The sequence below is a fragment of the Pezoporus occidentalis genome, unplaced genomic scaffold (assembly GCF_034315485.1).
Source record: "Pezoporus occidentalis ecotype Australia unplaced genomic scaffold, CSIRO_AGI_Poc_V1 ctg63, whole genome shotgun sequence".
NCBI lineage: Eukaryota > Metazoa > Chordata > Aves > Psittaciformes > Psittacidae > Pezoporus > Pezoporus occidentalis.
In genome coordinates, this window is record NW_026915977.1 from 2,723 (window position 1) to 73,724 (window position 71,002).

Sequence of the window (71,002 nt, forward strand, 5' to 3'; positions counted from 1 at the left end):
AAGCCTCATCATCCAGGCCATGGCCACTCCTCACATGTTGCCAGCTGAGTCACAGACTTTGAAGGACATTTATTTCCAATGGAGACGACTGAGAAGGAGATAGCCTCTTTAATTAAATGGGGCTTAATGGAAACATGGAAAAGGCCAGGTGAATTAAACAGGGGCTGCAGAGACAGACTTCATAACTAATAACTTCCAAACTGGTTACAATTTACATTTTGAGAAGATGCAGGAAGCTCATTAAGGCTTTAGACAAGCAGCTCAGTGGGTCAGAGCACAGAGAAGGGCATTCTGCAGTCGAAGCAGCACTATAAAAATGATACCCAGAGGGGATAGCAACCACTGACCATTAACCCCACTATTTCTATAATGGTTTTCCACCCCAGGACCGACTTTGTGTAGAAGACCAATGATTTTATCTCTGGTTCTCAACTGCACAATGCCAGGCACAGACAAGTAACCTGCCCAGTGCTGGGACTAAGCTCAGATGAGCAACACGGCGTTAGTCAAGGATGATTTCCAGCAGCAAACACAGGTCTAGAAGTCCAAATCTATTCTAGGAATGTGCCCATTCCCAAGAAACATTGGTTAGGAGCCATCTGGTATAAATTATAGCCAAAACAGATGAAGAAAACAATGCAGATGAATGGCTGGAAAGGCTTCCAATATTTGGGAGCCACATGGTCTGAACTGGGTGGTCAGGGCACAAACCACAGACATCCCCTGCTTGAAATGAGGGGCATCCAAATCCATGCACACTGCATGGGTTCACTGTTCACCAAAGAGCCTTTGAAAGGTTTTGGGGTTGCTTCAGTGCACGGCAGCAGACTGCTAAGAATCACTTCTCCCCACAGCTGCTCTTGCATTTTACACCAGCTCCTGATGCTGGGCTCTGCTGCATGGGGCTGAGTTAAACCCAAAGGTAAAGCCCCACCTCTCTGGCCACGCAGGAGAAAAGCATCTCAGTTTCAGCCCTAGGGAATTCACTGCACCACTCTTTCTCTTCTTTAAGCCCCCATTAGCACAGCCATCCCCATCTCCACGTATTTTTGAAGACCTGCCCAAGGAAATCCTGAGCCTGGATGGATTTCTTTCAGATGTGCATTTTTACTGGCATTATTTGTTTCAAATCTTCCCCCACCTTTAAGGCAAAAGATGACTTTATCTGATCACCAAGCATCACCCAGCCAAGAACATCCAGCGCAGAAGCAGCTATGGCTGAGCTAAACCAGACACTCATAGAATCATAGAATCCCAGCCTGGTTTGTGTTGGAAGGGACCTTAAAGCTCATCTGGTTCCAACCCCTGCCACAGGCAGGGACCCCTTCCACTAGAGCAGCTTGCTCCAAGCCCCTGTGTCCAACCTGGCCTTGAACACTGCCAGGGATGGGGCAGCCACAGCTTCTCTGGGCACCCTGTGCCAGCGCCTCAGCACCCTCCCAGGGAAGAGCTTCTGCCTAAGAGCTCATCTCAGTCTCCCCTCTGGCAGGTTCAAGCCATTCCCCTTGGCCTGTCCCTCCATCCCTTGTCCCAAGCCCCTCTCCAGCTTTCCTGCAGCCCCTTCAGGCACTGGAGCTGCTCTCAGGTCTCCCCTTCAGGAGCCTTCTCTTGTCCAGGCTGCCCCAGCCCAGCTCTCTCAGCCTGGCTCCAGAGCAGAGCTGCTCCAGCCCTCGCAGCATCTCCATGGCCTCCTCTGGCCTCGCTCCAACAGCTCCACGTCCCTCTTGTGCTGCTGCCCCAGAGCTGGATCAGGACTGCAGGGGGGGTCTCCCCAGGAGACGGAAACCCAGGGCTGTGGTTCTGCTTTTGAGGCAGAGCCATGACAAATTGTTCCCTTTAAAACAATAAAAACTTCAGGATCTCTAGAATGAGAGACCTGAGCAAGCAGAATCCAATTTTCCTCTGCCTTGTTTCCATCTTATTTGCATGCATGTCTGAATTTTGCAGTTTTGTTTTCCAGAACTAAGACTCTATTTTGATGGAGCATGCCTGTTACTTTTGTTTAAATCATAGAATCAACCAGGTTGGAAAAGACCTTTAAGATCAAGTCCAACCATTACCCCAGGACTGGCATTGAAGGTCTGGTTTAAGGCAAATTTAAGTTATCTCAAGCAACAGTAAACCATGTTATTTCTCTTAAAGCAAGCAATCCAAGCAGAGCAGTAAGAACAAAGCATCAGGGTCCCAGCAGACCAGGACAGGTCTTAGAAGCTTCTTTAGAGACTCTGGGGAGGTGCTGAGCTACATGGTGCACCAAGGCCCTGGGTGCAGTTCACCCCACTCACAGGGTTACCAGTTCATTGCACACTGATTCCAAAACCTCCCAGAGTCTGATCCTGCAATCCAGAGTGCTTCCTGGAAGGAGCTGAAGACCTTTTGCACCCACTGGCACAAAGGAGTGGATCCAGAAATGCTTCCATTCATCTACAGACAAGTATTTGGAAGAATACCAGACATCCACTTCCGAGTGGGAGGGAGCCTGAAGGCAGTGCCTGCGTTATTTCTCCCTGTAAATATGTTCTGCTCCACAGAGGTTACATCCACACGGTAAATTCAGGCATGCCCAAGCACGGAAAACAATCATCCATACGAGGCAAAACACTAGAAAGTTCCCCAGTGTAAATTTAGGTGCCAATTTGCATTTTCCTAGATAATTCCAGCCCCAAAAACAACTCCCAGGAGGCAATCTGAAACCAGCCACCCTCTTCTGGAAGGCAAAAAGAGTTTACAAGTGTGGAAGGCAGCATCTTGTGCCAGTTGGCCACAGGGCCCAGGATACATTTAGTTCCTGGATGCACTTAGTTTATTAGCACAGATAAAGCTGAATTGCCTCTACTTAGAGTCTCATTACCAGACATCAATACATGATGCCACCATGCACTTAGTGAATCAAACAATCTGGGACTGCACTTCTTCCAGCAGGATTAATCCTTGTTGGTGTTACAAAGAAGTGATGATCGCTTGTGCAAGTGTATATAATTCCCATATACAATGAGGTATTTGAGGGGGGAATGTGCTGACTGTTCATCAGAATAGCTTGAAAAGCCACATATTTTGCCCCACAATCTGCCTGTATCAGGATCAGGAGCTGCCCTGATGCTGGCTGAGGAAATCACAAAGGTTTGCAAGTTCTGGATTACTGTGACCCTACTGTATTTGAAGACTGAGTGGGACAAGTTGTGCTCTGACCGTGGTCACTTCACTCAGTTAACTCCCACCACTCATCACAGCCTTCAGGGATATTTTCTGGTGGAAAGTCAACCTCAATGTCCTCTGAAATCCACATGGATATTGAAGAAATCAGAGGGATTGTTTCAGATCTAGACTAGGAAAAACATTAAAGGGACAGGCTAAGAAAACTGGGACTGTTCAGACTGGACAAGGGAAGCTGTGTGGAGACCTCAGAGCAGCTTCCAGTGTCTGAAGAGGGCTACAAAGGTGCTGCAGAGGGACTGTAGTGATAGTACAAGGGGTGATGGGTTCAAACTGAAACAGGGGAAGTTCATGTTAGATATAAGGCAGAAGGTCTTCCCTGTGAGGGTGCTGAGGTGCTGGCCCAGGGTGCCCAGAGAAGCTGTGGCTGCCCCATCCCTGGCAGTGTTCAAGGCCAGGTTGGACACAGGGACTTGGAGCAAGCTGCTCTAGTGGAAGGGGTCCCTGCTGGTGGCAGGGGGCTGGAACTGGATGAGCTTTAACTGGATGAGCCCTTGTCATATCCACACTGAACTGAGCACGGGAGGCACGGATGCTCCTCCGTAGTTTAAGCTCTGCTTCTACACGGCATAATGGTGACACCTACAGGCAAAACCTCATCTACAGCCCAGAGAGGAGCAAAGACATCATCACCTCCTTAGTAAAGGCCAGAGGGACCACACAAGTAAATAAAATACACATCACTCACACAAGTAACGTCTGGCTGCAGGGCAAGGTCAGTAGCTGGATGATGACAAACCCCATTAAACTCTCATTAAAGAGTCACCGTTTTTCAGATGTACAGGCAAAGAAATAGAGAACACCCCAAACACTTGTCATTCAGGTTTTATTCCAGAAAGAATCCTGACCATTACACATAAAACAACCTCTGTGTGAAGCACAATATACCCACCAGGCGAGCTTCAGTTCCCCATTTAGCCAACTGTGGACAGATGCAATTTTCCTTGTGCCTCGGAAGCTGCCAGAGGATATGTCCTTTCTGACCACATGGTAAAAATCATAGAAGCAAAGAATAGTTAGGGTTGGAAAGGACCTTAAGAACATCCAGTTCCAGCCCCCCTGCCATGGGCAGGGACACCTCACACTAAACAATCTCACCCAAGGCTTCGTCCAACCTGGCCTTGAACACTGCCAGAGATGGCGCATTCACAGCTTCCCTGGGCAACCCATTCCAGTGCCTCACCACTCTAACAGGAAAGAACTCCCTCCTTATATCCAATCTAAACTTCCCCTGTTGAAGTTTTAAGCTGTTATCCCTTGTTCTGTCACTACAGTCCCTAATGAAGAGTCCCTCCCCAGCATCCCTATAGGCCCCCTTCAGATACTGGAAGGCTGCTATGAGGCCTCCACGCAGCCTTCTCTTCTCCAGCCTGAACAGCCCCAACTTTCTCATCGTCTTCATATGGGAGGTGCTCCAGCTCCTGATCATCCTCGCGGCCTCCTCTGGACTTGTTCCAACAACCTGTTTTCCACTAACCTGTTAAGAGAGAAACAGACCACAGACAACAGAGTTTGAGCAAAGGGGCATCGACACTGATTTCCAAAATGAGATTTGAATGATTAGTACTAAAATCAAACTTTGTAATAAAACATCACGTCTGTAATTCGGTTCCTTTTTGAGCACATCCCACTGTGATGTGATAAGCCTTAACAAACTTCTTATAGGAGCTGGTTTTACTGTAGGAGATCTGACTTTATCTCGAGCTCCTGACAGTCTATGTCTGTCACAGCTAAAAGTTCTTTTGGATCATGTCTAGACATCCAATATCCTCCCATTTCCATTTTCCGTGTATTAGAACATTTCCCCCAACAGCAGTTCTCCCAAAGGCCTCAGCAAAGGGATCTCCAGAGCAAGAAAGGGCTCGATCAGTCACAACTTTACAACCACAAAGCAGGTCAAAACTAGTAAAAGAGAAAATACTCGCTGAGAAAAGATCCAGGGCAGAGCCCCACAACTGGTTTCAGATTTGCTCTCCACCCCCAGCTGCAAGTTCCTGCAGCATCTTTTTATGCTGATCCTTGTTCTGATCTGGCTAAAAAACGAACTCTCCTGGGTTCAGCAGTAGCAGTCATTTTTCTCCTTCTTAGTAGCTGATGCAGTGCTGTGGGTTTGACTTTCAGCCTGGGAACAGTTAACACCAATGGTTTTAGTTACTGCTCAAATGTTTCCCCTGACCCAAGGACTTTGTGAGTCTCATGCTCTGCCAGGGAGGAGGGGAAGCCAGGAGGAAGCAGAGACAGGACACCTGACCCAAACTGACCAAAGAGGTATTCCATACCACAGCACGTCATGCTCAGGATGTAAACTGGGGGCAGTCACCTGGAAGGGCTGGTTCACTGCTGGGTTTGGCTGGGTATCAGTCGGCGGGTGGTGAGCAGTTGTATTCCCTTCCCTTGTTATTTCCCTTATCATTATTATTATTGGTGGTAGCAGCAGTGGTTTGTGTTATACCTTAGTTACCGGACTGCTCTTATCTCAACCTGTGGGAGTTACATTCTTTCGATTCTCCTCTCCATCCCTCCGAGAACGGGAGGAGGAAGGAAAAGGGAGGAGAGAATGACTGCGTGATTTACAGATGAGCTTAAACCACGAAACAAACCCAGGAAAAAAAAAACATATATTATTCCCTTATTAGTTCCCTGCTCCGGCCCATTGCACAGCTAGGGAGTGCTGCTGCCAAGTAGAAGGGGAGGGACAGGAGGCAGATCCTCTATTTGGCTGGGGACCAGCATGAGATCAGCCTGAAGCAATTACCAATCCACAGCCAAAGGCCTCCCACCTTGCACTGGCTCTGTACAGATCATTGAATCCCAGCCTGGTTTGTGCTGGAAGGGACCTTAAAGCTCATTCAGTTCCAAGCCCCTGCCATGGGCAGGGACACCTTCCACTAGAGCAGCTTGCTCCAAGCCCCTGTGTCCAACCTGGCCTTGAACACTGCCAGGGACAGGGCAGCCACAGCTTCTCTGGGCACCCTGTGCCAGCGCCTCAGCACAGGGAAGAGTTTCTTCCTTATATCTAACCTGAACTTCCCCTGTTTCAGTTTAAACCCATCCCCCCTTGTCCTGTCACTACAGTCCCTAATGAAGAGTCCCTCCCCACCATCCCTATCGGCCCCCTTCAGATACTGGAAGCTGCTCTGAGGTCTCCATGCAGCCTTCTCTTCTCCAGCCTGAACAGCCCCAACTTTCTCAGCCTGTCTTCATACAGGAGGTGCTCCAGTCCCTGATCAACCTCATGGCTTCCTCTGGACTTGCTCCAAAGTCCCACTTGACTTTTAAACAAATCACCTTCTTCTGGGCAGCTTGGTTTCCTGTTTTTTACCAGATTAAGCCAGTTCACTACATGAAACAGCTTGGTTTGGGCCAGCTCAGGGACAGACTCTCCGATTTTGTCAGGGACAAACTTCCTTTGGTTTCTTCAGCTACCCGACATGCTGTTGAGCCAGGCAGCTCCAGCTTCATTCCATGCCTGCATACCACTGTCTTAAAGGCAAAAGTTAGATATTACTCATAGGTGTAACTTAAGCTCCCATTGCCAGGGATGCCCTGGCAGATGGCATACCCAGCACAGCCTGCCTGGGTTGGACCCATCCCTGGTAGGGCAGGCTGGATGCTGCTTGGAGCAGCCTGCTCTAGTGGAGGGTGTCCCTGCCTGTGGCAGGGGGTTGGAAACAGACAATTACAGAATGACAGCATCATTAGGGCTGGAAGAGACCTTTAGAGACCATCTGCTCCAACCCCCTGCCAAGGCAGGGCCACCTAAAGCAGCTTAACACACAGGAACATGTGCATGGTGGGTTTTGAATGTCTCCACAGAGTGAGACCCTGCAACACCCATGGGCAGCCTGTTCCAGTGCTCTGCCACTTAACGTCAAGAAGTTCTTCCTCATGTTGAGGTGAAACTTGTGTTATAGTCTATAGCCACTGCTCCTCATCCTGTCGCTGACAGCGTCCAGCACCAGCCGCTTTTGAGACACTGGTCTTCATTTATGAGACCCCCCCTCAGTCTGCTCTTCTCCAGACTAAACAGGCCCAGCTCCCGCAGCCCCCCCCTCCTAGGACAGGCGGCTCCAGACCCCTGATCTTTAAGGTCCCTTCCAACCCATTCTATGTTTCTATGCCCGGATGCATTGCTCAGGTGCATGGCTATGGATGAAGCCACAGTTTTACCTCATAATTCCCAACCTTCCCTTTCCACTTCCCTCCCGTTACCGACGGGACCCCGCCAACGACCGCCCCGGGGCCGCCCTCTCTCACTGCCTCACCTCCCCTACAAGGCCCCCTCCCCGCCAGGGCTGCCCCACGCCACGCCTGCACATCCCCTACGCGCCCTCCTCAGCGCCCACTCCGCTGCAGGCAGCTTGGACACCCCAGCGCGGGGGCCTTGCAGCGGGGAGAGGCGGAGCGTACCAAGCGCCGTCCTCCCGCACACACACACACACACACCGGCGGCCGGTGCGGTGCCGCAGCATGGACGCGGTGCTGCTTGCCATCGGTGCCGTGCTCCTCGCCGTACTCCTCTTCTTCGCCACCCGTCTCCGCGGCCAAGTGAGGGAAGGTGGGTCATGGCCCCACCGGGGCTCCTCCCGCCCCGTTCCGGTGGTGGGACCTGTGCCGGGCCCGCCCCTGCCTCAGTGGGGTCCTGGGGGGGGGGGAGCGTCTCCATGGAAACTGCTGTGGGGGCTCCCTGCCTGAGGCCTTCCTCTGAGGGAGCCGCCATGGCGGGGGATCCCCGGGGGATCCCCGGTGTCCTGCGCTTCATTCCGCCTGCTGGGGTGGCTCCTTAGCCCCCGGGGGAGTCCTGGCCTTCGGTGAGGCCTGCTGCTGCCGGATGGGCCTGGTGGCCGGGTTCTGGCGGGTCCGGGGTGAGCGTGGTTGCCGTGGGGTTGAGGTCTGACTGGGTTGTGCTCTCGGGATGGGCGGGTGGAAGGGAGAGTGTCCCTGTTGTAATGGAGTGAAAGCCACGGTGTGAGGACACGCCGGGTTCTCCCTGGCAGGTTATTGCACTTGTCAGGCGTGGCACCCCAATAGCAGGGCAGCCTCTCTATCCGGTGACAGCTGTACCCACTTCACTCGGTGCTGGAAGGGCTTGCTACCGTCTATATGCGTCTGCATGGTGGTGTGCAGTCCCATCCTGGGAGCAGGGAGATGATAACAGCACTTCAGCCCTATCTCAAACAGCGTGTTTTATTGCTGACCAGCAGTCAGAATAGTAGTCATTTGGACAGGGCTTGGACTATCCTGCTCTAGTGGAAGGTGTCCCCTGCCTGTTGCAGGGGATTGGGACTGAATGAGCTTTCAAGTTCCTTCCAACCCAAACTGTTCTGTGATTTAGGTTGGAAAGGACCTTTAGGATCATCAAGTCTAACCATAAGAGACAAAGAAAAACACAAAACTCAGGCATTCCAGAGCATATAAGGGAATGTATGCTGGTAAGGACTTTGTGTTAAAAGCTTTGCTGATAATAATGAAATTATTACTTAAATTTAAAATCACATTTCAGTAAATGTTTTTTTTTCGATCAGTTATTCAGTGTTACTGTTCAAAATCAGTAAATTTAAGAACACATTTCCTTACACCTCTTCTTGTATAGACCTTGTCTTAATACTGTTTAATAGCTTGGAAACTGATGAAGTTGGTGACTTGGAGCTGAGCTTTTGATGAAAGTGACTGAAATACATAATTTCCTGATATTGACTTGTGTAAGTCAGAGGCTATGAGGTTTGGCAGGATTCATTTCCTTCCTAAGCATAAAAAGTTCTAACTAAAATGAAGCCCAAACTTCTGTTTTAAATGGTGTGGATTCTCCAAAAGCTTCAATCTGGTTGTGAGCAGTTTGGTTAAAGTTAGTTTACACCCAGGATAGTTTAATCATGTTGAAGCCTCTGTTTCGGTGGCAGCTTTTTGACCCTTCTACATTGGTCTTGCTTTATTTTACTGTGGGCTTAAGATAATTTCTACCTTAATATCCTGATTTCTGTCATTGTAAAGTCCTTTGCAGAATTACTTTGTTCTCCTTACACAACAAAACTTGGTTTTTAAAACCTGCGGTGTATTTAATAGCTGCAAAACTTGATCTTAAGCAGGATTTTGCTTTTGTATTCCTTTTTCTTATATGGTAAGTGGAAGCTGCTACCGCTCTATTAGTAAAGCTGTGTGAATTCACCTAGTAAGGCTGTAAACGTGGAAAAGACTTGAAACCAGAGACACTTAACCTGGAGAACTGGTGGTAGCCTCACTAATTCTTTTGTTGTTAAAGTCTAGGGGTTAGAGCAGCAGCTTCTCTTTATTCTCTCTTTGGGAATTTCCTTTTAAACTTGCCTGGTTTAGAGAATGAAAGGAGCTAAGGGTCACCAGAGGTAAATCCTATAACTGTGTGTTTCCTTTCAAAGGCCATTTGGAGCAGCAGAGTGGTTCCAGCAAGATCATGTCTGGACTTCTGAGAACAGAAAATCTGTAGCCCTGCTGGCTTTTATCCGTGGTTGGCATATCTGTTTGTGAACAAGCCTTAAGGTGATAAGATGGACTAGGGAAAAGCACCTTCCTGGGAAAGCCAAGCACAGTTCCACTTGTGGCATGTCAAGTTGCTTTCTCATTGAATATCCCAGGTTAAGTTAGTGTGAAGGTGGAAGATCCTGGATGCCACCAGTGTGGTGGGAAGTAGTGTCAAGGTGCAGTAGGTGGAGCTCTCTCTGTGTTGGTGTGGGGTGAAAGAGCTCAAGAACTTTGTTTTGCCTGAAACTTGCCAGCCCAGGTGTTAACCCTGATGGACCTGCTTATCTGATAGAACTGATCATGATGTGCTGTGATAGCAGAGGATTGCTTCACAAGGGAAAATGTCTTTCATCTGAGTGGAAAGCCTCCTCTGAGGCTTTGTGAAAGAGCAGATTTATGCCTGGGGGATGTAAAATTAGGTCCTGAGAAGTCTGGGGGTTCTGAAAGTGTTCTTTCCAATGATATAACATTGCAAAGACCTTGGGGTGCTGATTGACAGCCACTGAACATGAGCACCTTGTGCCCAGGCAGCCAGAAGCCGCCAGCATCGTGGCCTGTATCAGCACCAGTGTGGCAGCAGGGTCAGGGCAGTGATTGTGCCCCTGTACTGGGCACTGGTGAGGCTGAACCTCAAATCCTGTGCTCAGTTCTGGGCCGCTCACTACAAGAGAGACATTGAGGTGCTGGAGCAGGTCAAGGGAGCTGAATGAGCTTTAGGCTCCCTTCCAACCCAAACCACTCTGATTCTATGGTTTTAGTGTATCCTGTGTGTTCTGTGAGACCACCAGTTACAGGCCTGCTCACGCAGCTCTGGACAATCTGGGATACTTCCAATATGGAGGGAGAAAGAGCTTGTCTGACTTTCTAGGCATGGCACCAGCTGATGTGTCTTGAGCCACGTAGGCAAATCACTGACCCCTGAAGAACCAGCCAGGTAGAAACATGTTACAGGCAGAGTGAATGATTCTTTTCTCCTCCTCCTCATGAAGCACTGGGAGAAATGCAGTGACTAACATTCATGTTTCTCAAATGTCTGTACAGATGAATGCCTACAAACAGAAGCTTTAGGGGGAGGAGGGAAGAAAAAAAAGCTTTATTAAAGCATGTTATTTTCTGCTAATGAACAATCCATAGTGTTTAGGTGTCTTCTGCTGTTTGTATGCTTTGTAGGTCTGACAAGCATTGTCCAACAACTGCCTTGTATGTTTGACCAGGGTATGGTTTGGAGTTTTTATGACTTTCAAAGCCTCCGTAACACTGGTCAGCTTTGAAGAATTACTGAATCTTCTGTGGAGAATTTAATTGAGAAAACAGGGTAGCTTGGTGCACACATTGGTCTCTGTGAGGGTTAAACACCTCAGTTTGAAATTAATATGTGTCTTATAAATAGATTCCTCTTTCACAAAATGCAAACCAGTCTCTGTTTCACAGGACACTGAGAACCGAAACCAAGCCCCAGAATGAGCAAGTGTCTGGCTGTGCAGGACCATCACTGGAGGCTACTGGGATACACCCACTGAAGCTTCCCGGTGAAAGGATGCTAAGGTTCCAGTGTATCTCAAAAGCTTATTAGAAGAAATACTGCCTTTATAAAAAGTCTTTGGCAGACTATTTCTGGCATTTGATAGTGTCCCAGTAAGTGACCCGTTGCTCTGCCTTTGCATGTCCTGTGGCATTCAAAAATAAGCATTATCATGCTATAAATAAGACTGGGCAAGCCTTGAAGCGAGATGATCAGATCTCTGGAGCCAGCACTCTGTAATTTATTGTAGACTTGTTGTAGTCCACACGTAAAAGGAGTGGATAAAAAGGGTGACTGCAGTGTGATAGTGCAATGACTCAGTTCAAAATGTTCCAATGTGTGTTAGTGCTGGAGTTCACTGGGGCACTGCTAACATCATTGCTGCAGCAATCCTGAACTGCTACAGGCTTTGCTGGCCAAATACTTCCCCACATTACTCTGGTTTGCAGCCTGGGCTGCAGCTGTAGTCTTATCAGAAGCAAAGTTAGCTGCTTTGAAGCTAGTTGAGATGCACGAAGATGAGCTCCAAGCACACCTTTTGATCATCACATAGATGTAGTCGTAATGAATCTTATTTTCTCATTGTAGATATGCTAATAGTAGGGTTTTTTTAGAATCAGGGTATGGTGGAGAGTTGCCACAATGAGAAAAGCATTTTGTGTCCCTGCTGAAAAGTGCAAAAAAGTGTCCTGAGTTGAAGTAAATGAGTAGTTGTGCAGCTTTCCATGAGACCATTTGAATATTTACCTGTATTAGGGCACAGCAGTTAGTTCTTTGCAGGATTGAGCGAGCAGCAACCTACACAAATATCAGTTCTGCTTATCAACGGAATATGCAAAGCAGATATCGAGGATGGTGACGTCTTACCATTATCTGGCTGCTTGAGCATGACTACCATCGTTGATAGGAACAGGATCATGGAGGTCTCAAAGAAAAAGCTGGTGGAGGATTTTCTGTGGAGATCTCAAGTAAGCCCACTGGTCTGTTGCTTCCTGTCATGCTGTCTCCTTGCTGCTCCTCTGTTAGGATATTCCTCACTTGTAACATTTTAATTAGTAACTGAAGCATAAGCAGAGAGGATGGAGTGGAGCTGCATTAACCTTTGGGGTTCTGGCTTTCCCTACATGTATTTGTTGGGAGACCCACAGTTCAATCAGGGTGGTAGAGTGAAGTTACTCTTTATGTGTTCAAGCTAGAACTTGTAATGATTATTTGCTCTTCAGGTTTTGTTTCAGGTATAAGGATTTACATATTCCACTCTGAACATGCATGCTCTGAGGTTTGAGTTCAGATAAATCTACTTCTAAGTTAGTACAACTTTAGAAGGGGAAGAAGTGCTTCTGGGTCCCTGCCTTTTCATAACTCAGAAATTACTAGAGTGCCATATAAAAGGGAATAGTTTTCTAGCAGAAGGGAAAAACAGATTACTATTAGATTAAGTTATTACATTAAGGATATTATTTTGAGCACTTGGGGGGCTGTCTTTGGTGGGCTGATTTATTTTCGTTGTGTGAGTGGGTTCTGTCAGCTGAAATAACATTAGCACATAGCTAATTAGCACATTAGCTTTTTCTTTACAATGATCTATATGTTACTGCAGAAGAGACTGCTGTCAGGATAAAATCTCCATTGCACAGGGTGGAAATAAGAAAGTTCCAGTGCATGATCCTGCTTAATCATGGGAAAGCAACTTGCAGGTATCTCCTGCCATGCAGGAAAAAAAACACATGAGAGTGGGGATGCATTTTCTCATTAGGAAGGAACCACTGGCATTGCCATTCTGATTGCAACAGCTGACTGGTGAGAGGACAACTGCAGCAAGCAGAGGTGGTGGATCTCACATCAGTTTTATTTTCCTTTTGCAGCTGATGAGGAACACCAGAGAGATGTGGCAGCAGCAGCAGCAGCCAGACCACGGCCCCATGTGGATGAGAGGGGAGATGGGATGCCAAGGCGCCGGAGGAACATGGCAAACCGGCTGATAGCCCAGAGGAGAGCGCAGCAGGCCCAGGACTTGGGGGAAGGTAATGTTTGGTTCAGTTCAACTTGCCAACACAGAAATGGACCTTAACACCAGATCTTACTGTGTTTATTGTAGGGGTGGTGAGTCCCTGGAAGTATTCAAGGCCAGATTGGACATGGCTTGGAGCAAGCTGCTCTAGTGGAAGGTGTCCCTGCCCATGGCAGGGGATTGGAACTGGATGAGCATTAAGGTCCCTTCCAACTCAAACCATTCTGTGTTAAAGCTGGTGAAACGGTACAGGTGGCTCATGAAAGTTTTTCAGTTTTGCTGACTGTGGATTATTATTATTATTCATTTTTATAATCAATTTGCTCAGCTTCTCTCCATACCTCATCATTTATCTCTAGATACCACCTACCTTTAACTCAAGTGTCTACCTCCTCCTGTGGTGAATTCTGGCAGTGTGTTGTGCCTGCAGTGCATCATAACATATTCTTGACTGACTTCCTAGAAGCTGGCTTTTGTATTTCTTATTTAGCCATGCAGGTTAAAGTTGAGTAAATAGAATCCCCATCTTGCAGTAGAGTGACAAGCTGTATTAAAGCATTGGTTCCTTGCAGATTGGTGGGAAGCATTAATTCCCCAATGTACTCTGCAAAATCCAGAGTTTTCTTTCCAAGAAGCCATCCAGGTGGTGACCAGAATCAAGCTGATGAGCTGGAGATCATCAGAGACTACAGCAGTTTGGCTGATGCCAGCAGGTTATTGACAAGTCCCCAATTCCCATGCTGGATCTACAGTTAATGGCTATATTTCTGTGGTGGTGTTGTAGACAAAAATATGGTGATAAAATCTTACTATACCTTGTAAACCTCATTCCTTTTTCTGGTGAAACTTCACACATATCTTCATTGCTAAAGAAGTGATATCACCATGATTCACCTAAATAGATTCCTTCTACTTTCAGATTGTGTGTTAACTGTTCAGGGTTTCTGCACAAGTATTGTTACAAGTGGGTTTGCAGTGAAGGTCAGGGGCTCTTTTTGGTCTGTAGGTGAGAAATAGTGAGCGCATCTGTGTGATGCCTTGAGTAGGGCCTAGTTGCACTTCAGCTTTACTTGTCGTGCAGTTTGTTAGATCATCTCATGCTCATGTTGGCAGGTAAACGTGCTTTTCAAGCTGATTACATTCAACCCTTTCACAAGTGGAAAACTGACAGGTCTGAACTTTTCAACTTTGCTTCCTTCTTTTCATGTGATAACATCCTGGAAAAGAAAACAGAATCTAAAAAGCTTTTGCCTTAAACTCCAGACATCAAAAGTTTGAATGCCAAAGGCCCACAGTGAAGCTGTCAAAGCAAACAGCTTATCTCTGTCACTTTAGGAACGGAAGAATCTGTGTCATTGGGCTTTATAAATAATTCCTTTGCAACTTGCTGTACCTCAGATGCTGCAGCTCATGCATTAAGTTTTCTTTGAAATGACATCCCTGGTTTATTTGTTTGGGCGGGGGGGTTAATTTTCTTTTTCAAATTAAAACAACTTCTTGCTCTTTGCTTCTGTTTCATGCTGCTGTGGGTGTTTTTACTCTTATTTTTGGGACAGTCTTTTCAAATGCCTGAGCATGGATGCACAACAGGAACACCAAAGCCTTTGGAAATGGCATAGACTTCAATAAAGCTGTGGAGTGGAGCATCTGTCCCTGGTTCCCTGCCGCTGAGGTGTGCAATGGGTAGTGGCCACTATTGAGATCAGTCCCACTCTGTCATGGACTATATGCATCTGTGCTGCAAAGCCTTTAGCCAGGTCCTGAGCTATCTGTATTAGTGTGGAGTTTGGGGGTGGTTTTCCCCTTAAAAAATGATGGTTTACATGATTTGAAGCTCACTCAGTGGGCATATAGCATAGGGCTGGAATCACTCCTGGATGTGTCTCCTCTAGTGCATTTTTGCTGTGTCACTTCAATGTAGAGCAGCATTGACTAGTAACTTCCTCCATTTGAACCTCTTGAAATAGCAGATTATCCCTACAGCAGAGTTGTGTTATAAAAATTAGTTGACTCACATGGAAAGAGAACCCAGAATGAATGCAGCAACGTATAGTGCCAGGCAGTGCAGGATCAGTTGAGGTGCTGAGGGTTGAAAAGCAAAGCTTTTTGCCGATGGAGACACCAGCACTGAAAACAAGCCAGTCTGGTTCCTTCAGTCTTGATTTGTAAATGTTCTTGTTGCTTTAGAACATCTGCACCTGAAGTGGCTTGTTAAAATATGGTTAAATTTGCTGAAAAGTTTTACTAATAAGTTTCTGTTCTCTGTGGGGAATTTCCACTCTGGGCCTGTGGGTAGCTCTGGGCAAAGCTACCTAATGCTCCTTTATGTTACTCTGACTTCTGCCACAGGTCGGTGCAGGCATAACACCAAATAATAGAATCACAGGCTGGTTTGGGTTAGAAGGGACCTTAAAGCTCATCTAGTTCCAGCCACCTGCCATGGACAGTGACACCTTCCACTAGAGCAGCTTGCTCCAAGCCCCTGTGTCCAACTTGACCTTGAACGCTGCCAGGGATGGGGCAGCCATGGTTTCTCTGGGCACCCTGTGCCAGCACCACAGCACCCTCCCAGGGAAGAGCTTCTGCCTAAGAGCTCATCTCAGTCTCCCCTCTGGCAGGTTCAAGCCATTCCCCTTGGCCTGACTATATAGGCCCTTGTCCCAAGCCCCTCTCCAGCTTTCCTGCAGCCCCTTTAGGCACTGGAGCTGCTCTCAGGTCTCCCCTTCAGGAGCCTTCTCTTGTCCAGGCTGCCCCAGCCCAGCTCTCTCAGCCTGGCTCCAGAGCAGAGGTGCCCCAGCCCTCGCAGCATCTCCATGGCCTCCTCTGGCCTCGCTCCAACAGCTCCACGTCCCTCTTGTGCTGTTGCCCCAGAGCTGGATGAGGACTGCAGGTGGGGCGCTCCCCAGAGCACAGCAGAGGGGCAGGGTCCCCTCCCTCAACTTGTTGCTTATGCTGTGGGGTTGCAGCCCAGCACAGGGGGGTTTCTGGGCTCACGCGCACACTGAAGCTGGGTCATGGGGAGCTTCTCCTCATCCAACACCCGCAAGTCCTTCTCCTCAGGGCTGCTCCATCCAGCCTCTCTGTCTGTAGTTGTGCATAGGATTGCCCCAGCGTAGGTGCAAGACTTTGCTGTTAGGATATCTGGCAATGAACTCTGGAAAGGTGTTAAGGGTGCTCTGGCCATATCTGTTACCGTTAACAGACACAGAAATGGAGTCAAGTTGGAGCTGCTGTTGCCACCAAAGCATTCTGCCTGTTGGGAGCCAGTTCTGCTGACTCTAGGAAATGGTCTCAAGGCAACACTTGCAGGCTTTGGAGTTGTGGTTAGCGTGAGGGCTTTTTGTTTTCCATCTAACAATCACATTTCCATTCCAGAATGACAAAGCTTCAAGGCTGAAATAATAGCTCACAGTCCTGCCTGTGCTTGAATCTCTCACAGAATAATGGGGGGCACCAAAACAAATTGTGGGACTAGGATCAGAACCTTGGTAATTTTTAATTGTCCTTTCTGTTGCTGAAATCCTCATCTTGTAAGTCTGGATAAGGAGTCATTTAGTGCAGACAAGGAGAGTAAATGAACGTTCCAATACTCATCTCTACACCCATCACCAGTGGAGCCGTTATAATCCTTTCTTTATCTCAGTTGGGTGGGGTAAGACACTTCAGTTACTCTCTGATTGTCACAGACAGAAAACAAACAGTGAAACACTAAATGCCTTGACTTTCCTACCAGAACTGCAACCCGCATGGTGTACACAGGTTCCTTCTTCACGGCTTCCATGTGGGCTGTGCTGTGCATGGGGGCAGACCCGCTGTGCCTACTCTGGCTTGGTTTGCCTGAGTGATGTTTTTCAGTGGTTAGTGGAGTACTCAAAGGAGGTCATTTGATGAGAATATCAAGAGCTATTAATATCTTCTGATGACCAAAGAGATTTTTCATGGATGACAAAGCCATTCTCAAAATGACTGAGACCCCTGCCTGAGCTGTGTTCCACCAGCGTGACTTCCAGCCTGGCTTTAGAGAACAGGGTTTGGTTGACTTCTACTGCCCAATTCTAGTCATAACACTACTCTCATGCAGCCCAGTGCAATTTGGGTGACTGTTATGGAAGCCTATATGCCTCAGAACACATCTGCTCTGCACATTGTAGCAGTGTCTCTGTGCCTTTCCCTGTGCATAATGAGTCTGGAAGGAGAGTTCTGTATTCATGTGGTTAAGTTGCTTCTGATACCCCAGCTTGCAGACTTCATTAGCTCTGTTGTATCTTAGTTTAAATTGAAGCCAGACAGAAGTGTCTTTGTGTGGCTAGCTACAACTAAGAGGAAAATAAACTCGCTGCAAGGCATAAATGTGTGTGGATTTCAGGCATTAATCATTTAGGGCAGGAAAGGCCAAGCTAAGTGGTGGAAGGAAGTGTGGGAAGGGGATAAATTGGAGTCAGATTGAGAGTTGTTTGGGATGTGGGGTAGTGTGAATAAATAGCATTAAATAGTTTCCAATTTCAGATCCCATTTATTTATTGACTGAAAAGGGTGTCTTTGGCTCTTGGGTTTGCCTGACTGATTCTCTGAGTGCATCCACTTGGACTTCATCACCTTGGGTACGTGTAAAGATGTTTTGTTGAAAGCTTTTATTTGGTTCCTGGTTACCTGCAGTAAAAGCAGTTGTGCAGTTCTCACCTTGAGCCTTGGCTTCCAAACCTGCTCCTCGTGCCTTAAGCACTGCAAATTGCTCTGCAGTGATGTAGGTGCTTCTCTTGACGCTACCTCCTTGGAACAGAAAGTGACCCAGCCAATCTGATGTTTGCAGGAACATGTTAGTACTGTAATTTCTTATCAAGTGATAAACTCATGGGGATGAACTTGTAACAGCAAGTGTGGTCAGGTCGTCTTGCTCCTGCTGTGGTAAAAACACCAAGGATGATGGTGATCTGAGCTAAATGTGTTTGCTTGAAGGACTGTTGTAAATTACTTCTGACGCTGACTTTGTATGAACATGCAGTGAAACCTGCCTGCCACAGCACACAATACAGAGTTTGTGGAGGGACAAAGGCATGCACAGGCAAAGTGCCTTTTCCAGGGTGGTTTAATCTGTTGGTGAGCAGGGCACAGCTTTTCTGTCACTGAAGGTTGTCTCTCGGACCCTAACTTGCTGCTGTTGATTTGACAGGGTGGTGTTTTTGTTGGCTGAAACTGGTGGGTGTCACCACAGTATGATTCAGGGTAGCTACAAAGAAACAGGTTTATCTAAGACATGATGGCAATCTCCAAACCACCAAGCAGAGACCACAGGTGATCCTCTGGGTGGGAGGCTTTGGTAGGTGTTAGGGGTAAGGCTGAGCTAGATAAGAAACCACACAAAAGAGCAGGAGGTGCCAGGAGAGCCCATGCAGCATGGGACATTTCCAGGACATGTTTTCAAAGGTTTGCTTTTAAAAGATGCTCAATCTTACAAACAAATGACTTGCACAAAGTGTTGCCAAAAATGGGTCTTTGTGTGGATTATCACAAGCTTTTTTTGTTTCTTTGGGGTTTGTAACAAACAGAACTAACTGCATCAAAGAAAGAATTGGGTTTTGTTAACAACCTTTCTTTCAAGCTGGTACAAGCTATGGGCTCTCTGCTTTAGGCAGCAGGATATGACTCCAAAAGGTTAAACATTCCAACATCCACATGAGCTTTTAGTGTTGCATGGACTCTTCATCAGGGTAGCGATGGAACAGGGGTTGATGGATTCAAACTTAAACAGGGGAAATGTTAGGTTAGATATAAGGAAGTTCTTTGCTGTGAGGGTGGTGAGGCACTGGAATGGGTTGCCCAGGGAAGCTGTGAATGCTCCATCCCTGGCAGTGCTCAAAGCCAGGTTGGACAGAGCCTCGGGTGCCATGGTTTAGTGTGAGGTGTCCCTGCCCATGGCAGGTGGTTGGAACTGGATGAACTTAAGATCCTTTCCAACCCTAACTATTCTATGATTGTACAGCTGAGCACAGGTGTGGGAATGTCCAGTACAGTGAATACTGTTTTAAATTTACTAATTGCCACAGAACCAGTAATGATAAAGCCAACAGCTTTTGACAGACTGAGTGCTTTAGCTTGTAAAGTAAAACACGATAACAGCAACTTAATGATTCCAGTATAGATTAAATTGTAAGTTCCTCTCCTCTTTGGCTTGGCAAACGAAAAGAAAAAGATCAGAATCTCGTGTTTTTCTTTGTGTTAGTCACTGGTAAGGAAGAAAGAACTGAACAAACAATAGAAGTTTTTAGACATTTTAAAAAATGTGATAATTTGACCTGTATCCTGGGCTGCATCAAATGGAGTGAGAGCAGCAGGTCAGTGGGGGTGATTCTGCCCCTCTGCTCTCGTGAGACCCTGCTTGCAGCACTGTGTGCAATTCTGGTGGCCTCAACACCAGAAGGATATGGAGCTGTTGGAGCAAGTCCAGAGGAGGCCACAAGGATGATCAGGGGCTGGAGCACCTCCTGTATGAAGATAGGCTGAGAAAGTTGGGGCTGTTCAGCCTGGAGAAGAGAAGGCTGCGTGGAGACCTCAGAGCAGCTTCCAGTATCTGAAGGGGGCTACAAGGATGGGATGCTGGAGAGGGACTCTTCGTCAGGGACTGTAGTGATAGGACAAAGGGTTTAAACTGGAACGGGAAGTTCAGGTTATATAAGGAAGAAGTTGTTTACTGTGAGGGTGGTGAGGCACTGGAATGGATTGCCCAAGAAGTGATAAATGCTCCATCCCTGGCAGTGTTTAAGGCCAGGTTGGGCAGAGCCTTGGGCAACATGGTCTAGTGTGAGGTGTCCTTCCCCATGGCAGAGAGTTGGAACTGAGCGATCTTAAGGTACTTTTCAACCCAAACCATTCTATGGTACCATGTTAAAATACCCATTGTTGCACTGTGGAGCATCTAAGTCCAGGATTCAGATCTTGCATCTAAAAAACTCTTGTATGAGTAGTTTTGGTTGTTTTTTTTTTGGGGGGGGGGGGATAGGATAAACTGTTTTCTTTTTAATCCTCATTTGGTGATGAATACTGGATACTTTGAACAGAACGTTTGTTCTGCATTTCTCAAAGTAAGAAGCACGTTTCTGAGCAGAAGCTCTACCTCACGTGGAACGTTTCATCTCCCCATACTCTTGGTGTGCTGAGCAATCTGGAAACTGTAAACTTAGAAGCACTGGTGTGGTCCCATGCTGTTCTCATGAGCCAGCTGGTAATCAATATTAATGGATGTAGCAGTTGAAATCATTTTAATGCTTAATCAGTAGGAAAACCTTTCTAGTACAGTTAAACTTTGACTACAAATACCCTGACTGGTGAATCAAAAGTAAATTTTGACTTGCTGCTGTTCATATAGAAAGTGACTTCAGTGTTGTCGAAGTATGCACAATGTGTGTCTGCCCTTGAGACATTGCAGGTGCAGATGGTGTGTGGAAGAGGTAGGTATGTGGTTTCTTATGCCATATGGCTTTGAGAAAACACTTCAAGTCCTTTGACTTCTTCTCTAAAGGGCTCCTGTCCTTTCTTTGCTGTCCTGTTGCTGTCCAAAGTATAGGGTGATTTTTTTTGTGGCTGCATGTTAGTGCCAGTGTCTCATTGGGTTCCTAAACTGGATAGCTACCAAATTGAAAAGTAAGTTAGATATTGTTATGACTGCCACCTCAGGGCTGTGTTACTCATGAATGCCCACACCTTTCCATGGGGTGGATTGTTTCCTTTCCAGTGGCTGGTGTCATACATCTATTCAATGTTAATAAAGGGCATATGTCTTTGGGAGGCAGAACTGTTTGCTTTGCCTGGCATCTTCCCCCCTCTTTCTCTTACTCCTTTCATTAGTTGCTGCATAAGTAGTAAATAAAGCAGCTAGTAGAGCCCAAGGAACTTCTTGTGAGCAGCCACATATGCAGCTCGCATCCTTTTTCATGGATGGAAATGTGGCTGCCCCATCCCTGGCAGTGTCCAAGGCCAGGTTGGATGGGAGCAACCTGCTCTAGTGGAAGGTGTCCCTTCCTGTGGCAGGGGTTGGAACTGAATGAGCTTTAAGGTCCCTTCCAAGTAAGCCAGTCTGTGACTCTGGCAGTCCATTTGCTTCATTTCCAAAACTTAATGGGAAGTGAGACAGACCTTTTGACATAGTAAAATCATGGAATATAATATATTCTATGATATATAGTGTATATATAGTCATATGTTATGACTATATGATATATAGTCATATGATGTATGTTGTTTCATTTGGAGTTTTTGCATGTTCTGTGCACAGTAGCTGGTAGATTCCTGTCCTGCCAGAGACCATCAGCACTCCAGTACACTTTCTAAAGGTACTTGGAAATGTTTTAAAGTAGTCTGTAAATGCCAAGAGATTGGAAGACTGCGTGACCATTACCTGTTCCTGTTGTCCTGCCTTTCCATATGTTGAAAACTTTAAGGAAAAGCTGATTCCCTGAAGCTGTCTCTCAGCTGGCCACCTGAGCCAACCCAGTTGTGTGAAGCTGAACATGTGAAGTGAAAGTGTTGTGCTAAGTCAGACTATTTCTGCTTTCTGTCCCTTTGAGCTGAAAGGTGGTGGGAATGCTTTGTAAGCCCTGGAAACATTGGCATAGTTATGTTGGACTCCATGAAGATAGACCAGAATGTGTTGGTAGGGTTGGGGCTAGGGTTGAAAGCAGTCCCATTAGGTCCAAGCAGTTTGGGTGAAGAGGGTCTTGCGTGCCTTGAGGTTTGGTGGTCTTTACCAGCACCAGATTTTGTATCTGTTTGTGACACCACTGTTGTATCTGTTAGGGAAAGTCACTACTGAAATCTGCTTGTGTCCAGTTTGAAACATTAAACTTCTGTCCCTTTCCTGCCACAACCCTGTGTACTTCCCAGAACAGCCACGTTTTAAGACATTAGATATATTACAGAGCCCCTTCAGTATCCTCCAGATCAAAGTGCATTTGCAGCTTCAACCATACCATGATGTCTGATGTTAGGCTTCCCCTAGTGCTTTTTGTGATGCTAAACAGCTCTCACAACAAGCAAGCACAGCTAACTGAGCACCTCACATCTTATCCTATGGCCTGACCTCCTGTAAGAGCTACTAGTGTTGGTGACTACGAGTATGTGAAAAGTGATTGTTAAAAGCTGCTGAAGCAGTAGCTTCTTTATTAAAACCAAAATACAGCCTTGCTGGTGGTGTGCAGCAGCCACTCTGCTTTTGGTGGAGCTATTCTGCTGTAATAACCAATTGATTCAGCAAATCCTTTTACCATGTACTTACATTCTTGTCAGCATGTTCAGGTTTATTTAACACGTTAATTGCACCCAGGTTTAATGCATTGTTGACCTTTAAAGCTCTGCTGAATCATGGGCTGTATCTGCATCACTGTCTGTCCTTTGTTGGATGTAACTCTGCACTAGAGAAAGCTTGGAGGAAGTGGTACTTAAGGGATCACGTCAGATGCTTCAAACAGGTGGAAAGCAAAGCTACAGAACAAAGGTATGTTTGATCCAGGACTGGGAAAAGGATTTAAAACCCTCCCTAGATTTCTGCCTAACCTCTGGCTCAGGTACTCTTTAATGTAGATGAGATCTGAGAAGCTTTCAGAGCCTCCGGTTGAAGAGTATCATAGATGGTGCTTTATACTTGGGGTGTTTTCCAGAAATAACTTTCTGAAGAATAATACCAGTGTTGAGCTGTTAATTTTGGAGTAATACCTGCTTATGCTGGGTTGCTCACCCATTGTGTGTTTGGAACTCCCCTTGGCCCTGTATTTAAAACACAAATAAGGTTATTTTAAGCTTCAGCAACATTGTAGAAGCAACTGTGTCAAGCCTGAGTGTCCCCTGTTGCTCTCTTTATGGTGTAGGAAGGGGGAACCCTTTTGATCATCTCAGTAATCAGAGAGCAGCAATTCTCTGAAGCCCAGTTCAGCAAGCCTGCCTCATATTAACTTCCGTAGCCCCAAAACAGCTCAGCTATTTGAGAGCCACCTACGCAGCTCTCAATTGCATTTGTTTCTGATGATGTGTCTCAGTGGTTTAACCATAGTACCATAGCATGTATTGGAATTAGTAAAACAAGAGAGTTTCAAACCTAATTCTGCGTATTAAAGAAAGGGGGAGTGTTATTTATTCATATGCTCCTTTAATAGCAGCTTTTTTAAGTTCCCAAAAGAGTGGATTGGGTGCTCTGGAGGAAGCTTCATATGGAAAACATCCTGGCATCAGCCCTACCAGACCAGTTCTGGTGACTGCCATAGTACAGTCAGCTCTGGGTATAATGGCCAAAGGCTCTCATGAAGCTGCTTATCAAATACCAGGGGCTTTTTCTTCTTGTTAGCCTGGTCTTGGAAACCAAGGGCTCAGACAAGAGTTGGGGAATTGTTTGGTTCTCCCCTCACAATGATGAGGGCTAAAACTTAGCTGAGAGAAGTTGCCCTGTATTCTCTTCCCCTTGAGTGCACACTCCTGTTGCAGCTGGGCTGCACCCCCAGGTGTGGGCAGCAGCTCAGGGAGGGGATTCTCCCTCTCTGCTGCACTCTGGGGAGACCCCCCCCCTGCAGTCCTGATCCAGCTCTGGGGCAGCAGCACAAGAGGGATGTGGAGCTGCTGGAGCGAGGCCAGAGGAGGCCATGGAGATGCTGCGAGGGCTGGAGCAGCTCTGCTCTGGAGCCAGGCTGAGAGAGCTGGGCTGGGGCAGCCTGGGCAAGAGAAGGCTCCTGAAGGGGAGACCTGAGAGCAGCTCCAGTGCCTAAAGGGGCTGCAGGAAAGCTGGAGAGGGGCTTGGGACAAGGGCCTGTAAGGACAGGACAAGGGGAATGGCTTTAATGATAATGCACTTAAGTCCTCCATCAAACAGTGGGGGTTTTAATGGTGACCAGCAATCAGAATTATAGTCATTTGGACAGGGCTTGGAGCAAGCTGCTCTAGTGGAAGGTGTCCCTGCCCATGGCAGGGGGGTGGAACTGGGTGAGCTTTAGGGTCCCTTCAACCCAAACCGTGCTGTGATTGTATGAAATCAGCCTCACATTTCAGGAAAGCAGCAGGAGCTGGCAGTGCTGATATTCAAATTACCCAGTGGAGTTTGAGTGTGTGGATCTGAAGCTGGCATCAAGTCTAACAGCCCTGTGGATGCTCTGTACTTAAGTATAAATTACCCCAGAAGGTATCAGTGTGATTAAGATCTTTCATTTTGATTCTGCCAACTGATTCAGACACCAAATCTCTCTATATTGTGTGGTGTTCCGTGAAGTGAGCTAATGATTGCTCTTTGAACACTGAGGTCAATCCCCAGTACTTATGTTGTAGGATCAAGGGCTAATTTAGCAAATAAAGTGGCCAAATGTTCCTGAGGCATTGGGTGGGGAGGCATGAGAGTCTTTCAAAGCTCTTTAGTATTCCTTAGCCCCTGGGTGAGCAGAAAATGAGGCATTTGCACACCATTTCAGCATGATGCTTTCCTAGTTCACAGTTGCAGAAATGATCTTTACAAACAACCAAGTGTTGTACAACAGGGAGCTATTTACATGTAGTTTTGTTGCTGTCATTCCCAAGATTTGCATTGCAGGGATTTATTTCCCCCTTCTCCTCCTCCCTTAATGTCTATTTTAACCAGTGGATGAGTGGCATGCCTCCAAATCTCTCTTTTTTGAATGGGGATCTGATGTGCTAAGCTTAAAGATAACTGGGAGGAAAGTCTCTGTGTGCAAGTGTTAAGCTGCTATAATTACAGCCATCAGCACATTTTATGTATGAAAAGGCATTTAATTTAATTGTGAGAGCAGAAAATGTTTATGGAAAACCTTCCTTTAAAAGATCAAGTCGGGTTTTACTTCTGACTCGAGCTTGTGTTTGCGTTGTTGCTTCTACTCTGTGGCTTTGGCAGTCTCTTGTGATTTTTCTTTGCCTTTTTCCATCTAATAGGTCTTGTCTGAAGTGCGTGTGTGTCTCCTTTTCATCTGCTGCTGCTTTCCTTGGAAGCAGTGGAGTTTCTCGAAGGAATTCTCCACAACTGATTTCACATTTGTCATTTGTGCGATGTTGCAGAGGAAGATGATGCAGAGGACGTGCCAGAATTTCAGGTGTCTGGGAAAATTGGAGCAAAGAAGCAGAGGAAATTAGAAGAGAAACAAGCCAGAAAAGCACAGAGAGAGGTAAGCATTTCCTGCCACGTATAGAGCCCAGAGCAGAGCCTGAATAGCAGCACTCAGCAAAGAACCGGTGGTGACAGACACCCCAGGAAGGCAAAGGCAGTGTCATCACTGCAATTGTGGGTTTGGTTTAAAGCTTACACTCTAAAGTTCAGCTTTTTATTGTCATATCCCAAAATATGACAATAAAAAATCCCGAGAGATCCATGGAAAAACGGCCTCATTTTCTTTGTGTCAGGTTCTCTGGCATTCTTGTGGGGAGGAGAGAGGAGAGAAACTCTTAAATGCTCTTTATTTGTACATATATATACACATACAGTCACTGAAAATATATATATATATATATATATATATATTCAGTGGATGTTTCCACTGGCTTACAGCTTAACGTCACCACTGTCTCCCCTTAAAAACACCCTCAAGCCCACAGAGCATTGTTGAAACTCTGGGTCTGTGACCAAAACCATGGGCAGTGCTGTTGTATGTGCTCTCATAGTGCAAAAGCTTTGCATGGGGTTTATCTGTGTTTATTGTTTTTATGGACTGGGGGAGATGAATATTAATCCACAGAAATCTGTGATACAGGGAGCTTTGGGTTGAAATCTGTCTCTTAAGCCAGAGACCAAGTATGCAGAGTGAACACACTGTAGCTTTTCAGTTGTTCTTTCTTAAATCTGTGTGTAAAGGGCTTAAATATTGTTGCATTTTCTCAGTTTTGCCTAGAATTCTGCTGTTAATTCCACAGAAATTCACTCTTGAAGCATGCTGATGGATGGCAGCAGCTCATGCATTAATTCTTTTAGTTGTTCTATGTATTTTTTGCATACCCTGTATTGTTCTGTAAGTTGGGGTTGCAAGAAGAGAAACTCAAACAGCTTTTGCATATCAGGCTGGGGTGCAGGGTGGACTTACACCTCCTAAAAAAGACAGGGTTTGTGAGACTACTGACATTTTTTTAATGTGTAGTGAAATCCCATCTTGAGAATTTTAGCATCACCTGAGGTTTTAATCCAGTTTCTGCTTTGCAATGTAGTGGTCTACCCTATAGACAAGAAAATAAGCAATAAACTTGATTTTTATGTTTATATATAAGCTTCTATATTTATATAGAATAGTTTATATATAATATATAGTAGATGTTTATATAGAAACTTCTATTATGATTCTTTTCTCACTCTGCTTTAACCATTTCCTCATTACTTTCCATATTCATTCTGTTTAATGAACCTGTCTTTTTGTGGAAACTGAGCAAAGCTGAATAGATAATAGATAAGCATCAGATGCTGGAGTGAGGGATCTTTTGCTTCTCTTTAAAACACTGATTTTTACTTTCCCATGTAGACAGAGAAATTCCTTACTTGGGTCTTCTCCTCTGAAGCATTCAAAGCCACAAATCCTCCATTTGAATGTCTTCTGCTTGCTCTCTTAATACAGTTTCAAACTGAAATATACTGAAGAACAACTTAAACATCTAAACAGCACACTAAACACCCTTTATATGTGTGTATGCATGTCCTGTTTTGCACCAATCCCTTTGCTAAATTTGGTTTAAAAACTCATAGTAAATTGATTTAAGTAGACCAGTACAGCTTTTTCTTTAAAGGATTCTAAGTTAATGATGTCTTTGGATGTACTTGGTGTTAGAGAGTTTATATCCCACTCTGTTATTTTCCCCTCTCCTTATGGTTCATCCCAACTAAACTTTAAGTGAGGAGAAATGAAATGCCATGTGTTGTGGTTTAAGCCCAGCCAGCAACTCAGAACCACACAGCCGCTCACTCACTCCCCCATTTCTTCCTCCCCCCACTCCCAGACACCATGACACAATATTGCCTAATTTCACTATGGGAATAAGCTCATATGCAAGTTTGAAGCTTAAACCCTCATGGAAATACAGCTAATGCAAGCGAGAAGGGTGATTTCTATGTTTACCACATCAAGTGTGCAAAAGAGCCATGGGGGGGATGTTTAATAAAGTCATCAAGGTGTGATTTCTCTCTTTGCTGTTTCTTTCTGAAGGCACATCTAGGAAGATAGGAAAAAAACCTTCCCGTGGTATCACACTATGAAATTAACAAAGGCAGGGTAAAGGCATGGCCTGCATGATGTATTTTCTGTTTTAGGCTGAAGAAGCTGAGCGAGAAGAACGGAAAAAGCTTGAGTCAAAAAGAGAGGAGGAAAGGCGGAAAGAAGAGGAGAGGATACGCCTTGAGGAGGAACGGCAGGTGGGATTGGTTGTATTTATAGATGGAAACTGAACCAGGTTTGTCTTTGAGTTTGCTTCTGTAGAAATCGTGTGATCAGCAGAACTCCTTTTGGCTTTTGTTACTGTTGCATACATCTTTTATTTGGGGTTGGGTTTTTGTTTCGGTTATAGTAATAGTTATTTCAACTGTAGGTCCCAGCTTTGTTCCCCCAGCTGCTTGGCAGAAGTGGAAACTGCTCCAAACATCACTCCCACATGTAGCGGCAGGCATCCACCCATGGTTGAGTCCAGGGCAAAATGAAACCCAGTCTTCTGGTAGTGGTTCTGCTACTGCTGTGTGCCAGTCTTCTGATCACTTTATTCTGTTGACAAGCACAGCTAATAAAGTTGGCTCTTTGTTCATCTTAGAGATGTTTAAGTGCAGATGTATGAAGGAAGGATTATAGTCACTAGAGAAATTTAGGGGGTTACTTGCTTGGGTGTGATCAGGGAAGTTTGGTTGATACAGAAGCATAGAATAATAGGTTGGAAGGGGCCTCTGGAAACCATCAGGTCTATCATCCTGCTCAAACCATGTCCAGTTGAGCAGGTTGCTCAGGGTCTTGACCAGCCCAATTTCAAGTGTCCCTTCAGGAAGATGTCACAACTTCACTGGGCCCCTGTTCCATGTTCTTACATGGTTTAGTTGGTGATCTTGGCAGTCCTGGGGTAATGGTTGGACTTAGTCATCTTAAATATCTTTTCCACCCCAGCTGATTCTATGATTAATGCTCATTTGAGCTGCTGGCCTGGCAGCTGTAACCAGCAGGGCAGAAAGTGAAAGACATCAGCAACTGATTTGCAACTGTTGTGTGACAATCTGTGATTTGATTCAAATTACACACATTTACACATGCTTCACAATTAAAGATGTCTAAACTATGCATACAAAGGTGTGTTAGCAGGAATGACCCAGAAAAACAAGTTACTGTGCAATTGAAATGCTTTTGTTGAATGCTTCTCATCTGTGAGGGAGGCAAACTTTATTTCAAAGCTGCTTTGTGTATCCTGACCATCAGTGCTACTAAGAACCAGGAATGAGCTTCATACTCTCTAGTGCTTGAGCAAGTTGTGTGGTAGCTTTGCAGTGTGCTTCTGGAAGCAGAGACCAAGGTGTACATTTACCTTTGGGGTTATCCCCCTCCAAATCCTTAATCTTCTGAACTCTTGTTTCCACTTCATCAGTGGGAAGCTGATGAATGTCAGAAACTGAAATGGAGGAGGAGAATGTCAGCACTACAACATTGGGATGTATAGCACGGTCTGAGGCTTTGACTTGTAAAGCAACTTGGAACAAACTTCTAGGGGACCAGTTATCCCTCAGTTATCCCTTCTGAGAAAGATGTGCAAATTACAACTACCTGGTAGTGGTCAAAGCATGAAACCTAATGTTGAATAACTGATCTCAGCTAGCCTGAGCCACTCACTCCTCTGATTAGCAAGGTATTAGCAGCAGAACTATCAGACCCGCATCCTCTGGATCTGTGTCCACATGCTCCAGTGGCACCAGCTTTATCCTTGTGGTTCCTGAGACCACTCTGCTTTTCTCTTTAGTATTTCCACTTTCTCCTCATACTTCCAGCTTTAAAAGAGGCAAGACAAGCTCTGGCTGCTTCTAAAGCACATCCTGCTTGGTATAACAGGTAACTTGGCAAATTTCCCTCTTGTGGTATATTCTCCCAAGTGATTTTAAGTGTTTTGTTGCCATCCATTTGCCTGATTATTATTTTTCATTGATTTTTTTTTTTCCTGAGGGTCTGTGGATTTAATGTCCCTGAAACCGTGAACAGTTGGTTGAAATGAACCAAATTACTCCAATACTTTGAGGGATTGGAAGGATACCCTGCCTGAGTGCGTTGTTTAAGTGTCACTTCCTTCAGAAGAGGCTTATGAAGACAATTTCAGTTCCTTCCAGAGTGATAGCCAGCAGGACAGGTGAATCACTAAGCAAACTGCAGTTGAGCTTGGCCAGCCTGCTCCAAAGAAGCTGTAGCACAGGACAAAGATGTTATCCTGTTGGTTGCCTAGGGGGCTGACCTGCGGGTTAGCAGTGTAGCTGGCTTCTCAGGAGCAGTCAGGCATGGTTGAAAAGCTGACTAGAAAATAGGGGTGACATTCAAGCTAGAGATGTCTTCATGCAGAAGGTGCTTATTGATATATTTAGCTGCTTTTTTGAATTGCTGCTTTTCAGTGTAGGGCTGAGTAATTTATGTTGGCTGAATGAGGAAACTCTTATTTTTACTTTTCAGTATTCCTAAAGACTGCACTAAAACACTCCCACCTCCATGTTGCAAGACTCAGTGAGAAGAGGAATATGAACTAAGGCTCTGATTTTGTTGATTTGGTTTTCCTTTGTGTGGCACAGCCCAAAGGGGCCCTTCCTGGTAACTGTGAAGATAGCTCAGATGCCTGAATCCAGACTGCTTTAGCCAATACCTTCCTTAAATACTTAAAGTCTGCCATTTCAAGGTTCTTTTTGTGTGTTTCATTTGTTTCCAGTAGTCTTTGTCATGGCATCAAGCCAACCCACCATTCTACATCACAGATGTTCTGCTGCTGCTCAGAGAAAACTGCTTTCAGTACTTTTTTTTGCCTGGTTCCAAGTTGTTAATCCAGTAACCACTGAACATTTTGAGCGTGGATCCAAGCAAATGTGTCTGACAATATCTAATGTTCATCCTCGACTGCTTTCTAGTACTTTTAAGTCTCCATCTTCATCCAAGTCTTTGTACTTGGTTAGGCTGTGTTGGTCAAGTTCCTGCTTCAGTCTGCAAAGAAAGCAGTATTGTTATTTACGTATTATTTAACCTGCCAGAGGGGAGACTGAGATGAGCTCTTAGGCAGAACCTCTTCCCTGGGAGGGTGCTGAGGCGCTGGCACAGGGTGCCCAGAGAAGCTGTGGCTGCCCCATCCCTGGCAGTGTTCAAGGCCAGGTTGGACACAGGGGCTTGGAGCAAGCTGCTCTAGTGGAAGGGGTCCCTGCATGTGGCAGGGGTTGGAGCTGGAGGAGCTTTAAGGCTTCTTCCAACAGAAACCAGTCTGGGATTGTGTGATAACAGGGGGCTGTAACCAGACTTCAGTGTGTTAGGCTTGAATAGGAGGGGAAACAAATAGAATGAAAAGGTGCTGGTTTGCTGTGCATGTAAGCACAGCCTGTTTTTATGATTGTAACACTGTACCTCTCAAATCTTATTACAGACTGATGGTGTGATGTAGAATCATAGAAACACAGAATAGTTAGGGTGGGAAAGGGCCTTAAGTTCATCCAGTTCCAACCCCCTGAGGCAGGGACACCTCACACTAAACCATGCCACCCACTCTGTCCAACCTGGCCTTGAACACCACCAGGGATGGGGCAGCCACAACTTCCCTGGGCAACCCATTCCAGTGCCTCACCACCCTCACAGGAAAGAATTTCTCCTTATATCCAATCTAAACTTCCCCTGTTGAAGTTTTAACTTGTCCTATCACTGCAGTCCCTAATGAAAGGTAAACAGTGTCAAAGATATTGCTTCTCTCTTTTAGGCCCCTATAAGTGATAAAGGGATCATTGGATTTATTGTGCTTTTACAGGATATATAGGAATAAATGTCATGTCTATGTTCCTCTAGACAAAGGATTCCTCATTCCCATGAGTCATGTTTTCCCCTGTGTAAGTTAGGAGGTGGAAAGGCAGAATTAGACTAGGTAGCTGAAGTAGTGATTGACAGTCATGAGATAAAATCAGAGGGCAGCTGGTTGTATTTCTGGAGGCAGTTTGATTATTGCCATTGCTGTAGTTCATATAATCCCATGAGGCACAAGAAACTTGGAGTTTATTGTTGAAGTTTGTCAGACAAATGTTAAGGTTGTCAAATAGCTTCGTTTTTCCCCTTCCTTTTCCAGTACTTCAGGTTATTTCTGCAGGTTACAGGGACAATGGCAAGTCTTCAACTGCACAACCAGCTTTGTTAGCTGAAATTCAGTTGAACCTTTGTTTCAGCCTCTCGCCCAAGAAGTGCTACCTAAATTGTGCTAACTTCTGTGAGCACTAAGATTGGCTTTGTGTAAAGGAGAGTTTCCTTTTGGAGTTTTAGCTACAGCCTTAAACCAATAGTTAAATCCTAGTGAACAGCAATAGCTGATTCCTGTATCATTAAATACTATCTAAAAGTGTGTCAGATGGTGAGGGGAAGCCAAATAGATTCAGGGTTGGAAAATCATGTTGCAGCTTGCAGATCATCTAGAAATTCCCCTGTGTTAATCCGTGATAAAGTCACTGTTAAACCTTTCACACATGCACATCAAACAGTTTGAGGTATGGAGTCTAGTGGAAATACTGAATTCTTGAATCAGATGAAAACCCACTTTGGTTTATAAGCAAATGGACATCTGGTTTTGGGCAGCTCTACACAGAGCTATAGTATAGGTGGGAACTGCACCTCCAAGGGAGTTATGGGGGCTAAAATCTTGCATATTGGAGAGAATAATAACCACCTGGTTCTATTTAAAGTTATTTGTATGTACATATAAATAAAATGTGGTTGCCCCTTGGCTGCAGTGTTGCAAACCAAATAATGTATTTTTAAATTCAAGCTTCCTTTCCAGTGTTCTGATGACCTGATTGGCTCTGCATGTGAGGAAGCTCCTTTTATAATTGGCATTTACTTCAGCTCTGCTTTACCCCTGGGGATTTCCCTTTCACTCTTGGAGTTTTTTAGTGGTGAGATGGTTTACCAACCGACACCTTATCAATGACAGCGAACTTCCTCTGATGTTGCAAAACAGTGCCTTCATACAAAGCCTTGCAGGTTGCTCTCATAAGAGCTTTTCTTTTCCCTATTTTACTCCCTCAGCCTAGCTTTGCTACGCTAAGGAAGCTCTTGTGAAGATGCAGGGCTCACAGCTATCGTTATTCCATATTAAAACGTGGTGTTGAACAAGGCATGCTGCTGTAAATCCATCACAGAATGAACTGCCCTGGAAAACAAAGCTTGATACAGAAGAGAAACTACCAGTTGTCCAGCAAGCAAGCTTTTAACTGCTGGGAAACAAAAGGCCCCGCAGCAGATGGGATTGGTGTTTGTTTGCTGTTAACGTTAAAACAAGGTCTGTGTTGCTCAAGCATAACTGTGCCCAAAGCCTTCCAATTAGGGCAAATCCATTTAGGCTTTCACTTCAGCATTTTAAGTGCCTAAATAAGAGTGGTCTTATCTTCAGAGCTGTAAAAATAGGGGATCAGCTCATGATCCTAAGGGTCCTGATGAAGCTTTTGTGAACTGAGACCCTAAATTTTTGCCTCTTTGATTTGGTATTTGATCAGAATAGGCACCAAGTTTCAAATGTTGATTGAGGTATTTTATTACATGTAGCATTATATGAATATCAAGATTTGTGCTTCCAGCAGAGGTTTTCATTATCTGTTTGGCATATATAGCCACTGTTCATATGTGAACAGTGTATTTCTGGAGGCTGATGGGGACTACTGCATAGTTTCAGTTTAAGCATTAATCTCTCCTAAGGAAGTCCAAGTCATGCAAGCTTGCAGAAAACTTCTGCTCTGATTCTGAGGGGATGGTGAACATCTCTTCTCCCTTTCTTAAGATATTTATTGTGTGTCTAAACAGGGAGGGAGGCAGGAATCCTGGAGATCCATCTGCTCTATGGCAAATTGTTTGCTGTAAAGTCCCTTTTTACTTCCTTGCACTAACAGCACAAACTGGATGCTCTACAAGAAGGGTTTCTTTGATCCGTGATCCTCAGCATTTGGCATAGGAACCAGTACATCCTTTCTCATTCTGTGTGTTAAAGAAATGGCCACAAACAAGGAACACCTCATAGTAGGTGGCGGGTGAAGAGAGTCCAGTGTTTGCTTTCCCTTCCTTACCAGCAATGAGATCTCTTCCACTTAGCAGTCAAATAAGCTGCTTATAAATGATTTGTTTGTCAGCAAGTTGGTCCTTTATCGGATCTGGAGGAGAGTTGGCACAGCACACAGGTACCAGTTTGCTCTCTGGGAAAGCTGCTTAGGCAAAGCTCTCAGAAAAGCTACTTACTCCATAGGGTGATACCACTTTGTCTCAGTCCCACCTTAAAGGGGTTATGCAGAGCTGGAAGTGATGGTTTGATATCATCTTGGTGGGCAGTACTGCAAGGGTCCTCGCCCTTTGCTAAAAACAGCAATGTGTGATAACCCTTCAAAGGCTGTAGCCTGTCAACCAGCCAGAACAGTGCAGTTGCTCAAACAGTATCCCAAAAGTGTGATTTGGGATTGGTGATCCCAAGAGTCAAGGTCTGCTTCCAGCTCTAAGCCTGAAAGAGTTTTCAAGATGCTGTGGTTTTTTACCTGAAAGGTTGGGCTCTTGTGCAGTTGGCATAACTAATCATATAATCACAGGATGGTTTGAGCTGGGAGGGACCTTAAAGCTCATCCACTTCAAATCCCCTGCCATGGGCAGGGACCCCTTCCACTGGAGCAGCTTGCTCCAAGCCCCTGTGTCCAACCTGGCCTTGAACACTGCCAGGGATGGGGCAGCCACAGCTTCTCTGGGCACCCTGTGCCAGCACCTCAGCACCCTCACAGGGAAGAGCTTCTGCCTAAGAGCTCATCTCAGTCTCCCCTCTGGCAGGTTAAAGCCATTCCCTGTCCCTACAGGCTCTTACAGTGCTTTAGATGCCTTGGAAATTATAATTGTCATAAAGGTAAGAAGCAAACAGAAGGTAATAATCTCAAAGGAGCCTCACAGCAAATCCAGGTCCTTGATGGGCAAGTGGGACAGAGAGAGCCTGGGGATCAGTGGAAGGGCTGGGATGGGTTGCAGTGGGAAGCTGGTGCTGATCAGACTTGCAGCAAGCAAGCAGAGGTAGAGTTGATCCAGCAGTGATCATGTGGACATTTTGTCAGAAAGAGAAGGCAGAAGGTTTGTGTGATTAACTTTGCTATTTTTATTTCAGTAATGATATGATCAAGTGGGGGAGTTTGTTCATCACATGCACTGTATTAAACTGATCAAAAAGAAGTCTTTACACTGGGGCAAGACCCCAGTTTGGGCAGCATTTATGTAGGGGAGGAGAGAAGCAAACCTGGTTCAGTGAAACCCAAGCAGCTGCAGGTGAGCATCTGCAGTTACCAAGTTTCCATGGTGCTGGGGTTTCCCCAGCACAGCACCCATTGCTGAAGGGAGGTGGCCCAGCTCTCCTCACCCCTGAGCCACATGCTTTACCACTTCACTACAGCAGATAAGGAGATCAGAATGGGGATGGGCAGAGAAACTTGACTGATAAAGTTGTGGGGGGGTTAAACTTGTGTTTGAGCTGAGCGCCCTCAATGTGACTTGCATGAAGCAAGCACTTGGCTCTGTTTCATCCACAGACCCTGGGGTGCTGAGATTGTTTCCATGTGTGGGTTGTGCATACAGCCAGGCTGCTTTTTGTGGGAATGTACCTTCTTAATTTGACCCTGCACCTTCCATGCAACTCCTGCATGACTTGGGCATGAGTGTTTTGGTGGAATAAAATAGCAGAGAATATGTGTTGACAGCAGCCTGACTTGCTGACTGCTTCTCCCAGTGCAGTCATGCAAAGTCATCTTTGCTCTTGGCTTTGAACCAGGTTACAGTTAGGCTAAATCCTTCTTTTTCTACAGATTGAATCATAGGTGAACTTAGGTAACAAAGCATGTGAGACTGTGCAGGAAGCAGCTGGGATTTGTAGTTATTAGATAAAAAAGCTTCTGGAAATACTTAGTGTTAAAGGAGGAGGCTACAGCCACCAGGAAACGTGAGGGCTGGCACACTTCAGATACCAAAGTGGTGGTGCAGACCACTTGGGAATGCTCTGCTGATGGTAGCATCGAAGTTTAGGATCTGGAAAACAAACTCATGGTAGCTTTTAAGGAGACCTTAAAACAGGGACTGGGAGCTGAGTGCTTTGCCAGTCTCACAACAGAACTGCTTTTCTGCATGTGCTGGAAATGGAAGCACACATAGTAAAGTGCTGGTGTGCTTAAATCAAATGGAAGTTAATGTTCTTCAAGTAGGCAAAGAAGACGGGAACAAGCCTTGTTCATTTGTTGTTAGACCTTCCAGAAACAGGAAAATACTTCTTAGTTAATATTGCTCTCAGTTATAAATGGGACTTTGTATCCTGGTATTTTCCTATAGAACCATCTGGGAACTGTTTGCCAAAGCAATTTTCAGGTTTTGCCATGATTGTTTTCCTCCTTTCAAATCCTATAGAATTCCAACCTCTGTAACAGACCAGGGGAGGAACGTTGTTCTTCTATTTCCAAGATCAAGATTAAATGTAATGCACTTGCAAGGAACAAAGAATTGCTGTCACTTCCAAATGAAATATGGCTCTGTTGCTCTTGGCACCTGTAGTGCTTATAGGGAAAAAATCTGCTCTTGGGCTTTTGCTTATAAATGTTATGGTGATGAATGACCCAGAAAACAGTCTTGTTTTGTCTCAAGAGCTCCCTCTTGTCTGTAGGTTTTGTCATGAGAGAGTGGTTTAAAAGTTAGGTTTGACTTTGTGTGTACAGTAAGGTCCTTCCAGTCCTGTTGTTTCATAGCTGCATGTTGGTAGCATTCCTTTTTGTGACTTTCTGGGAGTTTGTTTAGATAAAACTGGGACCAAGTATATTTTCTCTTCAGGTTTTATTGAAGGGCGATTCTCCCATCCCTGTTTCTGGTATCATAGAATAGTTAGGGTTGGAAAGGACCTAAAGAGTTCCAACCCCCTGCCATGGCCAGGGATGCCTCACCCTAGACCATGTTGTCCAAGGCTCTGTCCAGCCTGGCCTTGAACACTGCCAGGGATGGAGCATTCACTGCTTCTCTGGGCAACCCATTCCAGTGCCTCAGCACCCTCACAGGGAAGAACTTCTTCCTTACATCTAACCTGACCTTCCCCTGTTTCAGTTTGAACCCATCACCCCTTGTCCTGTCCCTGCAGGCCCTAATGAAGAGTCCCTCTCCAGCATCCTTGTAGCCCCCTTCACACACTGGAAGCTGCTCTGAGGTCTCCATGCAGCTTCTCTCCTCCGGGCTCAACAGCCCCAGTGTTCTCAGCCTGTCTTTGTATGGGAGGTGCTCCAGCCCCTGAGCATCCTTGTGGCCCTTGGTGGTTTTGGCCTTGCATGGCAACTCTTTTAATGTGGATGGTTTTCAGTATACTTAATGACCTGTTCCTGTCTCTTCCTGATTTAATGGAACAAGGGTTTGTTTCCCAGCCATTTAAGGAAGCAATTACCATATTAGTGTCAAAGATGCAGCATGGTAAGCATTAAGAAATCAATATAATTGTTCTCTGAGAGATCAGTTGCTGTGCTAACAGTGAAGGAATGCCCTGAGATTGTCACTACAATTTCATGGACTCATCTTTCCTGGTTTTAATCAAGCCTTTGCAATGTGATAGCAAATGGGACTCTCATCATGCCATGTGCTGGACAAGCATAAGTTTCTCTGTGGAAGACACTGTTCTGTAAGGAAATATCTTCCTTCTGTGTGATGTTACATATGTGAAGTGTTTTGGAGAAGAACAAAACCAAAGTAAACCAATAAAAACCTGGTTTGACTTGAAACATTCAAGTGATCTCTCACATCCCAAAACTTTTACCCAGAGTTTTGCTTTGTGAATGTGCAGCTATTCTACACAATGCATCACCATTTCACTGACACAGGCTTGGAGTTTGCTGGGTCAGCATTATTGCTTTTAAGTGTTTAACATTTCTATCAGGGTGGGTAACCGAAAGAGCTTGTATTGAAGTTAACTAAAAGCAGAGCCTGTAGGTTTTGATTAACAATCCAACATGTAAAAACTCCTTTTTTAAGTGCAATCACATCATGCCTCCTAGCCTAAAATACTTTATACAGGTCTTTACACTCCATGTAGACACAGTTTGCTTGTAAATCATAAAGAGATTTTACTTGAAGCTCTTCTACAAGCCAGTTTCTTCTCACACACGCATGGACACCAGCGTAACCCCTCTGTTCTTTGTGATTGCACCCAGTGTACACCAGCAGAACTGGGGCAGTGACTGACAATGTGGATGTTGCATCAAAAGTACAGTTGGGGCAGGGACTTCCTGTCATGGGATCTGCAGAAGAAACCTATTCATGCAAATGAAGCAAGCAGGTTGCAATATAACAGGGGGTTTCTCCCTTTCAGATCTCTTAAGAAGCAGCCTAGGTGTATTGTGTGCAAGCTTAACTGCCTTGGCAGATGGTTACTACCTGAAGGGTGGCTTCTGAAATTAATGATGTCATCAAGGGAGACCTTAGATTCATTTTAGAACCTGTTAGAATCTGCTGCCTATCCTAGTAAAACCAGATAAAGAAGATGTGACTTGACTTTAAACCTGATGTGAAGAGGAGCAAACTGACCACTTGTCATCTTTTCCATACAGGAAGAGGAAAAAAGGAAGGCAAAGGAAGAAGAGGAAAAGAGAGAGTATGAAGAGTACCTGAAGCTGAAGGAGAGTTTTGTAGTTGAAGAGGAAGGGGTTGAAGAATCAATGACAGAAGAACAGGTACGTGTCTTCGGCTGTTCCTGCAGTTTCCTTTCTCTTTGTTAAGACTTGGGTTGTCCTTAGTGCATTCTGTCTCATGAAAAAGAACTTTAAAGCAGGAGTCAGCCAAATAGTTTTGCTTGTTAAAGCTAAATTGTGTAGATGGCACAGGTTAACCTGGAGTATTTCCTGGGGAATGCTGCAGTTCCTCATACCAGTCTCCTACAGCTTAAGAGTGCTGAGGCAAAATGCATATTGCTGAAACGAGGTCTCTCCTCCTGTCATCTAAGCACTGAAATAAAACTCTTTCTGGAATTCAGATAAACTTTTACTGTCATCAGCTCTGCCTTGCCCACATACAGTGGGCCAGATGAAAGTAAGGCTAAATTTGGAGGTTGGTAGTGCCCACATATCTGGAGGGAATTGCTTGGTTTTGGTTTTATTTTCTAGACCAACGGAGCTGTTGTGAAATCAAATGAAAAACCGACCTCTTGCCTTAAAGGCTGCTGTTAAGAGAATTCACAGGACATAACCTGTGTGTTTGTGGGTTATCCAGTGGAAAACTGGGCATTCAGTGCTGCAAATGATTGCTAGGGTTGACTATTTCAAACTCATGCATAGCATTTTCTCATGCTCCTGCTGTGGCTGCCTGCAGACGCACTGCTGGGGATGGTGGTTGAGACGTGGTACTTGACATAATATCACAGCAAACTTGAAGAAGTTTCGGTGCTGTGGGAGGCAGCGTTCTTCTCCTGCCTGCTGAAAACCTGTTAGTCTCGTTTTAATTGCTATCAAAGTGCTCTTGAGTTGAAGGTGCCAAATTTGGGCTGCCCAATGCATTTGCTTCTCTGGCAAAGTGACCCTGTTGAGTTGAATGGAGTTGCCTTCAGCGTGACTGAGGGTGCTTTGGGCTGAGGAGTTTGTAATGAGTCAGTGCTGCTTGACATCAGTCACAAGATCTCACTGTGGATCCCTTTCCATTAACGTAATTCCTCCACCATTCCAAGAGAAGTTGTATCTGGTGATGGGGAATTCCTTAAGATGCAGAGAACAGCAAAATGCATAATTCCTAATACAGGTTCCTTCAGAAATGCATACTTGCCTATTAGAAGATCAGATTATACCTAAATGTTAAATTGCTCCACTTTAGACCACCCTTTAGACCCAGAATGTGTTCCTAAAGCTGTCTGTCAAGGAGATATTAATCTCTCTCTGTGTGGGAGCAGAGGAGGGTGTTCCTCACTCAAAAGAGCTTGGCAGGCAGTTGATGCTGCCTGGATCTCAATGTAAGATTATCTTTGGTAGGGGTGAGGAGTTAGAATTTAATGGTAGGTGATTTAAAAGTCATCTTCAGAAACAATAACAGGGACATAGTTATTTGGAGACACCAGCCTTGCAGAAATGGCAAACCACCCTTCTGCCATGTGGTGGATGAAGTGTTTTAGCATCCTGTGACAAAGAGCTGACTGCCTTGTGTTGAGGCCAACATGCTGGAACTCATGCTGCAAATTAAGGCCCTGAGTCCAGAGCAAAGCACTTAATGAAGGCTGATTGATTTCCAGGGTTGCAGAGGAACTTGATCCCCTGTTAACTCAGATGCACATTGTTTGCATTTGCCTTTGAAAATTGAGCTGCCTGTATTGAAATGCTGGATTTCAGGTGCGTAGCTTTGAAAACGGCTTCAGCTCCCACATGTGTTGCACAGCTGCGTGCTACCCTTGACCATCTGTATGAGCTCTGTCTCCTCAATCGCTCTGCACTCTTACCTCTGAACAAAATGTCCTCAGCGTGTGCATAACTTAATACACAAACTCACCCAGATGTGCTTATTTCGGGGTATGTAGGATGTGAAGAAGAAAAGATTGAAGATTTCCTTTTAAAAGACACTGAAACACAAATTGCACTTGAGCCATGTTGTGCCTTAGAAAATACCTCTCCTAAATTCCTCGTTAAGATTAAATCTGGATGCATATTCTTTTCCAGTTCAAAATCTCCCTCGGTGTATGTTTAAAGCTTCGGAAGGATGCAGGCTAAACAAGGCTGTGATGCGTTTAATGTTCATGAGTTTAAACTAACACTTGTTTTCCTGCTGTATCCAGTCTCGCAGCTTCCTAATGGAATTTCTGGAATACGTTAAGGTAAGCTACGGCTGGTCTTTCTCCTCTTTCCATACTTGTTAGGTTGTATGAAATACCTTTGTCAAAGAGCTGAGCTTCAGAAAAAAGGCAAATCTTTACTTCCTCTTTGATTTACTTGAATGTTTAATAAGTAACAAAAGTGCTACCTTAGCTAAAGTCTGTGTTATTTACTTAACCATGCATGAGCATGTCCATCATTGTTAAAATGGTTTGTAATTATAGCTGTGTCTTGGCTTTTGTGGGCAGGGTTGCAGCTCTTAACCCTCTTTCATAAGGACAGGCGTTAGGAGCTCTGTCCCTGCTGGATCACCATCCCCATTTATGAAGAGCAGTGTTTGCTGTTGACTGGGATTTGGGACATTCAGGCTTTTTGTTTGTGAACATCAGCTACTGATTATAGAAAATCTCTACATCTCAGCTCAGCGTGAATGAGAATTGCTGTACCAGCGTGGGGCTGCCATGCAGGATGTGTTTGTGTTTGAAACACTGGCATTGTAAAGGTCAACACAACTCCTCCAGCAAATTCTTCTCTTGTTTTTAATCTGTGCAGTTTGCAATGTTGTTTTAATGTTCAGAAGGGATATTTAAGCAGATCACTTGTTTTAACAGGGTGTGTCAGTCTCCCTTTCAGCATGTTGTATGGTTGGTTATTTAAAAGCTGTGGTGTGCTCAGGAGATTTTCTACTTTTGACCTGTAAGGACAATGCTTCTTTGTCCACAGTTGATGTATCAAAGGTCAACTGCATTTTTCTACTCTAACAATGTTATGCAAATCTTTTGTCCTAATGAACCCCTTCCTTCATTTCCTGGAAACTGGAATCTTATCTGACAGTGCATGGTGTGTGTGTGTGTGTGAAAGGTTTCATTAGTAAGCAAATCACTTCTATACTTAGTGAAGTCCTAATCACAGAATCACAGACTGGGTTGGAAGGGACCTTAAAGCTCATCCAGTTCCAACCCCTGCCACGGGCAGGGACACCTTACACTAGAGCAGCTTGCTCCAAGCCCCATCCAACCTGGCCTTGAACACTGCCAGGAATGGGGCAGCCACAGCTTCTCTAATCATTCTTTTAATCCACAGTCTGGGCCAGTTTTGCATGTCCATTACCCCAGCAAAACCATGGACTTAAACATATCTGTGATTTGTCTCATGTGTATCTCTCCACAAGGAGTGAATTTGAGTGATGGCCGTGAAAGTCTGAGCAACTCATAGAATCACAGGCTGGTTTGGGTTGAAAGGCACCTTAAAGATCATCTAGTTCCAGCCCCCTACTCGATCTAGAGTCACTGCACATCTATGGCACAAGCATCTTTTGCTGTGCTGCTCTCTGCCTCCTGTGTCAGTGGCACTTTGGTGGTGTATCCCATTGCCATCATGCTGCAGTGAGAGGCTGCTGGGTTTGCCTCTGTCAGGAGCTTCCCGATTAACATGATCTCTGGTAGTAATGTGGGAATGTCTAAGGTAGTAGCACTCGGATTAGGACATACCATCATTGCTGCAGCTCATATGGAAACGGCCCCTGTTCAGTAAGTCCCCAGCTTAAGCCAGTCAGCTCTGATGAGAAGCACCACCAGAAGCAGATGAGACAGCTGAGAATAGATTGGAAAAGCTATGGGTAACATGTTTGAAGAGCCTAAATAAAACCATGGGGTAGCTGTGAACCATCAGATGGCACATTTCATTTTGCAGCCATGCAGGGATTTCAATATTCTGTTTTCCATGGAAGCCAGAGGGGTTTCTGTGAAAAGGATGGGAACTTTGAACTGGCCTTGTCTGTCAAGACCACCCTCCATCTCAGTTACTATGGGCTATGTGATACACTGGGATCCCAGTTCACCTCTTCCATCTAAGGCTTTCAAGATACTGCCAAGCTGCTGCTTAAGGAAAATGTGCTGTTCTTTTTTGATAAACAAGCTGCCCTAGAGCAACAGTAGGTAGAACAATAGGATATTTCAGTGTCCCTTGGGATCTTCCATGAAAATCGGAAGCTTTTCCAAGGGATAACGAAGGAGGCTCTTACTGTGCACGTTGCCTTGGTGGTTGTGGTGGTTGGAACAGATTAGTCACAAACTCTCAGTTCAGTGTTTGAGCACACATGTGTAGTTTTATATTAGTCACTTCTACTTGACGTCAGAGAAATTAAGCACAGGCTGAAAACCTCATTCAGAAGCACTTTGACATCTGATTTCCTCTGTGGAGATGAGTTGCAGAACTGGGGCATTGCTTTTTTCTGCAAGTTTTAATGCTGCTTTTTATCTATTTAATATTAAGTATGTTTAATCTATAGATTATGTATTGCCCCCTTCTATTCACAGAAACTGAGTTAGATCAAAAAGCAGTGCTAAGCTGCAAGTAGTCTGAAAATGTACGAATTAAAAACCAATGTACTTTAGCTCTTCTGTTGAATAACTCTATTGGTGTAAGTGGCTGGAGATAACTCACGCCATGCTTTGTTCCTATGGGTGTTGGAAGTAAAATGCAGCCTCTTTTCTCCAGCGCTGCTATGTGGAGTTGCTCTAAATGGGATTTTTCTTAAAGGTACCAAAAGGATTGACACCCCCTACTTCTGCTTGTCTGAAAGCAGAGCATCTCCCTTCCTATGGGGGTTTCACAGCAGCCCCACTGCCTGTTTAACCCATGTGCTGCAGAGACACCATGTTACGCTCAGGCTGTGACACCATCTCTGCTGCAGTTTTGTGTTTGCTTCTCACAGCAGCCATAAGCAGAATAAGCAGCTCTTGGTGGGAGCTCTGTGGTTTTACCTAGTGCTGTAGCTACACAACTCGCCTTCCAAACCAGCTCTGTGGGTTCTCTGAGTGCTTCAGAAGGCAGAGGTTGAAGAGTGGTTCAGCAGTTCCCTGCCTGTGGAGCACCAGCTCTGTTGGCCCAGGGAAATAGGAGCTTGCACTTTGTCCATCAAACTCTTCTCACCCAGCTTGATAGGGTATCACTGAATGCATCTGAGTTACAGCCAGTGAATTGAAACAGCAATCTGAAAGGGATAGTGAAGGGCTCAGAGGCTTTACCCCTTCCTGGTTTTCCTTTAGGAAAAATGATGTTTACAAGATAAGGACAGAAAGATCCCATTCATACTCAATCCTTAGAGCTCTTGCTCTGTTTCATCCCTTGCTGAGAACAGCAGAATCACACCCAAAGTTAAATGAATTCAGGAAATGTGGATGTGTGTATGTTGCTCTATGAAAGTTAAGCCCGTGTCTAGAACATGAAGCATGAAGTGTGTTGTTCAGTGGGACCTCACAATGTCATTACATTTCAGAGTGTGTGTGTGGGGGGGGGAATGCATCCTAATTCCACCCTACCCTCTGGGCTCTTATTCACAGCAGGATCTATCTTGGAAAGCTTCCACTGAACTTGGTCATTGAGGGTGAATATCTCGAAGTGAAGGTTTAAATCCTGTTTTTCTTGTTTCTGTGGCTTTGCACCACCCACCCCCCAGCCCCCCCCATCCTTTAAAAGAAGATGTGATGAACCTTGGCAGGTCCCAGCTCTGAGAACTGAATTCCATGGACTGGTTCCAACTCCATGCGTTCAGTCCATGGTATTCAGTTCTCTAGCTTGGCTGCATCAAACTTCACAACTACAAAGTCTGTGTGTGGCTTTTTCTTGGGGGGGTGGGTCTGATTTTATTGACTAAGAAGCTTTATCTGTTTCAGCTTCTATTTCTTCAGTGGCCTCCAAGATTAGAACCAAATGCATTTATGTTAGAAGTATTGGATCCGATAATGTAGATGCAGCTCTTGTGGCTGTATATGTGAGTTCTTAGGAATGTAGTCCAGAATGTTTCCAAAGTGTTATGTTTTCCAAGCTCCTTACAAACAGTGCATCCTTCTACTGCATCTAAACAGACGAGTGTTGAGAACTTCTGCAGATCAGAAAATAGGAACCAAGTAGCTCCGGGTGAGCGCACGAGCTGTGATTCTCTGGAGCTACAGAGAAGCCTAAAACCAGATGTGAGCAGTGGTGGCTGCATCCTGACCTGAGAGGCTGCCTTAAGAATCTCTGTCATCAACAAAATGAGTATTTGCAGTTCCTGCTTCTGCTTTTGCTCTCAGATCATCACACTGCCTGCAAAGGAGCACGTTAGCAGTACGCTTCCAACACTGACAACTTTAATAAGGTGTTCACTTGCTTAGGAAGATTACTATGGCATTAATACACATGACATTAGTAAAACAGACTAAAGCACTTAATACTGCCAGTCCTGCCTGGATTTTACGTATGCATTGATATACCGGTGATCATTTTCAAAGGTACTTTGAAACATCTCTCTAACAAAAAGGGATCTGGCTAATGCACACTGGAAATGAAAAGTAGAGTTGAGAAGCTCAGGTAGCAGAGCCATGGCTGTTTCTTGTCCTAGTGCTCATTATGTCCTCTTAATCATAGAATCACACTGGTTTGGGTTGGAAAGGATCTCAAGATCATCCAGTTCTAACCCCCTGCCATGAGCAGGGATGCATTCCACTATGTAAGGAAAGGTTCAGGATGAACACTAGCAAAAGTATTTGAGTCTTCACCAAAGTACATTGGAGCATTCAGTCTTTCCACAAAGCAGACTGATTTAAGTAACTTAAGTTAGTTTTTTCATCAGAGAAAAGTGCTTATTAGGCAAAGTTAGTAGAATGACTTGTTCTACTTTGTCTTAGATGTATCTTTTGCTTGAAAGGAGAGGAAGTATGCTAACCCTTTAATTCATCAGCTGCAGTTAACTCTTGTCTGTTCCCATAGAAAACAAAGGTCATCCAGCTGGAGGACTTGGCTTCACATTTGGGTTTAAGAACACAGGTAAGTACTAACTCTTGGGGTGCAAGTGAAACAATGGGTTTAAAAGGTTTAAAAAGAGAGGAGAGAAAGTGGGTTATTAAGGATAACACCTATCTCAGTGTCTTGGCATTGCTGAAGATGCTTGGATTTTGGTGAAGATCAGCAAAGGCTGTTCTTCCCCCCCCCCCCCCCCATCCTTTTTCTGTTCTCTAAACATCTTACAGTTTAACTTGGAAGTATACTTGTGTCTTGGTTCATTTAAATTAGAGCACATTTGGTGTATATCTCTCAAGGGACCAATGTTTTCTGTTGTTCTGATCTCAGGATGCCCCTTCACAGCCATGTGCGCTGCTGTAAGCCCAGGCTGCTGTGCCTCTGCCTCTCTTAAACCAGAACCTCATTTAAGCATCCAGTGAGTCAGTTAAGGGAATTTATGTGGTTGAAATCTAAACCATAATCTGCTTCTGCAGTCACATAAATACAAGAAGGGGAGAGAGGCAGAACTGTGGAAACCAAGGCTGAGATACTAGCTTAAGGTGTAATAGATCTGCATGCTTGGAGTAGCTATAGAGTTAACCTACAACAGATGCAGTGAGTTGTTGCTTTGGGTTGGTAAAAGAGATTTCCTCTTTGATGGAGGAGGGAAAAGTATAAAAAGCTCTGGAATATATTGAGTGTATTCAGATTTGCCTTCGCACAATACAGCCATTCCCTGGGAAGATTGCTGTAACCACCCCCAGTTCCTGGAATCAGCCAGGTAACCTGGCAATAATAGTCTCTTTTGGAGGTAGGGAAGTTATTTCAACACCCCAGAATGCAGGAGCTTACTTCATCCTTCTAAAACCAAAGGGCTCATTGCATCTGTCTGTGTGGAAATACTCGTGTATCCTTCAGTTATGATTTTAATGCTGAAGAATGAAATCTAAGCCTCCACCTGTAATTCATGTGAATGTGTGAAATGTTTTTTGGCCTCTCTCTTGATCTGTTTGTTATTCCTTTTTCTTTTCTGAACAGGATGCAATTAACAGAATCCAGGACCTGATGGCAGACGGCACTCTAACAGGTGACAGCCAAAACACAAAGGGGACTCTATGATAGCTGGTGAATAGGTGGTGCAGAGAACTCCTTTGCTGTGGTAGAGAGACTTCCAGTGTAGTGTCTGTTTAAAACTGTAAAGGATCCTAGCAGGACTTGAAGGGAGCCTACAAGAAACCTGGAGGAGGGGCTTTGGACAAGGGCCTGTAGGGCCAGGCCAAGGGGAATGGCTTGAACCTGCCAGAGGGGAGACTGAGATGAGCTCTTAGGCAGAAGCTCTTCCCTGTGAGGGTGCTGAGGCGCTGGCACAGGGTGCCCAGAGAAGCTGTGGCTGCCCCATCCCTGGCAGTGTTCAAGGCCAGGTTGGACACAGGGGCTTGGAGCAAGCTGCTCTAGTGGAAGGGGTCCCTGCCTGTGGCAGGGGTTGGAGCTGGAGGAGCTTTAAGGTCTCTTCCAACCCAAACCAGGCTGGGATTCTGTGATTTTTATTATCCCTGCTTAACTCCTGTTTAAAGCACAATGGGATGTGATTGCTCCTAGGATACATTATACAGAGGCAGAGGGTGAATGTTCCCAACAGCGCAGGAACCAGCAGAAGGCTTCTGTGTGTTGCCTGAGCCCTGCTGAAGGCCTGCAGGAGTTGCAGAGCCAGCTAAAAATGATCTCTTCTGAAACCTGTATTTGGAGAAATCCCTTGGATGTTTTGGGGGTGGTTTGCAAACCTGTTTCAAAGGTGCTGTGGCTAAAGCCAAGACTAGGGTAGGGCACGCTGTGGGAGAGCAAACATCCCAGGGCTCTCCAGGATGCTGTAGTAAGTGAAGTGCTTGCTCCTAGCCATGTGCCCACACAATCAAAGTTGGAATGTAAGCAGAGACTGAGCCTGTGGGCAGCTCCCTGTCTGCACAAGTCTGGCTTACTGCTGGGCAGTTCTTTTGTTTCCAAGGATGAAGTCAAGGAAGGTGCCAACACAAACATCTATTGTCCTGATACTGTGGTTTGTGGCTGGGAATGAACTGTCTTAGTGAGTGCATGTGGATACCCATTCAAATGACCTAAAAGTGCTCTGAATCAAAGCATAAAGGGTGTGTACTGTCCTGTCTGTGTCTGGGGCCTCAAAGACCCACAGCGAGGCTTTTTGCCTTGTGTGTGATCCTGTAATGCATTAGGAACAGAGAGATCTGTTCTCATTCTTGATGGTGCAACTGAAATATGGGAATTAAGCTTCATTTCCTTTCAGAGAGCAGGTTGGAATGGCTGAACTGGGCCCCACAGGGGCTCTGAAGCACCTCCTGCTCTCTGCCTTTCTCCGCCAGCCCCCTGAGGACCCAGAACATCAGCACCAAAACTACGTACCTGAAGTAACTGCTGTGGTACTCCCAAATAGCTGTATACAATGAAAAGAGCGTGTTACTTTGAGCACACTCTTACCAGGGCACTTGCCTATTGTCATAGCCCTGCTCAAAGACCCAGCAGTAGAGAGGAGATAAAAGCCTGGCTGCTGGCACGTTGTTCTGCCTGCCCTAGATATGGTATGCAGCCTCAGCAGTTTGAATGTCCCTTCCAAAAGAAGCGACTGATGTCAGTGGGGAAGTGAGAGGAGCCGAAGTGCTAACTTCAAGGTCCTTTCTTTTCCCCCTGTAGGTGTGATTGATGACAGAGGAAAGTTCATCTACATCACTCCAGAGGAGATGGCTGCCGTGGCTCAGTACATCAAACAGCGAGGACGAGTCTCCATCGCAGAGCTGGCCCAAGCAAGCAATTCCCTCATCAACCTCCAGCCCGACAGCAGAGCCACTGCTTCAACCATGGCATGAAATCTGGTTTGAGAAAGATACAGCAAGTGTTTACCCTTGTATTGAGTTAGCCATGTAATTAAAACCAAGCAGGAGCCCCACTAGTCCAGTCATGGTGCTTTTTAAGTGTCAGCTGCAGGAGTTGATGGAAAGTTTTGCTTTCCATTCTGCTAGAGATGCTATAAAATAGGACAGTCATTTATACAACAGAGGTAGCCAAGAACTAGGGCTAAAACACTCTGTACCTCAGGAATATCAGTAAATTACACACAGTTATCTTGGCAGTCTCATGTGCCTATACCCGAACTTCTTACTGTTTCCACATTCTGATGTCTGCATCAGTTATATTTGATTCTGATGGCATTCAGAATCCTCCACACTTGCTCTGCACTTAGAGCTGCATAACTTTGTGGCAGTGACACATACAACCCAGAGTAATAGGTGTGTAGGGGGGAGGCTTGATTTTTGTCTTCTGTGTCAACGCTGGAAGGGTAGAGTAAAAAGAAGATACTGTGAGTGTCTTTGTTCTTACTGAAATACGTACTGAAGCTCTAGAAGGAGCACTTGCTCCCAGAGGTTTGCTGTATAAATACATTTTTGCTCGGTTTATGTAGTATGAAAGGTTTGCTCACAGCCAAGCTGCATTATTTCTCTGTAGCCAAGAGACAGAAACACCTCCAGGGAAAAGCTTAACTCGCCTCATTGCTTGTCCAGGCCACTTCTGATACCAACCAGCCCCTGATGATTCATCCTTTGAAGTAAGTGGGTCTGAGGGCCTCAGCCACCCCCTCCCCATGGAGTTTGTGTTCTGGATGTTTGGGTGCTTCTAAATAGAACTCAGGCCCTCTGAGTCATGTAATGAACAAGTTAATGATGATTAATGTATTAATTGTAGAGGTCAATATAACTCCTGCACAAGAATATGAATTTTTAATAGTCTAATTGATGCCCTGTTAATTCCCCTTCCTGAAGTCAACAGAATCTACATGGTTATACAGTAATTGGGGAGGGCACAAGGGGCTGCTTTTGTCTTTGCCAGATATAGGGAGGAGACTGAAAGCTGCATCATCATTGCAACGAGATAGCAATAGAACAATGGAAAGAAGAGCATTTCCTTTGTAATGTCTGCACTGCTGCTGCATGGGGTGCTCTGCAGGAGTGCAGGATTAGGGTGCAGCACTGCGTGTTGAGGTGAGGGATCAGACCGTTGTTGCTGTGCTGCACAATGACAGCCAGCAGAGATGACTTGAGATTTGAGGCTTGCCAAGTCTCCTTGTTATTCAAAAATGGATTTTAACTTGATGTTTTATTCTGTCTTAAAACTATTCTTGTAACAAAATAAACAACATGGGAAGAGTTGCAGAGATTGGTGTTAGAGATGGTGTTTTCAATGGCTTCAAGGATTTTATGAGATGGAGCCAGCTGCAGTGTTACAGCCTGCAGTGTGGCGGTCAAAGAGCAGAGGTTTTACATCAAATCCACAGAAATCACTCCAAAGTACACTCGGTTTCTATGCACATAACAACACCACGTTCGTTGTAGTGGAAGCTTCCTTCTGCCCTGCTAGTACAGCCTATGGCAAGGGGTTGGAACTGCATGATCTTAAGGTCCTTTACATCCCAAAGCATGCTGTGATTGTGATTCCTCATACTTTCCCTAGTGAGCGTTACCTGTTTATAGGTTACAGCTGAGAACCAGGCTCAGTGCTCAGCCAAGCTCTACACACGCTCTTCATTAAGGATGCAAATCCCTCATCTAAATTACCTTTGGGCAAGGACATCTACTCCTGCTTCCCCCTCTTTGTTAGAATTAGGATGGGTTTGGTGTTTTAATTCCTGCTGCTTTGTCCAATCTACTTTTATCTTTTTAAAGAAGCTGGAGCATCCCCCCCATTACTTGGGGGGATCCCTGTTTTCTGTTAAACTTTGCCCATGCATTATGCAGCATTTAGCATTGTGTTCTTCCTCTGAACTAGCACAGGAGCTCCCGGATTGTAGGTGGAATGAGTAATAAGAATAATGAACTCATTTGAGTGAGCTTGGCCTAATTTTGCCGAGGGCAAAGGCCAGAAAAAGTGAGATGGAAAACCTTGTTTTGCTATGACACAAGGTGAGATCTCATCAAGGGAAACTCCGGCTTCTTTTTCAGTGGAAGAATTAGTCTATGGGAAGCGTTTACAGGTAAAAAAATGTAAAAGCAACAACCATCACAACCTTTCAATGTGCTTATTTGTGATGTGAGCTGCTTTTTGTCTTCATTTTCTTCACCCTTCAAAATCATAGAATCCCAGCCTGGTTTGGGTTGAAGGGACCTTAAATCTCATCCAGTTCCAACCCCTGCCACGTGCAGGGACCCCTTCCACTAGAGCAGCTTGCTCCAAGCCCCCGTGTCCAACCTGGCCTTGAACACTGCCAGGGATGGGGCAGCCACAGCTTCTCTGGGCATCCTGTGCCAGTATCTCACAGGGAAGAGCTGTTTCCTAACAAGGTTTCTTGTTCTGGGGCAGGCTGGTTTGGTGGTGGGTTGAAGGAATAGCTCCAGATTTACTTGTTGACCAGTAACGCAATTCATTTCCCTTCTGAGTCAAAGATCTGCACTTACCTAACACCAGAGAGCCCCTGATGTATCTTTTCTTCTTCTGAAAGCACCTGCACCGCTATTTGATGTTCTCAAAAGTGCTGAGCTTGCACATAACATCAAGCAAGGCAAACAAGCTTTGGTGACTGTATACCAAATGGATAAAGGACTGGCATGGCCTGCCCCATCAACAGGGGAGGTGGCAAAGAAAACCAGCCCTTAAGAGGAGCTCCAGGGAAGAGCCAGTTTTGGAGACATCATTATTTGGAGGTCATTTAGGCTGTACTCAGGGCTGCTTTGTTGAGGATCTGGCCCAGAATTCCCTTTCTTCTTTCTTTCAGACCATTTTAGTGGCTTGAAGTTTGGTTAAGCTAAAAGCAGGATCAAAATGGTCACAGAGATTATGCTGTGTACTCAGAATCATTAGGGTTGGAAAGGACCGTAAGATTATCTCTCGGACGTGAACTGTAGGATGGACAAGCATCTCCTAGAACACCTCCTGGTCAGGTGGATCCAGGCTCACTGCAGTGACAGAGAGTTTGGGTTTGTCTCAGAGGAAAACCTCTGCCAGCATCAAATTAAGGTCATGGGATGGAGCAGAACAATGGCCTCGTTTCAGCCTGGCAAGGGACTGAGGAATGAGGAGTGCGGGTACCGCAGTCACATTTGCACTGCTCGGTGCAGGACACGGTGCCCTGGTTGTGCTGATACCTTTGGACAGTGTCCCACTCCTGAAAAGCTGGAGAGCATTGTGTTACTTAGGTTCTTTCTCCCTTCTTCTGCTCCTCTGAACTGTTGTGTTTGAGCTTCTCATGTGTTGCATGAGGTCTTTGGGAAGGCAAGATTAAGGTGGCCGAGGGGAGGTAGTGGGAATTGTGGAGGGAAGGCTCCAAGTAAGGAAAAGGGCTGTGATGGGGCAACCACTGCAGAAGGGATTTGCAGGAGGTGCTGCTGAAGCTGAGCAGGCAGCACAAATGGTGCAAACATTTCCCATCTGCTCCAGTGCAAAGTCAACCCCAGGGTGGGATGCGGGCATCCCAAGGGGGCGTAACAGCTTGTGAGAACACCTTTCCCTGGGTGGTGACAGATTACCCCCACTGAAAATCATGTCTTACTGCAATGATTTTGGCCATTAGAAGCTGTGGCTGCCGCATCCCTGGCGGTGTTCAAGGCCAGGTTGGACACAGGGGCTTGGAGCAAGCTGCTCTAGTGGAAGGGGTCCCTGCCCGTGGCAGGTGGTTGGAACTGGATGAGCTTTAAGGTCCCTTCCAACCTAAACCAGTCTGCGATCACAAGCAGTTCTGTGTTTCAGCTCTGATCACTTTGTCCCCATAATGATCAGCTATAGGGCTCCAGACTGCATCTCCCATCAGCTGCCCCGCAGTTGGGTTGCTGCCATCAAAGATCCTGGTCCATAACTCTCCTCACCTTCGCTACAAGGGAGCCATCCACAAGCTGAGGTTTCCACCTGGATGGAAGCAGCCACTCTGGGGTCTCTGCTCAATGTGGGCTTCCTGCTTCCAAGCAAACTCCAGTGTGCAGCAGACTGGAGACTTGGTCGTAACACTGAGCAACGACCAGCTGCAGCTCTTAACACATCCCACATTCATTGTCTTGTGCTTCCTCCCTGCACACAGCTAAACCTCACACCCATCTCTTCCATCTGCCTGATTTACACACCACCCTGTACTAAGAGTACTTCCTTGCTGCTACTTCCATTAGTGCATTAAGGACCAGGAGTAACTGGTTGAGGGCTTCTTCCTGCAAGAACCATCACCCCCAAGCCATTCTTCATCCTTGAGCTGACCTCAGCAGCCCTTCAGCATCCTCCCAGAGAGCCTTATCAGCAGAATAAGTGCTTAAATCTCCCTAGGGTGAAGCTAACCAAGGACAAACCTAAGGCCAAAATACCACATGAGCAGGTTTGTGTGTGTGTGTGGAACGTGTCCTTGCCCATGGCAGGGGGTTGGAACTGGATGATCTTAAGGTCCTTTCCAACCCAAACCATCCTGTGATACCATGGGCTCGTGGCTGTGTGAATAGTTCATGGTTTGTTTGGCAATCTGATGTTGGGGTGGGTGATGCTCTGCAAGCTTCTGGCCATAAGAGGTGGCAACAGATGAGTGCTGCTGTGGTCCAAACGGCGTGGTACCCACATCCCTGGGCTGAGCTCAGCCTGGAGCATCTCCCCAGCTCCTCCTGAGCCACCCCACGCCATCCAGGCCTCCTCCAGGAGATGGCAGCAGCACATCTCGCATCCCCCCCGTGCAGCATTTCTATGGCAACCGCAGTGAAGCATCCCCCAGAGCTTGGGGGGAGACCACAAGGTTAGGAAAAGCCGTTCCTTCCCCAGCCAGCCAGCCCATGTCCCAGCTTCCCAGGGCTGGAGAAAGGTGGGAAGAGGCTGCTTGGAGCTTTGCTCCTTGCCCTTTGCTGCAATGACAGAATGGAGGTGAAAACCAGTTGAATTAGCCAAGGTTACTGAGCTTGCTTTTGCTGCTTCTCCCTCTGGAGACATTCCAAACCTGTCTGGATGCATTCCTGTATAACCTGCTTTAGGTGCCCCTGCTTTGGCAGGGCGTTGGACTGGATGATCTCCAGAGGTCCCTTCCAACCCTAATGATGCTGGGATTCTTTTAGCAGGAGGGAAAAGCTATTACAACACTTGCACAGCTCCTGCATGTACCAGGGAGGGGGAAATGGCAGCATTGACAGCAGAGTGTTTGCAGCAGCATCGTGTGAGCCTGATGCCACTGGCAGGGAAATAACTTGTGAGCTTAGATCCCTTCCTGCTGTTCCCCTGCTCATCCCAGGGCACTACCACCCAAACTAAGCTGCTTAGCACACGTGCTGTAATCCATCTCCAGGCCTGTGGCAGGAGCAGCATTGGGAGCTCATTAGCAGGCACTAATACGTGTGTTAACAGCATCCAGCTCCTGCAGCAGGAAAATCATTACAGTTGCTGTTGTATATATGCAATTAGGCACCACAGAGCACTGAGTGGCCACTGGGGACTTGTCCCTCCATCTGTGGCTGATGCCATTCACGTGAGGGGTGGATTACAGGCAGGTCATGAAGCAGAGATCATGGACCCAGCTCAGGAGAGCTAGAAGGAAGGGGTTTGTTTTGGCATGAGCACGCTTTGAAGTCAGGGAATAGCTCAAAGAGATCTTCAAGGAGGTGTTTGGAGAGGGATTTGTACTAAGGTTTCAAGGCTGCTTTGCTAACGCTTTACATTTGGATGCTCAATGGGATGCTTTCAAAGATCCTCATCAAATGTTAGGCCCCTCAGTGCTGGTGAGGATAAGCCAGCAACCGTAACTTAGAGTCATGGAATCAGAGAGTGGTTTGGGTTAGAAAGGACCTTAAGATCTTCTAATTCCAACCCCTGCCATGGGCAGGGACACCTCACACTAAACCATGGCACCCAGGTCTCTGTCCAGCCTGGCCAGGGATGGAGCATTTAGCACTTCTTTGGACAACCCATTCCAGTGCCTCAGCACCCTCACAGGGAAAAACTTCTTCCTTAGATCCAACCTGAATTTCCCCTGTCTAAGTTTGAACCCATAAACTTGTTCTCCACATTGTGGACTCGTAAACTGAACCCTGAAGCTGATTCAACCTCCTCCTTCCAACAGAGAGCAGGAGGGATGGTGGGGATGAAGCCTTGGGTGCCATGGTTTAGTGTGAGGTGTCCCTGCCCATGGCAGGGAGTTGGAACTGGATGATCTTAAGGTCCTTTCCAACCCTAACTATTCTGTGATTCTATGGTCCTGCCCCAGCACTGCTCTCTAGTTGCTAGATCTTTCCCTGTGGGCCTGTAGCCCCAGCAAGAGGTGCTGACCATGCTGGTGTCACCCTGCTAGGACCTGACACAGCACAACCAGCCCTTTCCCTTGTGTTGTTCTGGCTGATGAAGTGCTGTGGTGTGTGGACTGACACAGCAGATATGGCTCCATAGGGACCCATAAGTATCTGCCAGATGGCTCCTCCTCGTGTATGCTTTCAGGTTCCTTCTCCATAAGGATTACACCCACTTTCCCTTTGGAAGTTGCCTGTTTGAGCATTGGGCAGATGGCACCTGATTTCAGCTTGTGATGTTAACAGCTCTGATGGGCTGCAGCTTTCATCAGCTCAGCAGTCTGTGATGGGCAGGCTGCATCCCAAAGGGATGGAGAGCCAGGAGCTGGGTGGCATAGCACAGAGGAAGGGCAAGGACTTCAGAAGGTGCCCAGCTCCATAGGACATGGACAGGGTGAGCACAAAAGGCCCACGGGTGACAGCTCTGCTCAACCATCAGGCAAGTTGGTGGTGATGAGGCAGGTCCAAGGTCAGTGCTGAAAGGTCCACGGCCAGGCATGGGCATGGCTATGGCTAAGCTGGAGACCAGCGCTCATCCTAAGAAGCTTGGGCAGGGAGTGGGATGAGCTGGAATGGGAGGGTGCCTCTCAAACACAGCCCACGGGATCCATTGACCCCCTGGAAACCATTGCTCATCCTCCACCTTGCTGAATGGAAAAGCTAAGAACTGAAGCCAGTTCCCACATCTCTGACTACAGGATCACGTCTCAGAGAGCTCACGCAACAGCAGGCGCTTGGCACAGGTCAGGGCTTGCTTGGCCATTCCCAGAGCTGCTGCCATGTCCTTGTTCTCTTCTTGCCTGCTTTCCCTGCTGTAATCACTTGCCTGAGTGGCAGAAGGGATTCACACGGAGTTAGCAGGAGGCTATTCACATACAGCGCTCCTAAAGAGCTGCCACTCACAGCACACCAAGATATTCTGGGTACATATAAATAGACTAAAGCTCGACTACAAAGCGAACTGCTTCTGCAGACAGCAGAAAGCACCACTGATGGCTGCAAATGGGGCAGTATCCTTTTGCTCGAAGGTTCCATGCACCAGGAAACGCCATGGTCTGTCCAAAGCAGCCTCGTGGATGGACTTCGTTTCTAAGCTGTGAGGAGCTGCACCAATGATGTCCAGGTCAGCTGCGTCCAAGGAGCAAGGTCCTGTTCTTAAACCCACCCAAGAGGTAACCCCAGCCTTTCAGACCGAAGAGAGCTTTAAACATTGGAGGTGTCTCTGAAGTGTTCCCTTCGCCTGTTGGGTCTTCTCTTTGTGTTAAAGAGCTGAAAAGGAGAAATCCCAACACGAGCACACACCTCATGGTCTCATATAGCTCTGTAATGAGAAGGTGGTGGGGCACTCCACATAGCAAGGTTTCATCCATAGCAAGAACCAAAGGCTCCCTGTCTTGTAGAACATAGGAACTAGAGTTCACTCCCAACATCCCCTTCTAAGCCCAGACCCCACTCCAGCTGAGTCAGTGTTCTTGGACATGGCAGAAACATGCACCCTGTGCCTCAGCACCATCACAGTAAAGAGCTTCTTCCTTATCCCAGCCTGAACTTCCCCTGTTTCAGTTTGAACCCATCACCCCTTGTCCTGTCACTACAGTCCCTAATGAAGAGTCCCTCTCCAGCATCCTTGTAGCCCCCTTCAGACACTGGAAGCTGCTCTGAGCTCTCCACGCAGCTTCTCTTCTCCAGGCTCAACAGCCCCAATGCTCTCAGCCTCACTCTTCCTCTCCACCATCCCAGGAGAGTGTCTGGGTTTGTCGCAGCTTGGAAACCACCCTGGCCCAGGTTCAGGCACCCTGTTAGGATCCACAGTCCCAGCGGGAGCTGGATGCTCCTGGGGGCTGTTTGGATCATGGAGCTGGAGCCAGCACTGGTGGCTGCAGGGTCCCACCAGGTCCCAGGAGGTAACGGGGTCTTCCCAGTGTGAAGGACACCACGAGCGCATCCCCTCCGTGCCTGCCCAGCCCTGCTGGCTGCTGTCACACCACGTCCTTAGGCTGCAGGAGACAGGAGCTCACTTGCTGAGATGACCCAAACAGATCGAGCTGTGTAAGTCAATCCCAGCTCCCCTTTGATGTTTGCCTGAGGAGACTTTGGATGCTCCCCAGAATGCGGATCCATGGCAAAGCATCGACCCCATCCTCGGGTCCGCTGCCCCGGGAGGCATCTCCACCTGCATCTCTTCCATTGGTGACACCTGAACTGGTTGTCATAGAAACCATGAGCTGCCTCTCTCTGTCCTGCCTGCCTGGGTGTGATGCTCTGCTCCCTCCAGCAGCGGCTGTTTGTTGTCCGAGGTACCACTGTGATTTCCCCATGCGTGTGGGAATGAAGCATTCCCAGATCCATTCCCAAATCCATCCCGCACGGCTGGCACTTGGGAATGCTGCTGTAATTAATGGGAAGAAAGGGTAGGTTTGTTTATGGTGAGCCCCCACAAGTGTTTCATCAGCCACATCTCTGCTGTACCAAGACAGGCTTGTCCCCATCTGCACATTTGGAAGCTGGTGGAGATACAAATGAGCAGAGCCAGCTTCAGCCTCTGTGATGATGATGATGTAAAGATGAGGCCAAGGAGCCTGTTGGAGGACAGCGATGGCCCATCACTCAGAGCATCAGCTTTTGTCCACACTGAACCCCCCAGCTCCCTCAGCCCTTCCCCATCACACTTGCGCTCTAGGCCCTGCACCAGCCCCATTGCCCTTCTCTGGCCCTGCTGCAGCACCTCAATGTAGTGAGGGGCCCAGAATTGAACACCGGATTCGAGGTGCAAATGGGACCTTCCTCTGCCTCCGCCGTGTGCTCCTCCATGGCCACTGCCCATGGAGTGTTTGCTGCTAACACAGATGCCCAGCACCCAGCGTGTTGTGTCTAATGAGGACTCATGACACAGTGAATCAGCCTCATGGCAGGACGATGACTCCATCTGAGGCCAGTTGTCAGCAGATGGGTGCCAGCTCCGCGCACGTGCAGCCAAGTTGCTCTTAGCAGTAATAGAATCACAGAAGAGTTAGGGTTGGAAAGGACCTTCAGCATCCTTAATCCATCCTCAACAGGCTCTGGGAAGGGTGAAACCAGCCACAGCAGCGCCTGCTCCTCAACCTGCCTGCCTGGACCCTCTCCCTATTTCCTCTCCCCATCCAAGAGCTGGTTGCTGATACCTCTGAGGTCCTTTTATTGGGGGCTGAGCCTGTGTTCCACCAAGCAGGACATGATTCCCACTCCCGATCCTTCCTCCATCCAGGAAACAAAAGGCAGGAGCCATTTGACTCATCCTCACCAGGCACTGAGGCCAAGAACATGCATGGGAGCATCCAGACGGTCATGAGAAACCTCCACGTGAAAAAGGGATCCGGTAACGAAGCAGGGGATGAGGAATGAGACCAGATTCCACGGGACACTCCAAAGCAAGGGGGCTTGGAAATGAAACAGACCTGGATGTGTTAAAGAGGGGTGGGAATGCAGAGGAGGCAGAGATTCACCCCTGTAAATGAGCTGAAGCTGATACTTAACCAACAGCGCATCAACAGAGGGGTTTTGGTAGTAGCAAAAGGTGGTGGGTGGGAGGTGTCCTCTGCTCCATGGAGACCGTTGGCAGTAATGGGACACCTTAGGGAGCTTTAGGACACAAACCTTCCTGTTTAGCTGGAGAAATGGAAACCTTTCTTCATGGCCTTGTCCCGGAGAGGGCTTTTTTGGCTCTGCTTTAATAACAAGCTGCAGCTCCATGTGGAAAGCAAACACCTCCTCCCAGGGATTTACTTCTCTGCTCCCTGTGGAGCGAACACCATCACTTCCCATCAAAGCTGGTTGTGCAGGTTCCTTGCAGTGCCCTATTCCGGAGCAGGGGAAACTGAGGCACGGAGCAAAGCACATCAGGATCTGACAGATGCTCACAGCGACCTTCCCAGGACAACCTGCGCTGTGCCAAGATGGCCCCAAGGGGAAATGGAGGTAACCTCTTCCATCTAAACCACTGCAAATGATCTTCTGTCGTACAGGCTCTCTACTGACCATGCACGGTCAAATCTCTGCTCTCTACTTCCTATAATAGGTGCTGGCTGCTTCACTCCCCGATGCCAGACCTCCTGAAGTCATGGAATCATGGATTTCCCTTTTAGGAAGGGGGATCTGTGGGCCAGAGGGAAAGAACAACAAATCTCAGCTCTTATTTAGCACCTCTCCCTATAACTCACACCTCTGAAAGAGAAACAGCCCGGGGCTGGACCCACCAGAGGTGCTCTCTGGTCCAGCTGTGCTGGGTTTCCATGTGCATCTCCCCACCTCTCTCCAACCCCGCTTCTATCTATGGGTGTCAATGGGATCCAGATGCAGTCAGGATGCTTGGTGCTGCTCTGCCAAAGCAAACAGGGATGTGATGCAAGGGCCGTGGCCGAGGGTTGCACAAACTTTCCAGCTGGAGCCGTGGTGTCCATAAAGCATGGAACAAAAGCAGCCAGCACAGAGGGCAGGCTCGGGGCGTCTGGCTTGGACCAGCCTGCAGCACACGTTGTTGTGGCTCCCTTCAGTGAACCTAGCCAGCACCCCATCAAGGATTTGCTATGGGGACGCTTGGGTTGATCGGCTGCTCCATCCAGGCTCCAGCCTTGGAGGACTTGGTGGCTTGGGGGTGCATTGCTAAGGAGGGATGGTGCTGGCCCAAGCCCTACAACCAGGCTCTGGGATGAGCTGGAGTCAGGTCTCTCCCACAGCTGTTTCCCTGTTCCTCCTCTAGACCCATAGATAACGTTCTTGGCTGGGAGCAGCAGGTCATGGTCACACAAGTGGGGAAGATCCTATGGGAACCCCCAAAACAGGGCTCAAATCTCAGTCCAGCAGCTGTGTATGTGACCCATGCGCCCTCTGTGTCCTGCAACACACAAGTGGGCAAACTGGGGCGGACCTGTTCATCCTCACAGACACCAGCCTGCAAAACCCAATGGCCCAAACTTGCAGACAGAGACATGTGGCAGCACAGCCTGAGTGAAGATGGGTGTGCAGGAGGCACTGGCAAGTCCTTCACAAGGTAACAGCTCTTTTCTAATGCAGAGCACCCCAACATTCTCATCTTGCTCGTGCTATTTTGATAACGAATAACATATGCTGCCCATGGCAGGGGGTTGGAACTGGATGCTCTTAAGGTCCTTTCCAACCCAAACCATCCTATGAGTCTATGCTGTTCTTGCTTTGTGCAATGCTGTCCTCTAGAACCTCTGTTGCCGTGTGTATGACCGAACACGCTCAACAGATGCACACATACATCCACCACCAAGCCTTCTGTTGAAACCCCCACCTGCTGAAAGCCCATCTTATCACTCCTTATTTGCTCTTGCTAAGCCGGATTCGGGGTTATGGGGTCTGGGTGAAACCTCTTCACTCTGCAGGATGGGTGTGCAACCCCGTCAAGAAAGACTATCCTGGTCTTTGCTGTTGATGCCTTTTTGGACTTGATCATCTTCAAGGTCTTTTCCAATCTGGTTGTTCCTATGGTTCCATAATTCTATAATTCTGTGTCTTGACTGGAAAATAAACGAATTCCCATGTGCCCTGGAGCAAAAGCAGTATCCAGGCTCTGCAGGTATTCCAGAGGGGCCCAATCTGTTTGCTTCTGGGAGGATATTCATGGGGAACCACGTAGATGAGGCCCTCAGTGCCATGGGTCAGTGGTGGCCATGGCAGTGCTGGGGAATGGTTGGACTGGATGAGCGTAAAGGGCTTTTCCAACCTGGTTGAGTCCGTGATCCTAAGAACATTCCACATCCAGGCAATTCCCATTAAATGCCCCACACTCCTCTTCATGGGCCTGGGGGAATGGATGGATGGATGGATGGATGGATGGATGGATGGATGGATGGATGGATGGATGGGGAAGCCTCTGCGCACCTTCACAGGGGTTCAGGTGGATCCCCACATCTGTGCCCAAGTCTTTCCATGTCCAGCGTCTCCCTGTTTGACAAGGGATGGGGTGAACCAAGGCGAGCTCCAGGAGCCCAGACCAAGGCAAACGAGTCCTTCAGAGGAAGCTTTAGGAAGCTTTTGTGATCTTTGTGAGGCCTGGGTGGTGCCAAGGAAGCGCAGGAGCACTCACATGCACTTGCAGTCTGCTTTACCCCTGGCACAGGCACAGCCAGGAGCTGGGGACCCAGCAATGGGCTGAGGCAGGGCACGTCTAACGCCATCAGCCATCCTGCAGCCCATCACTTTCTGCCCCCGACACCAATGTCACAGCAGTGGCTGCAAGGGCTCAGCTTGGAGGCAGCTTTTCCCTTTGTGATGCTGAACTCCTAGGAAGGAATAATCACATTATATCCACACCATTGCATGGAGCATTCCATAGAGATCTGTCCCCTTTGCGAGGGCCACTGCATCACTCAGGCTGGCAAAACACCCCTCTGGGGTTTGAATAGAGGGATGGGAGGACTGCTTTGGCCACCTTTGGTTGCCTCTCTTGAGTGCTTCAGCATCTTCTCACTTGGTTCCCACCAGCCGTAGCATGATGGTGCTCTCTTTTCCATCTCCTTCACCTCTTGATGCTGTGGGGTTTGGGTGCTGCATCCCATCCTGACTCCTCTGCCCTATACCCTGAGCGATGGGTGGTCCTTCTCCCCCCATAGGGATGGTGATCCCTGCACACTGCCCCTGTGCTGGTGCACAAGTAGGAAACAGATGCTTCCCAGGGCTTACTCAATGATCCCATGAATCAGCAGCACATCTGGGCTCCCGAGGAGGCTGCACAGTCATATTTTCCCCTCCATCCTATGTGGATGAGCTCTTAAGCCCTGGGAAGGCAAGGGGCCAGCTTGGCTGGAAAGCATCAGGGAGAGGAAGCTGGATTGGCTTGTCTTGCAGGGGAAATACTAAATGCTGCCATTAAAAGCTGTGCTGTGCCCCTTGCCCCGTGTCTGCTTGATCCAGGGGTGAGGAATCAGGTTTGTTACCTGCAGCCAGTGTTCAGGTTCCCCCCACACTGACCTTGGGTATGAAGCAGAGACATGGAGCATCCTCTCCTCCTCCTCATCCTCCTCCTGGCTCCAGGCAGGGTTTTCCCAAGCACACAGTGAGAAGAAGGAGCTGAGAGGCTGGGGATGGAGATGGGGAGGTGGGGATGGAGATGGGGAGGTGGGGATGGAGAAGGGGAGGATAGGGATTGAGATGGGGAGGTGGGGATGGAGATGGGGAGCCTGGGGATGGAGATGGGGAGGTGGGGACGGAGAAGGGGAGGATAGGGATTGAGATGGGGAGGATAGGGATTGAGATGGGGAGGTGGGGATGGAGATGGGGTGTGGGGATGGAGATGGGGTGTGGGGATGGAGATGGGGAGGTGGGGACGGAGAAGGGGAGGATAGGGATTGAGATGGGGAGGATAGGGATTGAGATGGGGAGGTGGGGATGGAGATGGGGAGGTGGGGATGGAGAAGGGGAGGATAGGGATTGAGATGGGGAGGTGGGGATGGAGGTAGGGAGCCTGGAGATGGAGATGGGGAGGATGGAGATGGAGAAAGCAGGGCTGGAGGTGGAAAAAGGAAAGCTGGGTTTGATACAGGTTGGCTGTGGGTGTGAGAATGGAGAAGGGGCAGTGGGGAATGATACAGGGAAGCTGGGGTTCGAGATGGGGAGGATGGAAATGGAGAAATGGAGGCAGGGAGAAGGCACAGCCTGGCTTGCATCTGAGCCATGAGGAGGTGACACCAGGCTGAACAGGCACCTTTACCCCCCCCGTTATTGGGTACATCCCCCCAGCCCATCACCCAAATCTGCACCCCACATAAGCCCCTGTCCCAGGAGCGCTCGTGCCCTCCAACCCCGCAACAGCCCCATCCATGGGGTGATGCTTCACCAACAGAGGCTCTTTATTACCCTGTTGCACCAGGTCCCATTTACCCCTTCCCCCATCATCACCCCAGAGCTCCAGGGCCCCCCAACAGCCTCACGCTGAAGGGACGGACATAGGGAATGTGGTGCTGGGACCATGGGAGCAGGTCTTGGGGTGATGCTGGCTCAGCCCCGGTGCTGTGGGAGCGGGAGCTGCCGTCTCCCTGCTCTGCACAGTCGAGTGTCACTGCACATCAGCATCACCCTGCACTGAGAACGGATCGGCCACAGGCAGACAGGACCGGAGGCAGGAGAAGGATGTGGGAAGAGCATCCCTTCCCCCATCACCCTGCTCCTTCCCTTAGCGCTGTCCCTGGCCCCAAATCCAGACCTTTCCTAGGATGCAGAAGGAAAAGCAAGCAGGGGAGGGGGGGAGGAAGGCGCTTTCCAGCTGAAACAAAGCCTTTGGGGGCTCCGTGGTTAGCAATTCCCCTCCTGAATGGCATTTCCTCCTCGTTTCCCCTCCAAAAAGAATGAGAGACCTGCAAAATCAAGAGCTCTCACCCAGAAGGGTAAAGGGCTGTGCGGATCCGAAGCTGTCACAGCACAGCCAGCCCCTCCTGCAGGAAAAACTGCTTTTCTGTGGAAAAATGGGAAAGAAGCAGCCTGGGGAGTTGTGTCCTCAAACCAAGAGCTGGGGCCTTCAGGCTGTGCATCCCAGAGCTGCATACCTGGTCCTTTTCTATGCCAAGAGGCATCACTGAGCCCAGATTGGGCCCTTGGACCTCTATAGGTCTGGATCTGGCCTCTATAAAGTATTGCATACGGGCTACCATGTGCATCCTTCACCTTCAGTCATGTCCTGGTGCCACCGGATCCATGGGTGATAGAGGGAAGGGGATGCCAACGGGACACCTCCATGCTCCCGTTTGATCTCATTATTAATAATGGCTGGTCCAACATGGCCCAGCCACCGCCATCCTCCTCTCCCTCAAAACCATGGGAAGGAAAGGAGGAAAAGAAGGAGGCAGGATGTCTCCATCCAGCCTGGATCATGGCCTGTCCTGATCTTTCCACGCACAGCAGCCCACGCCATTTCCAGGTTATTCTATCTGGAAGCATTGCGCTCCAAATGCAGCAGCAGGCACGAAGGGAGCTTAGCCTTGGTCTCCTTAACCATCAAATCACAGTGAAGCAAGTCATTTTTGTTAGCCTCATCTCAATGAGGCCAGCACATAGTGCCCAAGCTACCCAATCACTGCTAATTCCCATTAATAATTCAATTGTTATCTATATCATATATATATATAATATATAATTGACCATCTCTAATGCTGTGCTCACCCCTCCTGTGACTCTGTGCTCCCTCAGAGCCATCACAGCAAATCAAAGCTGGAGGTGCTGAGTGAGGGTGGCTTTGTTGCCCTGCTTGGTGCTGGGGAGCCACTGGTGCTGTTTTCACCCCGCATCAAGCAGGCTGCTGCTGGCACTTGTGTCTCAGCAGTCAGCGGCTCAGGTTCTGGAATGATCCCTTCTGTATTTCAGGCCTTTATTGACTGATGGAAGCGTTTGCAGGGTGAAGCCACCCCGTTGCAAAAGGCTTTGCTAAGGCCTGATGGGCTCTGCGTGGCCGCTGGGCAGACGGGGCTGTCACAGCCAGCAATGGGTTGTTACAGCTGAAACCAGCTAAAAACAGCTCCAGCCAAGACCTCACAAGACCTCGGCCTTTGCCTTGCTAAGACAAGAGCAGTTGAAGCTGTGGCTGCCCCATCCCTGGCAGTGCTCAAGGCCAGGTTGGACACAGGGGCTTGGAGCAAGCTGCTCCAGTGGAAGGGGTCCCTGCCCGTGGAGCTGGATGAGCTTTAAGGTCCCTTCCAACACAAACCAGGCTGGGGTTCTATGATTAAGAGCAGCATCTCTGCAAGTCCTGCATCCTCCTGCATCTGCAATGGTCCATCCCACCCTCCATGCTCTCTAAACAGATGAAGATGCTCTTGTAGCCCACTAGACCTCCAACTTCCTCCTGGTCCCCAGCAAGGATACAGGCAACAAACCATTACTATTCATCTTGTTCCTACAGGATTTTTTCCAGCTGAACCCCTGTCTGAGCCAAGCAGGAATGCTAAGCAACAAAGCTCTGGGTTTCTTTCTTTTCCAGCTCCCTTTTACTATTATTAGTTGTATTCCTTTCGTTACTACCACCAAATCTGTTGCACAGTGAGGTAAATGCTCACCCATCTTATAGTGAACAGAGCTCAGACACGATGCGTGCCTTCACATGTCCCTGCAAAGAAGAGCTTTTAGGCTACTGGATTGAAGGATGGCCAGAGCAGGGATAGCTGGGGAGGAAAAACAGGAAGGTTTCCTGTCAGAGCTGGGTTGGAGGAGGATAAATCACTGCCCAAAGTGTGAGGCAATGGCAAGGAGAGGGGTTCCTGGGCTTGTCACTTGGAAGCATATGGCTGCTGCTGAGCTCTCAGGCTTATTTAGGATTTAGTGACTATTTGATCTTGTTTAACCCAGATGTTCAGCTCATCACATAATGAGATCCCACCAGAACCACTGTACTGTGATGCCTCCCACATAGCCAAGCCCCCCAAAACACAGTGAGGAGAAGGAGCAGCTTCATCAAGGCTGAGCATCCCAAGAGGGGGACGGTGAGCTGAGGGACCTCACGGCTTTCCACCGGGATCAGACCCAGGTCCTTTGGCATCCTACCCAAGATGCCAGGAATTGTGAATCTGAAATATTATCTTTAGGATTTTTAATTCTAAAATCTGTTTTTTTTTTTTTTATCTTAAAGCACAGAAATCCTGAAGGATTCACCACAACTTGGCTGTGCTTCTTTCCGGTTTCCTTTTCCATGTCCCAAGGGCTTCCTGTCCAGACAGAGGCACCATTCCCCTTATTCCAGCGCATGGATTGACCCCTCCACCCTTCTCCTGCATCACTCCATGGCAGGCATCAAAGAGAAAAGCAACTGTGAATTACAGAGCAATGGGAAGGAGGGTGGGAATTGCATCCCGGAGCAGTGATGCAACATGGAGAACGTGCCCATGGCTGCACTCAACAGCTGCTCCAGGATGTCCCATCCTCAGGTTCATGTTGGGATCATTGGGCCACGCTTGGAATGCTGGAATGGACAGAATGGGATTTGTTGGAGATCACATCACCTGAATTTTGGTCTATATGCACGTCAGCTCCCACTATAGCCTAGGGTGATGGAGGGGGGTCTAGGGCTGCCTGTTCCTGTTGCCATTGGGGAAGTGCTAAGTGCTTCCCAGGAGAAATGATGGCTCTTTTGGAACACTGAATCCCTCTCTCTTCCAAGCTGGCTTGTGCTGTGGGCTCCCCAGAAGCTGGCAATTCCACATCCCATCCTACCAGAGCAGCTCCAAAGCCCGCTGTCAGCACTGCGGGGTTTAGTCTGAGATCTGAGAGTTCATCAGGATTAAAGGAAGGCTTTTCCCAAGCTCAGCACTGACTCTGGCCAGGTCTGAGCCTGGAGCAATGAGCCAAGAGAGGAAGTGAAGCTGATCCAGGCTGGTGGCCTGGGGCAGGAGCCGTGTGCATCCCAACACTGGATGATGGGAAGATGGGAGGTGATGAATGTGTCCTACCTTAAACGCCTGCTGCTTCCTGCTGCGCTGCCTCATCTCCAAACCCCCTTGGGAGGACACATTGTACAGAGCCATCCAAATGACTCCATTAGAGGTGCCAGCACTCGGCAGCCAGCCCTCCATCAGCTGCAAGAAAGCACATCTGGCATCTCTTCACATCGGTCACCGCGTCTTCCATAGGGCATCTTCAACGTGGAAGCACACAGGAAAGGAGGTGACTGCAGAGGACTTGGTGTGGAGAAGCAACAAAGGGAGGTAGCATCTACTTACACCTCCGAAGGGTCCAGGCCAGGCAGCCTTTTGCTGTTTGACAGCAGTTTGGGTCCTTCAGGACAGCCCATACTGAGACAGGATGGGGCTGGCTTCCTTGGGGTGATGCCCAAGGACTGACCATTGCTTTGGAGATGCAGGGGCTGCACCTCATGGAGGTGCTTTGCTTTAATAGATCCTTGGAAATCAACAACCCAGATGCAGGCTGGCCATGGGCACGTATCAGTCTTAATTGTGCTGCTTTCCTCATCGAGGGGTATAATGGCTTCATTGCATTAAAGATCACTGAGGTGGGGTTTCTCCTGCATTGAGGAGATACTCCAGCACTCAGCATCTTTCCTGCTGTGGTGAGGTTGGAATTGCAGCCCTGGACACAACCAAGGCAAAGCTAACGCAGTGCCCTTGTCCTGCCTGGCTGTGATCCCTGTTTCCTCCATAGTTTTCCTACCCGAAGCTCCTTCCCTCCACCTGCTCCCTGCACAGTCATTGAGCTCTCCATGAATCTTAGAAGGAAAATGCATATCTTGACATTTAATTACAGAGATGAGAGCGGTACGTGAGGGATGCAGAGCACAGAGAGAGCCGGCAGCCAGGTGCCCTTGATGCAGCCTGGGTGAGCTGGATGAGAAACCCATTCCCATTAAGATGCTGATGCATGAAAGCCCCATTGGCCTCATTGCTCTTTGCACTCCGTCTCCCCCTGCTCCATCCCAGGCGGTGCCTGGGAGGTTTCCCCAGTGCAAATCACAGCTCATCCTTGCAGAGAGGAAGGGGAAGGATGGAGCATCAATCAGTGTTAGCCAAATGGGACCCTATGAGCAAGGCAGGCAGCGCAAGGAGGGCAGGGGGGCTGCAGGGTGATGTTGAGCAACGGGTTTTAGTGGTGCTGCAGCACATGGGGAGCAAGGGGTGAACACAGGAATGCCCAGAGAGCACCAGCCCTGCCTGCTCCATGGCTGGTTTTGCACCAGGACATGGGTTTTTTTTCAGGTCAAACACTGCAAATGAGGGTTTCTTCCCTTTTTGTCACCTCCTGCAGGTAACCTCCAGGTAGGGAAAGTATCTTTAACAGAATCCCAGACTCGTTTGGGTTGGAAGGGGCCTTAAAGCTCCTCCAGTTCCAACCCTACAGGCCCTTGTCCCAAGCCCCTCTCCAGCTTTCCTGCAGCCCCTTCAGGCACTGGAGCTGCTCTCAGGTCTCCCCTTCAGGAGCCTTCTCTTGTCCAGGCTGCCCCAGCCCAGCTCTCTCAGCCTGGCTCCAGAGCAGAGCTGCTCCAGCCCTCACCACTGGTGTTTCCCATTGGATGCTCCCCAGGAACAACAAAGGACCACAACCCACGGAGCCGTTCCTGCTTTGTCCAGGGTCAGGCAAGGTACCATGGAGGTGGGATCCTGCTGCATCAGGCCCTCCCCAGGCTTCAGCAGCGCTCAGTAGAGATGCTGCAAGGCTTTTAATAGTGGACTCCTTCCCCAGCCACCCCCAGCTATGGCACGTGCAGCTCCTCAGCTAAAAGGCTGATGTGGGCAGGCAGCCCACGGTTGTTTCTCTAAATAAACCTTCCCCTCCCTGGCTGGCTTTCCATCTCTCTGCAACGGGATGGATTTATTCCTTGGGTTCATAGCTGGGTCTGGGTGTCCTCTGGAGCTTTCTCAGCGCTCACCCTGCTCCTTTGGAAGGAACCTGGAACTCCTCGTTCCCTTTGGATCTCTCTTGCTCTTGGCACACTTGGTTTGTGCCTTGTCCCCCCTGCAATGGAACTGCAGGGCACAGTGTGCCCTGTGCTATGCTGCAGGGTTTGGCAGCAGAGAAAACTCATGTAGTAGGCAAACACGTTGCCATAATCATAACTGTAGACTAGTTTGGGCTGGAAGCGACCTTCAAATGTCATCTGGTCCAACCCCTAGCCCCATTGCCCCTTATAAAGTGGAAAATGCCCCCAGACCATGAGTTATAAGCTCTCAAAGCCTCTTTTGCTGGTGGCCAGGCCCCCCTTTACAACCTAAACCATTGCTCCTGTGGAAAGGGTAGGTCTGAGCAGGAGGGTGATGCTGGTGGGACCCTTCTTGCAAGAGCCTCTCAGCACGGCCACCTCCATGCCAGCAGCATTAAGGCAAATCACTGCTTGACCCCAGCTTGAGAATGAGATCTATTGTGCTTGCCTTGACCAAATCATCTTTGTGGGGGGAACATCTATTCCAGCTGTGTGGGGAGGAAGAGAGGAAGAAAGAGGCATGGTACTCGCCCATCTCCTCATGTGTCCTCCACCATGGTCAGTCCACAAAGAGCATGTGGGATCCATACATGCTCTATGGAGGGGATTGCTTCTGCCCCTCGTGCCCTGGCCCTGGTCAGCAGCACCATGAGCTGGGTGGGAGGCTCTTGCTCTATGTCTGTCTGCCCCGTCCCATAGTTTGCACCCTCAGCATCGCGTGTACCACTGCTCCCCACAGCGCCTCTTACAGCCCCTTGACCCTTCCCATCCCTATGTCCTGGCAGAAGCTCTGGATGGGTCCCTGGTGCTCTGCAGGACCTGAGTTTTGCTCTTTCACCCCAGAACCATCTGGGGATGAGTTCCCTTAAGAAAACACAAGCTCCCCTCAGCCTCCCTGGCAAGCATTTATTGCAGTTCTTTTTTGCCAAAATAATGCACTTTCATGAATCCAAAGGCCAGATTCAGCACAAGAAATGACTAGCTTCAGTGGAGGAACAGGAGAGGCATCTTTACCTTCCTAACCATCTGCCCATGGCGTCTTGGCCTTAGCAAGAGCAGGCATGTGAACAGCACGGGGCTGAGCATCAGCAGCAATGCTCCATTCCAACGTGGCTGGTGATGCTCTTGCAGGGAGGGTTGGATTAAGGAATGAGATAGCTCAGCCCAGCAGGACCATTTAGTCACTAAACCAAACCTGTCCCACTTGTGTTCCAGAGGAGAGGGACAGAGAAATGCCAACAACAGCGTTGCCAAGAGGCCTTTGTTTGGGATGTGGGGCACGGCTGGGATGTCAGGAGTTATTTATTGCTCGTTTCTGTTTGAGCCTGCTGTGATCAATAGGTGTGACCCATCGCACAATCCAATACCGTATCAGCAATCATAGCAGGAGAGCAAATACCTTCCTCTATGTGGTTATGATGCCACACGCTGAGCTGTCCTTCAAGGAGGGGAAGAAAATCACTCCTCTCACGCTACAGAGAAGAGCTGGCACCTTCCTCCTTTTATTCCTATGGGTTTCCAACAGGCCAGCTCTAGGTGCTTCAATGCTCCATAAGAAAGACTTCCAGACCTTATCACCTGCTAAAACTAACCCTAAGGACAAATAACAAATGAACTCAGCAAGCCTGTATTGAAGTGGGGAAAGCGAGACCCAGTTGGAGTACATCTAAACGCTGTCTAGGTGTTTGAAGCTCCTGATTACTGTGCCGTGGCTATGGCATCCCTTTGTCTCCAGGTCTTCCCTGGGGAGTTATCCATACTTCCCTGCCCAAAGGGGTGTGGGCAAACTGTATCTTGTAAAAGGGATGTGTTACAGGACACGGTGCTGTTCCTGGTCCATAGGCATGGTGAAAACAGATCTTCTGAGGGGTGGATCATGGAGGAGGCGGCAGCGTTGAGCATCGGCCAAAGGACCCTCTCCCAAGCAAGGGTTAGGTCTCCAAAGAAAGGGTCCTCACCGAGCACTCACAGCTCTCTGATCCCTAACCCAGTCCTGAGTCTCACGGGGGTTCACCCCACCATGGGACAGGACATGACATTGTTCCCTTCATCGGTAAAGCAGATCCCCCCATTAGATGAAGTGGGACCTCGCACAGATGGAGCTGGGAGACTCGTTGGATCTCATCCAGCAATAAGACCTCTGCTACTGGGGACACTGAGGTACCCAGCTTGGAAGGACAGCCATTATCAGCCACTCTTCAACAGATAGAAAACACTCTTTCCGGGTGAAAACATCCTTTTGCTCTGCTTGGGTACTGATTTAATCCCCACGGGAGCATTCTGCATTCCAAAGGTCACCATTGCACATCTGATTTTCCTTGAGAGCTGGTAAAATTAGGAGCAAAGTTACAACCTCATCACTGCCCCCCCCTCACACACACACACACACACAATATCATCTCACTCTCCTTGCAAAGACAAGGATCTCTTTTCCTTTATCCCAGCAGGAATGCACAGGCTCCTGTTCCCATCCCAGATGGCATACCCAAGAGCAATGGCTCCGGATGGACATGTCACAGTCAAATCTCCTTTCTATTTATACAGTGCCTATGACCTTCAGCTGTTGCTACCCCATGCTAGGCATAGCACAAATGTATTTTAAGACATCCTGGGGTTTGCTGCTGAAAGGTGCCTTGGTTCATTCTGCTTTCCAAGGGGTTGGAGGTGCTCCCCATCTTTCCAGACTGTGGCTAACAGCTTCATTATCCCTAGGGTTAAACTTAGTACTTAGAAACACAGATGGGCTCAGTTTAAAGACTGGGAGAGGATCCAATTGTAAGTTGTCCAGCTGGTAAAACACCCTCGCTGCTGAAAAACGGGTGAACTTGGGAAGGCAGGCAGCTCCATCTTCCCATCATTGCCTTGCACTGGGCCTGTTCCCAGCTACACTGGTGAGCCATGAACCCCAGAAAGGTCCTCACAGTGCAAATGGTGTCAGGACGTGACCCACACAGCACTTAACCTCCTCTTGCACAAACCCGACCGACCTCTTTACATCTCTGGCCACGAATCAGGTTTCTCAAGCTATTGTAAATGTGGAGCTTTCCTGAGCTTCCTTCAATTTTCCTTTGTTCCCTCTGAACAGCAGGCACATGAGCAGGATGCAGGGTTGACCCTTGGTGGGATGTGGAGCTCTTTGTGGAGCTTGATTTGATGCACCCCATGCATTGGGTCATAAAACATATCACTTGCAATTACATATTGAATGGGCATCGGGTACCATCTGTGTTAAACTGGGCTCAAAACCCAGCTCCTGTCCATGGAGGGGAGCACAGAGCATCCT

General features: G+C 47.5%; 1 protein-coding gene across 2 annotated transcripts; it reads left to right on the plus strand.

The window, feature by feature from the left end:
• Positions 1-7,603: 7,603 nt before the first annotated feature.
• DDRGK1 (DDRGK domain containing 1) lies at positions 7,604-47,968 on the plus strand. 2 transcript variants are annotated; one of them, XM_062640154.1, is made up of 9 exons: positions 7,604-7,771; positions 13,096-13,254; positions 25,278-25,384; positions 27,505-27,606; positions 38,014-38,136; positions 40,215-40,253; positions 45,004-45,060; positions 46,054-46,140; positions 47,716-47,822. In XM_062640154.1, exons 1-8 carry the CDS (start codon positions 7,684-7,686, stop codon positions 46,132-46,134), a joined length of 756 nt encoding a protein of 251 aa, XP_062496138.1. In that variant the 5' UTR covers positions 7,604-7,683; the 3' UTR covers positions 46,135-46,140; positions 47,716-47,822. The 2 variants fall into 2 exon arrangements, with proteins under 2 accessions (XP_062496138.1, XP_062496137.1); XM_062640153.1 differs by having other exon boundaries at positions 7,607-7,771; positions 46,054-46,102; positions 47,716-47,968.
• Positions 47,969-71,002: the final 23,034 nt, after the last annotated feature.

Coding starts and splice junctions, on each gene's coding strand:
- DDRGK1 (XM_062640153.1), top strand. CDS start 7,684: ATGGACGCGGTGCTGCTTGCCATCGGTGCCGTGCTCCTCGCCGTACTC. Junction 27,607..38,013: donor GCCTTGAGGAGGAACGGCAG/GTGGGATTGGTT, acceptor TTTTCCATACAG/GAAGAGGAAAAAAGGAAGGC. Junction 38,137..40,214: donor AATCAATGACAGAAGAACAG/GTACGTGTCTTC, acceptor TGCTGTATCCAG/TCTCGCAGCTTCCTAATGGA.